We start from the raw sequence: 72,089 nt of genomic DNA on the forward strand, positions 1-72,089 counted from the left end.
TTTGGGGAAAAAATCTGCTATTATAAGAATTTACTGGACGTAATCATCCTATTGCTATCTGACACATGGGGAAGCTGGATCAAATAATATACTAATATATCACCTTATAATTCTGATGAAGGTCAATGAGTTTATGACTGACAGAAGACTACACAGTCAATGTTTGTGACTAACGAAGGGCTAAGAAAGATCCAGAATATAAAATCACCCACTTGCTCTACGGCTGTGAAGCAGCCACATATATAACATCTCTCAATTTCCCTATCAAAAGAGATGATGACTTTTTTTTTTTAAACAAATGCTCTAACGTTATCCTCTCCATTCCCAGTGAAGCCTAAAACAGCAGCAGCCTTTAATAAAAGCTGCCCATTTAGCCCTAAGCTTTACAAAGAATGCAGTTATCTGGATTAGGGTGATAAAGGAAGCCTCCCCTCCTACCCACACCTGAAGCAGAAACAGATTCTATCATCTCTAGAGCATCTGCTGACACGAAATGGTTCCAAAGACATTACTACAAACTTGAGCTCAACAAATTAAACTGGGGAAAGTAGTGGGAAAGGTCAGTGCTAACTCAGCCAAGGCCAGAAATTCAGGGGAATACTGGAGGGAAGCAAGTACAAACTGGGGTGAAACATTTCCATTGGTGACAAAGAGAAACAAGATTTATGCAAATTCTAAAGATCAACTCAGCACAAAAAGACCCTCAAATTTCAGAGACATTACAAACACGCCCGTTGCATAGTTGTCAGAATGGCCTTGAAACTGTGTGTGTACAATTCCAGAACAAATTCAGTGAACACCATCGGCCTCACCATTTGTTTGGTCCTCAGCGCACCGAACGACTAGCTGATTGAAACTCTCATTGTGCAGCCCATCACTTTGGCATTGTGTCAACAGAGCCTGATTTAAGGCTGTGGAAATTGTGCATCTATGAACCTACAAAGTTGAGCATTTGAAAATGGTTTTGGATCTTTGGATGTTTCTTGACTAACACAGTGAAAACTTTTACTGTTCGTCAACTCCAGAGATCATACAGTGCCTTCCTTATCAACACAGTAGAAATTTTATTTTTTGGTAAAAAGTAACAGAGAGAAACAGCTAGCTTCCAACTCATCATTGTCTAGAGGTGACCTCTGATCTCTGGTTTCTGTTTTAGTAACAGGTTCTTGTCAATGCAGACACAACATACAATGTCACCTATCCTATGTCTTTGCTGAGAAGTATAAATTCAAGTCTTTGGAAAACATAAAGACAACTTATCTGAACTAAAATGAGAATGCCTGTTCCGTGTCCCTCAGGACAATGCTGCGTCTCCAGCTTCTCCCATGAGCACCACACCAACCTCCATGGAGACCAGCCCTGCTCACGAAGCAGAGCTTACCTGAAGGCATCAGACAGGCGAAAGAACTCACCTATCTTTTTTCACCCTCACCATCTAACTGAAATCAACTGTAGTTTTTTCTTTGTATAATATAGTATTCTGAAAACCTCTGCAGGCTCCATACACTTTCCAAACTTGTATTGGGAGCTGTTTGGCAGTAGGTCAAGAGAGTTAAGGTTTAGGATGTGTAAAGTCTGACAGAGTGACATGCTTTGGATTCTAAAGTGATGGTAACAGAACATTCACCATTGGAACTCGAGAGGACTGGCTGCTCGTGTGGAAAGATTTTGTCCACTAATCACCAGATCCATCCTGGGAATTTTTATTGAAGACTTCATCCTGGGAAGGCTGGTGATCGATCCCTTCATAAAAGGAACCTCCGTTGTGCAGGAAAGTGCCCACGGCTCGCCCCTGCCGGGCGTGACCCACAGCATCGCTGAACACTTTGTTTATCTGCTCCTCTGAGGGCATCCACCAGTCGGGGTTGGAGGTACAGTGCATCCTAATGAATTCTGTGGGAATATACACAACAGTAAAAAAGAAAAAAAAAAAGAGAGAGAGAAACAGCTGGTTTTTGCAGTGGATGACAAGAAGGATGCTTAAACTTTAACAGCAGCTCTATAAGGAAAGCTTTATGGGACATCAGATGTAGTGCCATGATGACGTCACTTATTAGACTTTAAAACTTACACCATCTACATTTTCTACTCACGTGCAAAAATAAAAATTATGTGAGTGATCCCTCTAAGACACATTTGCTATGAATGGTAAATCTGATTTGTGAAGCATGGTCTGCACCATGCTAGGTTCAAACCCTGTTGTTACATGCCCACATTTTTAACTCTTTCCAGAAGCACAGCAAGTATCATTAGTATGGTATTCTTTAACCAGCTACTAATTTGTAGATTAAGTGCAAGAAAATAAAATCTCAGTAAGAACCCGCGAAAGTTTTGGTTCAGAAGAGATTTCCACATTATTACAGGCTGTATTTATGTCTCTAATTATGATATCTATACATGTACTGACAAATATTTTTTAGATGAGTTTTCCTCTAAATATTTAATTTCACCAGATACAATTAGGAAGAGATAAGTGTATAAAGAGTAGCTAAGACTCCAATAAAACAATCTTGGCCTCCCTCCAGCTGAGTTCAGATCAACCTATCCTGTTTTCTCAGTCAGGGGACATGCAGAGTTCCCATACAGCTGTTTCATTAATAACATGGGCATCTGAAAGCTGAACTGAGCACTCTGGAAAAGGTCCTAAGTCAAACTGTGTTTTTTTATTTTTTGCATAGCTGATTCAAAGTTCAGGGTGACTGCTGTTTACACATCATTTCTTCTCCAGCACTGCTCCCTCTATAAGACAACGGTTCTGGTCATAGGATTGGATTTGTCTGAAATTTATTTATGAAACCCTGATCCTATTTGCCCTTTGAAGCTGATGCTTTTAAGAACTTGGACCAGAAAAATCTCATGAACTGAACTGTGTCTATCTTAGCAGATAAACAGGGGCATTCCCTTCAATTTCATGCCTGAGGTGAGAGACTCGTTCATCTTGTTCAAGTCCCAGCTCCGGTGGCCTTCACTGGGGTTGAGAACTGTGTTTATTCAGCATCTCATCCTGCAAAATCGTCAGGAACCAGATGGCTGATGGTGGGGTGCAAGCCTAGGAAACACCGAAGGACACCTACATCCTCAAACCCGGGTCATGGTCACTACAACGCTGAACAGAGAGAAAGCAAATGGAACCACTAGGGCTCACATAGCTAGATCTCTCCCTATTATCTTCCTTGTGTTCACACTTATTCCCAACTATAACTGTCCTCAGATCGCCTCCAGCTAGGCTGTGAGCTCCACAAGTCAGGGATTCTGTTTTCTCCTCCTCTCTGCCTTTCTCAGGTCTCCTACCTCAAGTGTTTACAAGTATTCCATAACTGTTTAAGAAGTTCCCCTACCTCTGTCCAGATGCCCCATTCTCATAGAACATAAAGAAATGAAAGAAAGGTGCCTGTGAGCAGAAATCAAGGCTAACTGTCGAGGGCGCTGTAGCCCTGCCACTCTGAGAACGTGCTACTCTGTGATACCTACACTGCCCCCTCCTTAGCACCCACTGCTGTGACAGGACTTACTGCAACACTGTGCCAGATGATTACAAGCTCAAAGGAGAGGTCATTCTGTTACACAGACTGGAAGCATTGTCACATCCCTGACCCCTCTCTTCCTGCTGGAGTCAAACCACCCCAGGGAACAGGCCCGCCTAGAATTTGATTTCACTCCCTGAAGCACCCTGCTCTCCATCCCTCAAGTGTCCAAACATCTGCCACTTCCTTGGCCCTCCTACACTTGCTGACCACAAGGACATCACCCTGGGAGTCATCACACCTCAGCCTTCAGGAAGGGAATCCCATTTAGGTCAAAGAAGGCCCCAAGATTTCAGCCTTTGGGACACACACAAGGGCTCTAACCAGCTGCCCTGACACATCAGCAGTTCCTGCCTATGCCTTCTCCACCCATGGGCAGGGGAGGCCTGTGCGTCCTGCGCAGCTCTCCTGTGTTGGAGAGTACATGTTCTGATTGGGCAGCCTGGGCTGCATCGGTGTCCCAGCGGGCCTGGCAGCATTCCCAGGGCAGCAACACTAGTGCTTTGGGATGTAAGTTAATCCCTCAGTTTCAAAGACTTGCTCATTAAAATGTAAAATGTTTAACAAGGATTTATGGAAAGGGACAGTGAGCCCCCTTATCCTGATTCTTCACAAGCCGCACGGCAAATTCCTGAATACATACTGAGCACGCTCTCAGCAGACCCCCTCCCCCTGCTAAGCTTACCACCCCTCTGGTACCTCTGTCTGCTCTGACGATATTGGGGAATAAAGGAACGTGTGGCTAGTTTGCTAAGACAGACACTGGAAATGTCCATCACCCAGACACTCTAAATGGAATTTTTAGACTGGCCAACAGGGGGCGCTCCAGCGCACCTGCGCCAAGTTGTCCATAATGCTGGCATCTTCATTCTAGGTGGCCTGTCAAGTCTGGGCCACCTGGATCAATCACCTGGGGAGGTTGCGAGGTGCAATAATGCGCGCCTCTCCTGTCCTCCCCCCCAGACCCGCTCAGTCAGAAGTTCAGGGTGGCTCTGGGGATCTCTGTTGCTAACGAATGCTGCACAGGCACCCTAGTCACTGTGGGCGTCAGGACAGGGGTGCGGGAGTGAGTGTCCTTCTGATGAGGAAGGCCTTATCAGTGATCAGGTTTTTCCACTGTGACTTCTTCACCAGGAAATATTTTGATTCCTATCAGGAGTAAATCATTATTAAGTCTTCCAAGCAATAAAATCACTCTTGAACTGTATACAAGTCAACACTCTGATACGGACTTTTCAGGTGTGAACAGAGCCTACGCTGGCGTTGTAACGTTTGCACTTGTCTGTGTTGATCTGCACCCACCCGGTCAACCATCTACATCTGGCCTCTTCCTCCTCACCCTCTGCCTGGCCTATCCGTAGTGTGCATCAGCTAGGGTAATCAGCTCTTAATACTGATGACATGGTGTTATCTGAGCAGTATTTTTTAAATACGGAAACTTAAAAAAAACTAGAACAGAATCTGACTGGGCGAGAAATACTTTAGGCCTATGGAAAATTAACTAAATAAATTTAAGGAGCAGGGGCAAGTATTCTCGACAAGGGTAGCTAGACTGGGGGAGGGTGCCATAGGCTTCAAATGAAAACGGGGTAAATTTTAAAATCCCTTGTCTTCTTTTCCTGTGTGCTTTACCCAGTGTTCCAGCTTTCCTGGAGGTGGCCTTCCCAGGCAGCAAAGAAAATCTGAATTTAAAGCGTGAAACATGAGGTGCTATGCAGTGCTTATGTGCCACTAAGCGCTAAAGCAAACAAAGAATTTTTAAAGAACTTCTCGATACCAAAGAGATGGGCTACATGAAGCCTACAAAGTCTCAGCGGAAAAAAACCAAAATACAGTCAAGGCTGAACACTTGCACGGGGAGCCACAGCCAATGCGGTGAAATGAGATCACAGATGGACACTGAGCGGAAGGATGCAGTACCTCGGAGGCATGTTACTTTAACTGGATCCAGAGGGCGTCTCTCAGGACCTGTCTCTCCTGACTGCACTGACCTTTTCCTTTTTCCAAGGCCGCATGAGTACTTAAGCTCATCGGTAGTGAAAACAAATCTGATGAGGTATCGAAGGAGCCGCCTCCCATCTTTCTTTGAAGAATTTACAGCCTCATCCCACTGTTTGCTCGTTATGTAGACAGGATAGTTGTTCAACAGCTGCTTGCTTCCCTGGAAAAGCGAAACATTTTCTCATTACCTACTTAGCTGGCCAGCCGGCAGCCCAGGCGATCTCCATTTCAAAGGCAAACATGCTTTTTAACCAAGTGGCTATGCTGACAATGAACCGGGTACTGAAGAGCACAAGTAATTGCTCACTCTCAAAACGGGCACTTTTCAAATTACATTTGCATTTTCTATAACAAGAGCCAATGAGGTTTAATGAACACCTTTGAAAGAGGAGCTATTTATAACTTGCATTTTAACAGGTAGGTTAAAACGTGTCAAGATCCAATGACAGGAAACACTATTTAAATATAACCTGTAACTTTCCTTTTCAATCTATTAAAATATGCAAAAATGACTTTGAAGAGTGTGATCAAACAGGTCTCCTCATCTTTTGGCTGGTGGTTAAGTACTTTTAGAAATGACGCTGGTGGGTTATTTCCATAAGGTCTTTTTTTTGTGTGTTTAATGTACCTAATATCTGATAGCTGTTGCATTTCAGTGAAACAGCATTAAAAAGTGAATTTAAAAAAAAGTGGAATTGTGGAAACAGAAAAAAAATCACTAATAATAATGCAAAACAAGTTTCCTCAAATTATAGCTTCTGCAAATGCCACTATTTTATCAACTCAAAATTTTTCTTACTTTTCACCTTTATAATTTATGTCTGCTATAAAATTCCCAGGCTAAATAGCTCCAATGGGACTAATTATAGGAATTTCTGTAACATTTATAAGCCATGTTTAGTCAGTTGCACCTACACAACCATTATTTTAGTTCTGGTTGTCCATAAAATTCTACAGTCCAGGACAAATTAATTAACCCATGATCTCAGTTTTAATGTACTTCTCCCCAGTAATTAAGGTGTACAAAATAAAGAAGGGAAACTCATTCAGTTTTACAACTTTGCAAATTTACTATAGGTTATAAATTGGCACTGTTTGGGTCTCACAGGTTTTTATTTTAAAAAGTGCTCTGTTCACAAGGTCTGAGGAGGGCAAATGGTACAGGAGCCAACAGGAAAGGAAGAGACAGCAGACACAGCTATGAAACTGTCACTGGACTATACCCACAGAAACTCAGCACTGCAGTGTCATACTCCCGCGAAGTAGCAGGCGTGCGACTGAGTGTCCTTTTTATAGAAAGCAACTGAGGGACAGCGTTTGAGGTTTGAATTTAGTCAGTTTGGGTTTGAACTGAATCTTAGTTCTGCATCTTATTTGGTGTTTCTTGAGCAAGTTACTTCAACTGAGAGGAAGAACTAAGCTATCATAGGTTTAAACTATGAGTATTTGGAAGCATAAACCAGCCCTTGGCTGTGTCCTACATATGATCAAAAGACGGGCAGGAGCCCGGAGGTTCCTAAGGGCCTCTTAGTCCAGACTGCTGTTTCATGGCAGGAGGGGCGAGACAGAGGGTTGACTGGCATGTGTGGCAGTGCAGACAGGAAAGCGAGGCTGAAAGACGTAAGACCAAGGGGGTTAGGCAACCAATCCCGTGAGCCAGGCTACAGGGGACTGAGGTGTTGCCGATTCCCAGGTGAAACAAGACGTCCTCCACAAAGATAAGCAACAGAGGGTTATGGCTGGGGGACAGGGAGGCAGATACTAATGAGGAACAGTGTCTGTCACACAGCAGGTGCAATGAACATCTGTTGAATGACTACTGCAGGGACTCCCCTGGTGGTCCAGGGGTTAAGACTCTGTGCTCCCAGTCCAGGGGACACAGGTTCGACCCCTGGTCCGGGAAGATTCAACACACTGCAGAGCAACCAAACCCATGAGCCACAACTACTGAGCTACACTCTAGAGCCTGGGAGATGCAACAAGAGAAGCCACCACAATGAGAAGCCCACACACCAAAATGAAGAGTAGTCCCCACCTGCCTCAACTGGAGAAAGCCCATGCACAGCAACGAAGACCCAGCACAGTCAAAAATAAAATAAAGAGAGAAAGAAAGGGGAAAAAAGAGAAAGGAAAGGGGAACCAGAAGGGAGTTCTGACACAAAGGCCTAGAGAAAGAGAGCAGGTGCAGCAGGGAGGAGAGGCGAGACTCTGGGGATGATGAGGGCTGGGAAATGGGCCCTGGACGGGACAACTGGGAGAGTAGCCTGGGGTGGGGAGGGGGCAGCTCTCTCAGAGCATTCTGACAAGGAGTGGAGGTGGAGCCAGACTACAGACAGGGCAGGGTGGGGGCAGAGCAAACGGAAATGAGACTGGAGAAATGAAGACAGATCAGTCTTTCAAGGGTTTGATCACTGAGGTTACCATTCAGCAAGTGCCTTCAATGACAGGCAACAGGGCTGGGGCCTGAACCTACCCTTCAAGGAGCAGGATGCGTTGTGGTGTTAGGATGAAAGTGCCGCAGGGTGCTTTGGGTGACGGAAGGAGAAAGAAAAGATAATCGTTGAGGGAGGGAGGGAGCATCAAAGAGGGGCTGATTTTCAGAGTGGGAAGACTTGGAACAAACACTGTCTCTGCCTGAGGGAATGACAGGTGGGTTCTCCCATTTCAGGTCCCTCTGAGCCAAAAGACTATTGCCCACAATATTTAACTTCTGTTTCCCGCCCTCAGAGTACAGAGGTGAATGTACTTCATGATGCATGGCCTTTCTCTGCAGGATATATCCTCACTCATAAACCTCAGAGTCTCCCAGGTCTTCTGTTAGCCAATCTGTTCTGGTGTATAGGTGGTTAAAAACCGAGATGCTTCATCTTAGGGCCCTTCCACATGGTGTACCGTTTACCTTGCCACTGGAGACCTACCTCGGTCGGCTGGTCAGCTGGCTGTGGGATCATGAGCTGGTTGTGGTGCTGGAGCACCATCTTCAGGTAATCTAAGACAGTCTGGCAGGGCACTGGGTGGAAGAAATTGCAACAATTGCACATGAGCTGAACTGTGCTGGGAAAATAGAAAGCTTTCTTTTAAGGTTTAAAAAGATTTTTGATGTAAACATCTAAAAAAAAAAAGATTTTCTAAAGGAAACAGAATCTTCTTTCATTTGACATCCGCAGTTATTTCAGTTTGTAAACATGGAACAGATGCTACAGTTTGGGGAGAAATTTCGGGTTCAGCACAATTTAAGTCAAACTGACTCTAAGATGAATTTGGGTCAATAATAATGATGGCACACTGAACAAGTCACAGAACAGACATGTCTTCTCTGATTCAAGTTGTAACATGAGCACCCAATGGTGTTTTTGAAAATTAAGGTACTGAAGACTGTGATGTTTCACTCATTTAAAATCGATGATACAATGCTCATTATTAGTGCCATTCATCCCTAGTTCTTCAGAAAAGCAGTAAGTCATGCACTTTAGACCTGCTTCCTGACATGGACATGCCTGACCATGTAGCGCATCCTCTCTCCAGACACTCACCTGATCTGGTCCAATTCAGATTCAGTCAGTATGTATATCATTAACTGTTGTATTATATTTTTTGAGGCATAGTCTTATAGAGTTATCAAATAATTACAATAAAACTGAACACACGAGCCCAATATGGAGCCTGACATATTTTTGTACCACTGCAGAAATAATTCTTACATCTTAAGATTTATATTAGAGCCCTTTCTGGAGTATTAACTAATTGCTTTTAAAGGTCTCAGTAGATTAGTTAATAACCTAACTGACATGGATCACTGGCATTATCTGTCCTGGCTATGTGTTTTCTTAGAATGTTTTCATCACGTTAGAGAAAATAGTAAATATTTAACCTAAACCTTAATTTTAAAGTATTATCACTGAGCTTTCTTCACTTTTTTTCTCACATTTTTTTTTTAAGAGAGCAAACTGAAGTTATCATCTTTATCCCCTGCTAACAGCTCTGGGTTTTTTTAGGTGACATTACACTGCAACATAAGAAATCACTGTATCAACATCCTTTGGGAGAATGTGAATGAGTAGAAGTAGGTTAGGAAATTTTTCTTCTTGCCAAGAAATATTTTCTTAAATAACATCCTTACAGATTTGTCTTACACATCAGTGTCACAGGTCACTCTTGCATAGTCATCTGAATATGTTCTTCAAATTAAAGAAGCATTTTGGGGACAACCACAAAAGTCAACAAAAAGAAGGCATATGTGTTTCAGTTTGAAGCAGGACTTTTACTAAGCCAAAGTTCAATAAAACCTGTCAAGTATCTCTAATTTTACCACTCTATTAAAAGCCTAACTCACTTTAAAGTCCATCCTGATGTAACTAAATCCTGTGATTTACAATTCTGCCAAATCTCGCCCAAATTCCTTTTCAGGGGTGCACTTACTGGATAACAGTTCTGTGTTCTGATGGACACTTTTACCCTGGATATGGCTGAGTAGGGAGTTTGAGTCACTGAGAGCTAGAAACTCCACTTTCTAAACCATACCATTTCTGCCCAGGTGTGCAAAGTTCATGGAAGAGTCTGGGCAAGCTAACTGAATGACAAACGGTACTTCCCATATTACTAGAGTCCATAAGCAAAAGTCCAACCACTTGTTCCATAAACAGACAATCCAACCCACTTGCTGACGCCACAGTGAGTCAGAGTGGATCTTCTGGCAACGGGAATCGATTACAGGAAAAGCGTAGAAGACTTGAGAAGCTAATGGAGACAGGAAACAGGTTTGCTATTGAGTTCTGGCTTTTCACTAACTGTGTGGCCTTTGGGATGCCATTTAACTTCTGTGTCTGTCTCTTCTGTACATTGCCAAATATAGGGGTTTCAGTAGCAGCAATGCAACTGTATATATGTCAGTGCATTGCCAAGCAACCTGCGTGAGGTATTATTCTGGATTTAGTTTGGAAGTTTTAGTAAAAGTTGTAAATACTCACCCACTAATTAGGATTTGAATGAAACTCCTTTTGCGACTTTATCCATATTTTACATATGTTTACAGAAAAAATGTTTTAACAACAAAATGCTTATAAAACTGAATATTCAGTGTGACCTCAACCGTGTTAAAAAATAATTATGTGCAAAGAGAAGAGATTGGAAAGAAATAAACCAAAGTGTCAATAATTAAAAATGATTTTAAAATTAAAATCAATTTTAAAAATTAATTTAAAATAATTAAAAACTTTATCCTTTACCATCCTTGTAAAGACCAATTAAAAAAAAATTTCTACAGTGGGCATGGACCATAATAACTTCAAAGTTGTTTAAAGAATGTCTACATAACTGTTATCTCCTCTTCCTTTGCCATCTATGACCTTCAGTGTTGCCTGTGTAAGCTTGGAGGCAGACTCTCCCATTTCTACATCCCCAATATTCAGGAGCAGTGATAACCTCTGAGCAAGGCCAGTTGACCCAAACATTCTGGAAGAAAATGGAATTTCACCTGCATTTACCGGCCATGGGGCTCTGCTGAAGGCAAGTGGGTCCTGCGGGCTGATATCTGGGCGCAGGGCTGAAGCCAGGAGCACTGAGGACAAGACTCAGCTCAGGTCTAGCTACTGGAATCGACTCTGGCTGCTGATTGTCTGAAAGGCTTGTTAAGTAAGGTTCTTCACAGAAAACTGCTCTCTTTGCCCTTGTTAAGGATGCTTGGGTGTCAAGTACCTAATTTTCCTGACAGATCATTGCATTAACGTCTTGATCAGCTTCTCTTCTTGTTCATTCTGCATTATTTAATCTACTCTGCCATATCATTGTTTTTAAAGACTCAAAACATTTACTCGAAATCCAGCACATACTGTTTTATAGGGAGAATGAAATTATTTACCATCCCGACAAGCATGCCATCTGTGTGCTGTACTAGTGTCTGTCCTAGTCACACTGTCTCTGGAGAGTATAAGTTCCTGAATTGTAAACATCTAGAAATAAACAGTGAACTTTAAATATTACTCAGCCTACAGACACATGGCTGTTCTCTTGATAATGAAAATGTTCTGTCTCTGATTAATTTAACTGATATGTATAGATGTTATAACAGAACATACCTGAAACTGGGCTGGAAATCCAGGATGACTCTGACTTAAGTCTCTGCCCTCAAGAACCTTACATGGCCTGCCTCTCCTTGTACCAAGACACCAGGAGAGACAAAGAGTAAAAACTTGCCCTGCTACTGACTTCAAGAGAAGCAAGCATGATGTGCTATAGAAAGTGGTCAATTCTGCCTGGGAACTGGGGGACGGGTCTGTTAGGGAAGTGCCACCCAACTAGGGTACTGAAGGATGAGTAGGAGCTCCTCGAGTGGGGAAAAGGGAGGGTATGTCCTTCGACTGGAGGGACAGCAGAAATTAAGGGAAGACCAGAAGCAAGGGGTAAAGAATCTGCCTGCCAGTGCAGGAGATGTGGGTTCAATCCCTGGTTCAGGAAGATTCCCTGGAGTAGGAGATGGCAACCCACCTCAGTATTCTTGCCTGGAAAATTCCATGCACAGAGGAGCCCGGCAGGCTACAGTCCATGGCATTGCAGAGTCAGACATGACTGAGTGATTGAGCACGCAGAAGCAAGTGCATGGAGGTTTAGGAATCATAAATTGTCCAGAGGGGTTGGAGCACTCGGGGCATGGTGGGAACTCAGGGGTGAGCCTCCAAAAATGAACAGGAAGACGCGGGTAGTGAAGGACATCATGCCGTGCCACACTACAGGTGCTGGAATTTACTCCGTGGACCACGTGAAGCAAAGAGGCATTCAGCAGAGGGTGATGTGGGCTGTTTCAACTGGGAGAGCCTGGGATTGAACAGATACTGCAAGAGGCCACGTTCTGAGTCAGGCGTGGATGAAAGCCGTGGGGAGAAAGAGGAGGACTCCATACCGATGGACACATACAAGGTGGAATCCAAAGGACAGAAGACTGACATGAAATAGGAACAGAGATGCTTATGAATAGAGCTGAAGTTCCCCACCCGGGTAACTAACTGAACGCTGACCTCTTTACCACCTCTTTACAACCACCACCAATCTAAGAAAACCACTTAAGATTTCTGTATTCTCAGGCACAGGACAGTGTCCCTCTCGGTCTCTTAAGGTTGCTCTGTACGGAGTGTTTCCTAGACGATCCTGCAGGCACTTCGTTGTTACTTGATGAACTTAATGCTTCAGCATTCCGGTATTACTAACCTCATGTTACAGAAAACAGAAACTGAGGCTCAGAACGGTTAAGCAATTTGCCCAAACCACTGCTAGCAAGTAGCAGGAGCAGGAATCCAAGCCCAGGTTTGACTCTAAAACCATTTTCTTCGGCTCATGCTCTTTTGTGTCCCACAGTCTCTCTCACAGCTTACAGCAAGAGCGGTGTGACTTTTACCAAATCCTAAGTCAAAGAACTCAATTGTTTACTCCTCTGTTCCTGTCACTTATCTAATTTTTTTTTACTCAGAACATATTTGTGTCTCTTCGTCCTCCCTAGAACGCCCGCATTAAATGTGATCACTGTGTTTGTCAGGACTGGAAGTCGACCTGAGCCTTCTCCCACAGGCACTTCTGGTGCGCGTGAGCTGGAGGGCAGTGCAAGCACGGTAGGCACTGGCGCAGAGACACTGCAGCTCCTCCAGGGGCTTTTTGTTCTTGCAAAACCAGTTATCCAGAAACTGACAGATTCATCTTTTTAAAACCTTCTTAGAATATCCTTAAGATCAGACTGCGTAATTCAAGGCTAGTTCTCCAGCGTGTAGCCTTGTGAGTTAGTACAATTGATCCTCATTATTTGCAGACTCTGTACATTTGCCTACTCGCTAATGGACTTCCCAGGTGGTGCTAGTGGTAAAGAACCTACCTGCCAATGCAGGAGACACGAGAGACTCAGGTTCGATCTCTGGGTCGGGAAGATGCCCTGGAGGAAGGCCTGGCAACCCACTCTAGTATTCTCGCCTGGAGAATCCCATGGACAGAGGAGCCTGGTGGGCTACAGTCCATAGGCCGCAGAGTCGGACACGAATGACGTGACTTAGCGCACACGACCCACTGACACGAATCTGTAATGGTCAAATTAGCACTGGTGGGCTTTGGCAGGTCACCAAGAAACCCGAGCTGCTGGGATCACACACTCTCAGCTGAGGCTGAGCACGGATACGTTCTGCCCGCTTCTTTCAGCCCTCATATGACAGTGAGGGTTCTTTTCATGGTCTAGTTAGTGCCATGCTTTTCATTTTCGTGCTTTTCCTGTTGGTGATTCTGCTAAAGTGGGTCCCAACGCAGGGCTGAAGTGCTGTCTAGTGTCCTGAGCACGAGGCTGGGACGCGCTTCCAGGGGAGACGTGTATTAGATAAGCTTTGTTCAGATGTGAGGCACAGGACTGTGACTTCAGTGTCAACTGACCAGCACTATATATTAAACAAGGCCCCTTTAAACAAAAATATACTTAAAATGAGGTTATGAATTGATTGGTTGACAAAAACATTGCGACCTGAGGCTGCACAGAATACAGTGAATAACAAGAATCGACTATATTTTGAGGGTGGAAGAGGGTAATAAACTAGCTCTGTAAAATGTGAACATTAATTTTTGGACTTATAAAGATAAATTGAGATGATAAAAAATGTACATTTAAAAAAGGAGAATGTTCTTTAATAATATCAACAGTTAAGTCTACCTTCCCTATATCTGCACTTAGAAAATTTGAAGGTATTTTTAATGTCATAGTTATTTTACTTTGGAAGTTACCATTATTTCTAAAATTTTATTGTAGTTGATTAACAATATCATGTTAGTTTCAGGTGTACAGCACAGTTATTCAGTTATATATGCATGAAAGTGAAAGTCACTCAGTCGTGTCCGACTCTTGAGACCCCATGGACTGTAGCCTGCCAGGCTCCTCTGTCCATGGGATTCTCCAGACAATACTGGAGTGGGTTGCCACACCGTCCTCTAGCAGATCTTCCTGACCCAGGATCAAACCTGCAATTTTATGTCCTACATTGGCAGGCAGGTTCTTTACCACTAGCACCACCTGGAAAGCCCTCAGTTACATATAAATGTGTGTGTGTGTATGTATGAATATATATATATATGTATGTATTTTTTTCCCAGATTATTTTCCCATATAGGTAATTACATAATATTGAGCACAGTTCCTGGGTCTACATAGCAGATCCTTGTTGGTTATCTATTTTGTATAGAGTACTGTTGGAAGTGGTTTTTTAATTACCATATATTATGTTTTTAATACCAACATTTTATCATATTTTAAAATCTCTAAACTTGGTGTTCAAAGACAATTATAAAGGGCAATTAAGATTTGAAGTGTTTTTTCTTCTTAATGGAACATAAACTATTGGTGTGTCTTACATTCAATGAAGGTTGAAATTAGATGAAATATGGTATTTTATACCCATCTCCTTTATGAGTTCCCTTTAACCAGTGCTGACTGCAAGCTTTCTAAATAAAAGTGACTACTGTAACTTAATACCTTCTCCACTGAGATGTCTGCCCATCATTTTTCTTCTTTTAATAACTTCTCAGCTCTTTGTATCCCTGACCCCAGTATCTTCCTTTTGTGACTTCTTTCTTTTAACCTATTTCTTAAAAAAAAAAAAAAAAAAACTTCCAAAGACTCTGTAATTTCTAGTGTGATGTAGTTATCTAGTGTAATGTCAAGTGTAACTTCTAATACAAAAGAAAATGTGCTAATGCTACCTCCTGGGATAAAATGTTAAGTTACCTACACCTGCAAATAACTCTGGAAAGTAAGTTACAGAGTACTTTCTAGAAGCCCCTCGCTTGCATGTAGCTGATACTCAATACAACTTTGTTGGATGTTTCACAAATAATACAATAAACAAAGGCTGTCTCAGGTGGTGCTGGAAAGAACACCTCTTCCCAGTCTCTTTCCTTGAGGTGAGGGCTGTCGCCTTCCTGTCCCCCTCTTATAGCTAAAAGTACTTTCCCCCTGTAGACTAAATAGACTCATTTCTTTTGAATTCTTAGTTCAAGAACTACTCCCAGGTATGAATGCCTTATTTTGGGGAAAAACAAGAAGAAACTGGAATCTCAGAGCTGCTCAACAGCATGACTCTGGAGAGAGGGACGTGCCCGAGGAACTCCGCCCCTACTGCAACCCACGACAGGTGCCCCCATCATGTCCTGCACCTGACTCCCTCTGCTCACTCTGCATGCTCCTCTCCTCTTTGTACTCATCCACCTGCTTGGCTGCAGGAAGAGTGATCCTATGACACAAGGGCAGATCCTAAGAAAAGAAAGCCCCAGGTCCTTCCACGGAAATATACTGGCCTCTAGGATAACAAAGGCCCACTGTGATTGCTGGGAAGCATGGACACCGCTTAGGGAAAACTGACCCCAAGTCTCACAGGAAAGTTACTGCTTGCAAAATACTCTTGTTATGTGCAAAACCAGACATTATCTGCCACACTTTTCTTCATATGGGTAAAAAATAACAGATTCCCCTGACCCCCAACACCAAAGGGATACTAGCTCAGAACAGCTAGCCAGACTGGTTTCTTGGGTGATCACCTACAGTCTGGTTTGTGTTTAGCCAAAGATGGAGCTTGGGGGGTGAGGGCAAGAGCTCAATGATGTCCTTTTGATTCAAGTTTTCATCTTAAGTGGCACTTTCAACCTGACGCCCAACACTCATGCCCCTAGGCAATGAATCCATGAGTCAAGTAATCAAAAATAGCTGGTCTTTCCTGCATTTCACACTGTTTTTCACTATACGTAATGGACAAAGTGACTTTTCCCTATATAGTTGAGTTTCAGTCTGGGCTAAAAGCAACTAAACTCATCGACATTTAACAAATCAGTGAACTAAAATGGACCTAAAGGGGCAAATTTAATTTAATGACCATTATACCTACTACTGTGGGCAAGAATCCCTTAGAAGAAATGGAGTAGCCCTCATAGTCAACAAGAGTCTAAAATGCTGTAGCACTTGGGTGCAATCTCATAAACGACAAAATGATCTCTGTTCATTTTTAAGGCAAGCCATTCAATATCACAGTAATCCAAGTCTGTGCCCCAACCACTGATGCCAAAAAAGCTGAAGTTAACGTTTCTATGATGACTTACAAAACGTTCTAGAACTAACACCAAAAAAAGATGTCCTTTTCATCATAGGGGACTGGAATGCAAAAGTAGGAAGTCAAGAGATACCTGGAATAACAGGCAAATTTGGCCTTGGAGAACAAAATGAAGCAGGGCAAAGGCTAATAAGAGTTTTGTCAAGAGAACACACTGGTCACAGCAAACACCCTCTTCCAACAATACAAGAGATGACTCTACACATGGGCATCACCAGATGGTCAATACTGAAATCAGACTGATTGTATTTTTTGCAGCCACAGATGGAGACGCTCCATACAGTCAGCAAAAACAAGACAGGGAGCTGATTGTGGCTCAGATCATGAACTCCTTATTGCAAAAATTCAGACTTAAATGGAAGAAAGCAGGGAAAACCACTAGGCCATTAAGGTATCAGTTCAGTTCAGTTCAATCACTCACAAGTGTCTGACTCTTTGTGACCCCATGGACTGCAGCATGCCAGGCCTCCCTGTCCATTGCCAACTCACAGAGTTTACTTAAACTCATGTCCATTGATTCGATGATTCCATTCGATGGATGATGCCATCCAACCATCTCATCCTCTGTCATCCCCCTTCTCCTCCCACCTTCAATCTTTCCCAGCATCAGGGTCTTTTCCACTCAGTCAGTTCTTTGCATCAGGTGGCCAAAGTACTGGAGTTTCAGCTTCACCACCAGTCTTTCCAATGAATATTCAGGACTGATTTCCTTCAGTATGACCTAAATCAAATCCCTTATGATTATTCAGTGGAAGTGACAAATAGATTCAAGGGACTAGATCTGATAGACAGAGTGCCTGAAGAACTATGGATGGAGGTTTGTGACATTATACAGGAAGTGGTGATCAAAACCATCCCCAAGAAAAAGGAATGCAAAAAGGCAAAATGGCTGTCTTAGGAGGCCTTACAAATAGCTGAGAAAAGAAGAGAAGTGAAAGGCAAAGGAGAAAGGTCAACATATACCCAACTGAATGCAGAGTTCCAAAGAACGGCATGGAGAGATAAGGAAGCCTTCCTAAGTGAACAATGCAAAGAAATAGAGAGGAAAACAATAGAATAGGAAAGACTAGAGATCTCTTCAAGAAAATCAGAGATACTAAGGGAACATTTCATGCAAAGATGGGCACAAGAAGGACAGAAATGGTATGGACCTAACAGAAGCAGAAGATATTAAGAAGAGGTGGCAAGAATACATAGAACTATGCAGAAAATATCTTAAAACCCAGATAACCACGATGGTATGATCACTCACCTAGAGCCAGACATCCTGGAGTGTGAAGTCAAGTGGGCCTTACGTCGCATCATTACGAACAAAGTTAGTGTAGGTGATGGAATTCCTGCTGAGTTATTTCAAGTCGAAAACATGATGCTGTTAAAAGTGCTGCACTCAATATGCCAGCAAATATGGAAAACTCAGCAGTGACCACAGGACTGGAAAAGGTCAGTTTTCATTCAAAACCCAAAGGCAATGCCAAAGAATGTTCAAACTACCATACAACTGTGCTCATCTCACATGCCAGCAAAGTAATGTTCGAAATTCTCCAAGCCTGACTTCACCATGACGTGAACTGAGAACTTCCAGATGTTCAAGATAGATTTTGAAAAGGCAGAGGAACCAGAGATCAAATTGCAGAGAATTCCAGAAAAACATCTATTTCTGCTTCACTGACTACGCTAAAGCCTTTGACTATGTGGATCACAACAAACTGTGGAAAATTCTGAAAGAGATGGGAATACCAGACCACCTGACCTGCCTCCTGAGTAACCTGTATGGAGCTCAAGAAGCAACAGTTAGAACCAGACCTGTAACAACGGACTGGTTCAAAATGGGGAAAGGAGTACATCAAGGCTGTATATCGTTACCCTGCTTATTTAACTTATATGCAGAGTACATCATGCAAAATACTGGGCTGGATGAAGCACAAGCTGGAATCACGATTGCTGGAGTAATAGCAACAATCTCAGATATACAGAAGACACCACCCTAATGGCAGAAAGCAAAGAGAAACTAAAGAGCCTTTTGATGAAAGTCAAAGAGGAGAGTGGAAAGGCTGGCTTAAAATTCAACATTCAAAAAACAAAGATCATCGCATACAGTCCCATCACTTCACAGCAAATAGATGGGGAAACAATAGAAAACAGTGACGAACTTTATTTTCTTGGGCTTCAAAATCACTGCAAGATGGTGACTGCAGCCACAAAATTAAAAGACGATTGTTCCTCGGAAGAAAAGCTATGACTAACCTAGACAGTATATGAAAAAGCAGAGACTTTAGTTTGCCAACAAAGGTCTGTCTAGTCAAAGCTATGGTTTTTCCAGTAGTCATGTACGGATGTGAGAGCTGGACCATAAAGAAAGCTGAGCGCCGAAGAATTGATGCTTTTGAACTATGGTGTTGGAGAAGACTCTTGAAGAATCCCTTGGACTGCAAGGAGATTAAACCAGTCAAACCTAAAAGAAATCAAACCTGAATATTCATTGGAAGGACTGATGCTGAAACTGAATGCCACCTGATGGGGAAGAGTTGACCCATTAGAAAAGACTCTGAAGCTTGAAAGACTGAAGGCAGAAGAAGGGGACGAGAGATGATGAGATGGTTGGATGTCATCACTGACTCAACGGACATGAGTTTGAGCAAGCTCCGGAACATGGTGAAGGACAGGGAAGCCTGGGGTACTGAAGTTTATGGGGTCACAAAGAGTCAGACAGAACTGAGTGACTGAACAACACATGGACTAATTAAAGCAATCAAGGTTCTCTATGTAGAATGGCTAATCATTCAAGTTCCTGGAGGTGACTCTCTATAGCAGCAGTGGTACGTGTTTACACTAACAGTGGGGATCATTAGCCTATTTTCAGCAAGAGTCATTCAATGTCTGGCCATCAAGAGGACTCAAGAAATTGCAGCATTTTTGTTTTTCTGGGCAGTCGAAAAGGATGATTAGTGGCAGGCCAGCCATGATTTATTCCTGACACAGACATTGCACCTGTGCAGATTCAGGAAAAAGCAGGTGGAGTGAACCCCACATTGGCTGAGTAAGTTTACCAAGGACAGACAGCTTGCCACAGATTCAGGATGAGGAGTTGGGCAGCAGTACTCTGCGTGCGAGTCACCCATCCTTGCACCATGAAACCCCTACCCACAGTGCTGAATGGCTAATTCAAGAACCTGCAGTTGGCTGACCCCAGGACACCGTGTTCTCTCCTAATGAAACAGCAGTGGGGAGTGAGATGTGACATACCCTTTTGGTATTAAAACCCACAGTTAATGGATCATAATTCACACAACTGTGAAAGCTGTAAAATTTCAGTCTGTTAGCTGCACCCATATCTCTCTGACCAGGAGAAACCAATAGGGCTCTGGTTCTACTGCATTGTTCTGGGTTCCGCCAGTCTCTCTCCTGTAATCAGTCTGCCTGGCAGGGACAATGCCAAGACTTTGCATCTAACTCCAGAGCTCAACTGCAACAACCAAGAATGGATTTACTTCACCTCTTGCTTGTCTCCCAGAAGGACAAACTGCACTCAATCTAACTCCAAGATATTCTGAGCCAAACCTCAGCACTATCCAGGAAATGCTTTAAATGAAAGGACAGGAGCAAAGCAGACTTTTTGTTTGGCACTTCTAATAAACAAGTGGGTAACTTTAGTCAACATTTCCTTCTTTCTACATAAGCTGCCAAATTTTGTGATGCAAAGACATCGAATGAGGAAAAAAACATAACTTCTGTTTATGGATCAGCCTTAAAAATTTTAAATGTATTATGTATGCTTTACTTTGAACATAATATATTAGTATAGTAGTACATGCAGGTAAATAATCAATGGATGTGTACACTGGTGGATACATGCTCAAAATTTTTTATCAATGGGCTGCATGATTACAAAGGTTTTATTGTCTCTTGTTTCTTTGGCCATTCCTTGCAGCTTCCGGGATCTTAGTTCCTGGACAAGGGATTAAACCCAAATCCTTGGCAATAAAAGCAGAGTCCTAACCACTGGACAGCCAGAGTTCCCATAAAAAAAGGTTTTACTGTCTTTTATTTATTTAGCATTGCTATATATTCTTTGAAAAAAATTGAAGTTTAGTTGATTTACAATATCGTGCCAGTCTCTCTGCAAAGCCACAGACATGTAGTAATGAAGTCAAAGCTATATACAAAATCAGAACCTTCCCAAATAAGGAAAAAATGGCTTTGCAACCCACAGAAGATCTTGCCATAAAAATGACTTTACTACTCTGCATATCTAGTGTCTCTGAGAGGCAGTGAATGCCTCATGTTTAGCCAGGAGCACAACTGGTTTGGGACTAGCCTACTGCTACTGCTAAGTCGCTTCAGTCATGTCCAACTCTGTGTGACCCCAGAGATGGCAGCCCACCAGGCTCCCGTCCCTGGGACTCTCCAGGCAAGAACACTGGAGTGGGCTGCCATTTCCTTCTCCAATGCATGAAAGTGAAAAGTGAAAGGGAAGTCTCTCAGTTGTGTCCGACTCTTAGCGACCCCATGGACTGCAGCCTACCAGGCTCCTCCACCCATGGGATTTTCCAGGCAAAAGTACTGGAGTGGGATGCCATTGCCTTCACCAACTAGCCTATCTTTGAACTATTCCTTTTAGTTCACAGTAGCTTGTTAACTTTAAGGGGAGTTTGGAGGCTAAAGAAACCACACCTGTTGAAACTTAACAAGAAAGGTGAGAGATTAATGGAATAGAAGAGACAATTTGTTCTCTGAGTGCTGCCTTTGTAGGTGTCATTTCATTTCAATTTCTATCACAGACTGATAAAACACATATATCAAAATCTTTACAGATACAAAAGCTATTTAAAAGGAACAGGATCACTTTTTGAAGAAAACTCAAGCCCACAGCACATGGCCTATTTCAATCACATTGCACTACACCTTGGGATCATGTTTGTATCAATGGAGACATCTTTTAATAGGACTATGGCCTTCAGGTCTATACCCTAGAGGACTGTGACTTAAACACAGGACAGGATTAGTAGCTCAACCTGAAATTCGTTTGGCGCTGGCAGACTAAAACTGCGCATGCCTGTTTTTCCAACTTTTCTACATCACTGGTTCCAACAGACAACAACAGAAACCACACGTACATATACACATGCACACACACACACAAATGGGACAATGGAAAATGGGCAGCAAGTGGCTTTTAAGTAACAGGGCAGGGTACCTGGGATGCTCTCTAACTTTCTTCTGAGCTCTTCATTTTCTTGTTGCAGTGAAATCACCTCCTGCTCCAGCTCTTGGCATCGGGGACAGTAGCCTTCCTCTTCCTCCTCTTCCTCCTCCTCAGGCAGCGTAGATGATGATGGGTGACCATGGGATTCAGATGTTGCTGGGGAGGTCCAGCCACCTAGCGTGTGCACGGGGGATGTTGACAGAGGATCCACATCCGCCAGGTGGCCGTACTCGCTGACCGAGGAGGTGTTTGGAGTTGGAAAGCTCCCTGAGAGCAGGTAATTTTGCAGGGAGTCAGTGAAAACTCTCAAAAATGCAGAAGTTTGTTGTTTCCTTTGCATATATTGCATTTCAATGTCTAAACTGTCTGAGGTCTGACTGTGGACCCCTTTGCCAACAGGACATGGTTCCTGTCTTTCAGTGTAACTTGAGCCTTCCTGCTTCACACAAGATATCATGGATTGAGAATGGTTGGAGTCTAGAAGTTTGCCTCCACAATTTAAGAGGCTAAGGACTCGGCTGCATTGTTGAGCAAAAGCGTCCAAGATCATACGACTCTCTGAAACAGAAGAGAAGACACATCAGAGACTCACAGCCAAGACAAGGGACAAAGAGGTCCTCGACTTGGAGTTCAACATTCGAAACTGTCAGAAACATGGACTTCTACTCTCTGCCGCACAACAGTGTGACATAGTGAATCCACATGTACCTGGACGCACAGCTTCCTGTCACTCCTGATGAGCCACCCCAACTCGATTCTGGGAAATGGCTGGATGGGACTGGGGAACCGAATAGAGACCCCCCTCTCAATGGCATTGGCTGGCCTGCACAGCTCTGGACTCACACCTTTGGCTTCATTAACATCCTCACTCTAATGAATCAAGCCAGCCCTGCAGACTCAACTCCTCATTGACAGCGGAGCTTACAGCAATCATTACTGCTATTTCTGGAGTGCCCTCATGCCCTTGCTATTAATCAGCTGATACAATCCCCACTGAGAGTACGTTGCTCCCAGATGCAAACTGGAGAAGAACGAGAGGTGTCTGTGAAGTGCTCACAAACACCTAAGAAAAAACAAGGAGTGGGCCTGAGGCAAATGAGGAGGAGCCCCAAAGCAACACTTTGTCATCCACCATCTGGGCTGGCAATCCTTTCCTGTATCTGATACCTTAGCCTGATCTATAGCAGTAGCATCTGAAAAGCAACAAGGCCCTTCTCAGGGCTTCTCCCACCAAATCTCTTAACTGGCATGCACAGACAGGGCCAGTCAGTTTCCACAAATGTATTCCAAAGCATGTTAACTGTCAATCAGTGGAAAGCAAAAAACGGATAGAAAGCAATCAGTTCACCTCAAAAAGAAAAAATATGGAAAGGCCCCCGCGCCCCGCCCCAGTCAGTATTGTGAAGATGTGACTCAATGTTGTCAGTCCAAGGGTTTTGAAAATTCACCCTAAACGTAAATGCTACATCAACATTCTCTTTGTAGACCACCACCCAGAATGGGCAATTTATAAATACCCAGAGAGAGATATTTTTTTAGGGTTTATATTTGGCAATGAGGGTGCCTCTTATTTCCTCTCCCCTCTATGTAAAATAGTGGCAACAAACAAAATACTGTAGATTCTAGATGCCAATATCTATTGTTTATTATAGAAATATAACGTCACTGAAGGACTGACGCTGAAGCGCCAATACTTTGGCCACCTGATGCAAAGAGCCTACTCGTTAGAAAAGACCCTGACGTTGGGTAAGATTGAAAGCAGCACAAGAAGGGAACAACAGAGGATGAGATGGTGGGATGGCATTACTGACTCAGTGGACGTGAGATTGAGCAAGCTGCGGGAGCTGGTGAAGGACAGGGAAGCCTGGCGTGCCACAGTCCACGGCGTCTCAGAGAGTCGGACACGACTCGGTGACTGAAACAACAACTAGTTGCTTGTTGTCCCTGGAAATGTTGTGTAGCTGTATCTTTACTGAGGAAAAAAAGACCTTTAAAAGTGAAAAATGGTGAGATGCTCAAGGGTTTCTTTGGGGACAACAAACCAGAATAACTGTGACTTAAGAAAATTGGTTTCTCTAGAAAACCCAGGTTAATGACCAGCAAAACCAACCTTTAGAAACCTCCATGCAGTACTTCATGTCTTCTTTGTTTTTTCTTACTAGTCTTCCTAAAGTAACTAAGATATCAGGGGGAGGGGGTTCAAGTCTCCTTTTCTAATTATTTAATGATTTATCTAAGGCCCAGAGCATATAGGAAGCACCCCTCACATCTCCCAAATCTATAAAATGCTAGCATTCCTAAACCCTCAGGAAAAATGACAAGTCAGAACACAGAGTCCAGTACTCTTCAGCTCAGCAGAGACCTAAGAGACTGTATATTCTATGAGTGGACTCGAGCTTGAGGGCCAGCACAGTATCTCAAGAAGTATTTACTGAATACATGCGGGGACTCTTATAGCTAAAATAGTATCTTAGTTTACAGCATTTGTATCCTCACCCTGAATCCCACAAATATTAGGCACAGGCCTGCTTTTTAACCACAATTACTTTGAGTGCTAACGAAAGAACGAGATGCCACGTATAGTGTTTGTCTAGAGCTGACTGATGGGCCGTGAAACTTGACCCAAGTAGCAGCCGAGATAAAGTTGGCTTGCTACTTCGGAGAAAAGGGGATGTGTATATGGGAACTATCTTTCCTACATCAAACACTGGAAGTCATGATGACTCTGCCCCCAGCCAGGTGGAAAGGAAGAAACAAGCTCATGATTTGAACTGAATCATAATGGAGAAAGACTTCAAATAGTTGGGTATTATATTTTGCAATGGCCAAAACTGAATAAATCAGAAAGTAAACAGCTGAACCATACAAGTGGGGAGGTTTAAGATGTTGCATTCTCATTTTTCACTCCCAGGTTTTTGTTCTTTTATTAGTGAAATCAAAGGACAATATCGATTGGGGATTCTCAATTCTGGCACATTAGCAGTTTTCATTCATTTAATCCTATAATCCCATTTCAGACCTGAAGTTGTACTTACTGTTTGCATTTTAATCAGAACAGTCCTAATCGATTCATAGGCTATACACCTTTAATACAACCCTGATGAAAGAAACAAAATATGAAAGGAAAGACGAAAACAGAATTGCTTAGAAAGAACAGCTAGAATATATTTGTCCAGTGTCCTAAAAGGAGTTCAGTTGTCTGAATACTGATAAGTCACATTACAGTATAGATTTTAAGGGGAAAAAAATCTGATGTATAGACAAGCATGATTTGTTTTCTTAACTGAAGGATAAACTCGTAATATGTTGAGAAAAAGTCATTATGCATTATGTTATATTATGAAGATAATGTATTAAAGTGCATTCAGAACATCAGAGAATAGTTATAGCCACCAAACAGTTCTTGCTTGCAGGTTTTCCAAATGTTTTATTCAGAATTTGTTCTCAGAACTGATATATGTAAAAATAGCCACTGTAGCCATTAAAAGGCTGAATTTTCTTCTTTTCAGTACCTTCTAACATTTGAATAGTATTTTATGTCAATACATTGAAGAGTGTGATGAAAAATGTTACTATTATACTTGGTGGAAAACAGCAAATCTTTCCACTTAACACATACTGCAGCCAGCAATACTTCACCTTTCCAGACAGAATATAATTAGAAATGCAGGTATTGTGTAATGCCCCTTACTGCTAAGAAATGGAGAAAAGTTCTGTTTTTATATGAACACAGTTGTATGACACACTGATCCATGATTCTTAATTGAGCAGTGTGAACGTGTATTTTAAATTTTTTGAACTTTTCTCCCCCCTTAGTCACAGAATGTTCCACTCAAGTGATAGCAAGGAAGTACAAAGTCAACAGATTACAGAGAGGCTTTAACACAACCTACTTTATCCCTAACTTCTCTAAAATGAAAGATCATAAAATGTTTTTAAAAAAATCACAATCATAAAGCACTCTAAAATGACCACATTTCTCAAATTTATTTTGCTTTTTTGTAAAACCTGTCTGGAGATAACATCATGTTGCAAATTGTGCCTAGTCTGATTCCAGAATCTGAACCCATGATTATTTTTGTAATTCAAAAAATCATTTCTAGAAATTCTTCAGAATTTAAGAGGTTTAATCCATCCTAAATCTGATAAGTGAAGAGGGATGGGAACTCAGCAATGAAACACAGGCTCCCTACTTTAACATCCTTCTTTGTAAGTAAAGCCTTGAATGGAATTTGCCCATCACAGCAGATCCCCAAGAGTATTCTGCTTCTATGAAGGAGATCACAGTAGTCAAGATTAGTGGTAACCTTTTGATTTTAGCCCAGTGAAGGGTGAAATATATTAATATTAAAAATGCAGAAGCAGAAAAAAATTTCTGTGACCTATACTACCACGTATCCATATATTTATTACAATCTACCAAAAGGATTTCCAACTAGCTCAAAATGGATGATTTTCTTAAAACATTAATATAACTTCTTTCTATGGGAGGACTTTGTGGCGTAGAAAATAGAAGTTACAAAATGAAAGCATCTCTGGAAGCATCATCCTGTTCTTAAATCAATGAACTACTGTATGTCTTAAAAAAAAAAAATGCCATCAGTTTTTTTTTCCCTAATGGCAAACATCAACACAGCAAAACAGGATGCAATTTTTCTAAATAAATAAATCAATGATGTGTCAAAAATTAACAGATGAGTTAATATACTCGGTGCTATCAAAACCAGATGGTGCTTCCTAATATTCATCCTGCTCAGTCAATCCCTGAATATTTTCTGGACCATCGGTATATAAAATAGGATGCTGCTATTTGTGATGGCAAACAAAAGCAATCATGCCTGCCAAGCACATACTATAACAGGCAGCATTTCAGCTCTGCTAGACAGAAAGTAATTAGAATGCTTTTAATGTCCAAAAGAATGATGCTGATAGGCTGCCACAGATGTGTAGATTTATGAATATTTATATGGTGGTTTATAGCTGACACTTTTATCAGTTGAAGAAGATAAAATATCTGCCTGACTCAAAAGCTTGACAGTCAGGTTAATAAAATCTCATTAAAGAGAATGACCTATGCAATTATATAGGATTTATTGTAATTCATTTTTGATTGTACTCTGCTTAAAGATGCAATTTCCCATTTCCTGATGCCAAATTTAGGCTGCATATCAAGATCTACGTGGGTTTTAACTCTAAGCCTCCCACAGAGGAAAAATATGCTTTTAGAACCATGGTATATTACCCCTTTTAAGGAAAATTATTCTCTTCAGGAGATTTTATAAGAACACTGAAAAATCTATTTTAAAACACGTGTCTCCTCTCAATGGTTTATGGCCCTTAATGGCAAATAAGGTTCACTTCAACCCTTTCATCTTTTCACAGCATTTACTCTGGACACTCAGTTCTCTCTCTTCCATCCTTCACTTATTTCATCTCATTGATGTTCTGATTATTTTCAGTTTACCAGGGGGCCTGAGACATTGCAGTAACACTGCAGTGAGGGTGCAACAAGCCAATCACCACCCTGCCTCCACTCCACCAAGTATGCTCACATGGCTGTCTGGGCACACATGCTCATTGGTTCAAAGTGGCGCCACTAGTTCCTCAAAGAGCCAATCAACTCTTCAGGCGCCTGTCCTTCTGAGGGCCACTAATGCCACTGTGCCCATTAAGAGATGGCTTTGTCCCCAATGATTAATATTATGACCAAAATTCATGATGTCTAGTACTAAGGTCTTTTTTTTTTTTTTGCCCCTGACCATTTGCCAAGACTCACTGGAAAAGACCCTGACGCTGGGAAAGACTGAAGGCAGGAGAAGGGGACGAGGGAAGATGAGATGGTTAGATGTCGTCACCAACTCAATGGACATGAGTTTCAGCAAGCTCCGGGAGTTGGTGATGGACAGGGAAGCCTGGTGTGCTGCAGTCCATGTGGTCACAAAGAGTTGGACACAACTGAGCCACTGAACTGATCTGATTTTCCTTACTGAGAAGAAGAAACCTACAACCCAATTCCTGTCTTTCCAACAAGCACATGGCATCCTATTCTTGGGGCTATCAAGCTTACTACTCCAGGAGCTCTCTTAAAAAAAAAAATAAGAAGAAATGTTGAAAATAAAGGGAAATAAGAAATACAGGGAATCTGAGGAGCATCAGCAAGCTCCTTTTCACTCTTTTAGATTCAGTGACATGATTTCCACCTGGGGACAGAGACAGACTAACAGGCCATCAGAGTAAACACTGAGAGAGGTCATTCAGAACAAGGTAAGAAGGAAAAACAAAACAACAAAAACTCTTTATGGATAAGAGTGGGGAAACTGCCACCAGAGTAGAAGGGACCCTGGAAAGGATAGCAAGTAACAGTGCAGAAAACAGAATACAGGAAAAACAGCAGGAAAAAGCAAGGTTAAAACTATGGATGAACACGGAAATGAAAGGGGGCAGACTTACACGGTCTTAAAAAAGGTAAAAGACTGAAAGACAGTCAGCAAAGTCTCAAAGGAGAAAGCAAGACGAGATTAAAGAGTGAAGTGGGCGGATAAAGAGGGGGAAACCCCCAATGAACACGATGGCTTGGAGGTTGTGCTAAGGGGTACGCCAAGTACCGAATATGGGAAAAAGACCCTAACTTCTGAACAAGAAAGCAGAGCTAGGAAATTAACAAGGAATGACCATGAAGTAGTTTATAAGAAAATCAGAACCCAAACCCAGAAAGCACACAAACCTAAGAAAGCGGGAAAACACTAGAAAAATAAGGAAAATGAAAGTAGATAGCCTAACAACGAATACAAAAGTACAACAGAATATAAACACAGGAAAAAAAAAAACCACCTCTTGCAAACAGTGAGGACATCCACACAAGAACCCCTCCAAATCAGTGAGGGATGTGACAGGACAAGTCTTCACTATAACCTGTAATTAGATTTTCTTTCTCAAAACCAATCCTTCATGTGTCAAAATATTGACAAACAACAGAACATGAGCTTAGACTTCTATAACTCATTTCAAGACAATGCTCCTATTTTCATTAGGGGAAAAAAAAACCCTTTGGATTCACTTATATGCAGGATTCGGAGGGCTCCAAAGTGCAGTAAAAGGCCTGAGCAGGAACTTTTTAGTTCCGAGGAGCGGGATAAACGGGGCTGCGCGTCCTCAGGGAGCAGAAAGCACCCTTGGGCCAGGCCCCAGGCTGCGGCCTCTCCATCAGCCCGCCTCCCTCCCCGCAGCTGGGCAGGAGGACCGGCTTCTACCAGAAGTCTCGTACCCGGGGTGAGCGCTCCCCGAAAGGCATTTCTGAGGGGCCCGGGCCCAGAAAGCTCGAGAGGCGCGGGATCCCGGCGTGCAGCAGCGCCCACCCGGTGCGGGGAGGGCGGCGGGACCTGGAGCGCCCGGGGTTCTCGGTACTGGGGGAGGGGCAGGAGTCTCGGTCCCTGAAGTCGCGGCCGCCCGCCCCACCCGCGTGACTGCTGCCGGGGGAGCCCCGCGTCTTACAGCCACCCGCGGGGGACCCTGGGGTTGGGGGGAAAACGGGCAGGCAGAGACCGCGCGCGCCCACATAGAAAAAACGAAACTGCCCTAGGGCCCGCTGAGTGACCGCGACAGAGCGAGGGAGAATCAGAAAGCAAACGAGAAGGAAAGAGGAGAAAAAGCAAATGGAGGGAAGAGAGAGAGATAAAGGGAAGAAGTAGAAGGAAAAAGTGAAGCCGCAGAGAGGAAAGGGAGGGCTTCCCCGAGAGTCGCCGGAGAGCGCCAGCTTCTCCCGGAGCGGCCGCCGCTGCCACCCGAGGGTGTCCCGCCCCCACTCCCAGCTCGCGCGCGGCCCCCGGCTCCCCCCGCCACCAGCCAGGTCGCCCATCGCCACCGCCGCGTTCCCCGGGCGCCGAGCGGCGGAGACACCTGTTAAGAGGCGCGCGCGCGCCGTCGGAAGCCCGGGACGCGGCGGCGGCGGCGGCCGGGAAGCGCCAGAAGTTGCCGCCAGCGCGTGGAGGCCTCCGGAATGCGCTCGGAGGTCCGAATCCTCCCTCAGCCGGTGTGCGCGCCCCCTGCCCACCCCCCGCGCTCCCCTCGCGGCCCTCCCGCTGGGCCCAGCGCGCCGCAGGCTCTCCGCGGTCCCTGGGCTTCTCCTTCCCGGGGCCCCACCCCTCTCCCCGGCCGTGGCGGGACGGAAAGTTGCGCCCGAGAGTTGGTACCTGCGCTGAGCTCCAGACTGGCGCCGTCGCCGCCCGTGCTGCTGCTGCCCGCGGAGGCCGCCGGGCTCGACCCGTACCTGACGACGGCGGCGAACGAGGAGGATGATGACGCGGCGGCGGCGGCCGCGGGCGGCGCCGCCGTAGTCCTCAGGTGGCCCTGGGACGCGGCGGGGGTGCCGGACGGAGACGACGACGACGCGGCGGCGTTGGCCCGGCCGGGCCCGGGGGGGAAAGATCCCTGCGCCTGGAACTGCTGCTGCTGCGGCGGCGGCGGCGGCGGCGGCTCGCTGCTGCTGATGGAGACCACGGCGTGCGGGGCGAAGGGCGGCGGGGGCGGCCGCACGTGCGGCAGCTCCACCAGGGTGGGTCGCTCGTAGCGCTTGGCCAGCGCTGGCCTCTTGCCGGGGAACGTCTTGAGGACGCTGTAGGGGCCGCGCTGCTTGTAGATTTTGGGGACGCTGGGCCCCTCCTCTGCCGGCTGCATCTCTTCCTCCATCCTGCGCCTCCCGGCCGCTTCCCGGCCGCACGCCCCCTCGGCGCCCGGCGCCGGGCTCCGAAGATGCCGCTGCCGCCCGCCCGCCGGCTCTGCCCGGGTGCGCGCGTGTGGGAGGGTGGGTGTCTGTGCCGCGGCCGCCGTCACCGCCGCCGCCTGTCGCGAAGCCTGGCATCGCCGAACCCCTGCGCGGGGGGCTGCCGCCCGAGCCCTGATTGACAGGCTGCCTCGCCAATGCCTGGAGGGAGAAAGGAGGTAAAGAGCAAGTGTTTAGGGTAATATCTGCTAATGATAATGGGGGCGGGGGCGGAGCCTGGTGCCGCCGCTGCCGCCCGCGTGGTCGCCGAGCCTGGTGTGCGCCTCCGACGGGGGAAGGGAAGGAAAGAGCCGGGACCCCGAGGGCGTCCTGGTAACAGCGCGAGGTTCTGGCCGGGACGAGACTTTGGAGCCCCGTGCACTTGAGGCTCCTGCTGTTATGGGCGGGGCCCGGTTTTAGGAAGGAGCTCTTGGCGACCCCTGCACGACCCCAAACTCTCGGGTTGCACCCAGCTGGGAGTAGTTGGGGCGGGGCGGGGTTGGGGTAGCTGGAGTGCGTGTGTACCTTGGGAAGATAATACACCGCGTTCTTCTGCCTATGGGAAATTGCTGCGCCAGCCTTCTGAAAAGAACATCTTGAAGGCTTGACCTAGGTTGCTGCGAGTTGTTTGCGCGCCCAAGGGCTTTTGTCTATATCCAGCTCATGGCCTTCGAGTTCATGTTGTCATAAGAGCACACTAAGCATCAGACTTTTACATTATTTCATTAGATTCCTATGAGAGGGCATAGGAGAATCCGTTTCCCCATTCTACAGATGAGAAAACTGAGGCTCTTTGAGGAAATTGCCCATAGTCAGATACTCAAGTGTGTGGCTGAGTTACACAGATGTACCCAGATATGCAAATTCTCACTTCTTGTAGCAGGTAGACTGCAATTTAGGGGAAAAAAAAAGACCTGATACCCCCTTTGGGGATGGTGATTAGATACTCGCAACAATATCGTTTGGGGTGTGTGTGTGTGTGTGTGTGTGTGTGTGTGTGTGTGTGTGTGTGTGTACGCGCGCGCGTGCCCTTGTTGGACCAAGATTGCCCAAAAGCTCTGGCTCTCTGCGTTGCCCAGGCAGCTCCTCACTGTGTCTGGGGCCACCAGGGCAGGGTTTCTGGACGACACACAATTTCAGTAGTTGTTTGAATGAGGGAAGCGCCTCTGTGTTTCAGAGAAGGATCCCATGGGCTAGAGATGTCTTCTAATCTAGAGGACGGCCCTGGCTTCTCCCAGCCACTTTGGGAACAAATCTCCCCTCCCCTAGGTTAATTCCAATATCAGCAACTCCCTCCCAGGTTTGGTTTCTAGCCTTCAATCTTCACTCTCCAGGTTAGAATTCTGGGTATGTCTCCTCCTTGATGTGTGACTGTCATCTCTCCACTGTGAAGTTAGTTTCCTTTTAGTCTTGGAAGAGTGACCTATTTTCTTCTTCTCCGGGCTGAGGACCTTGGTCTCTCATTCGCCAGACTTCCCTTCCTCTGGAAACCTCTCTCTTTGCGGGATCAGCTTCTGCGTTCCTCCACCCTCCATAGTCTCCCTCTCTCCTGCGGCCTCCTCAGATCCTGCTGCGGTTTTCTCCCCTCCATTTATTAGAGATGAAATAAATAATGCCATAAATAAAAGTATTTGGGAGTCCAGGAACTGTCAGGGCTGATTAGGGCATAGAGGACATTTTCTTTCTCATTATGCAAAAGCATTTCATGGGGAAATAAAAGAGGTTTCATTGTAACTCATGCATGTCATATTTCAAGGAATTCAAGATATTAATCATATTTAACATTATTTGCAACGTTTCTCCCTGGCTTCTGAAAACTGCTAAATGAGGACACGTGGATCAGTAAGAAAAAGGGAGACAAGCATGAGAGGGACAGTTAAGAAATAATGAAATGCTGGTGAAAGACAGGGAAAGAGAATGAGATGCCAGGGAGATGTTTCTTAGGCACATAAGTGAAAAATGGGGGAGCTTCTTCTCAGAGGTGAGACAGCTGAAATTGAATGATACACTGGAGGAAATAAATGATAACAAACCTCCCCACACTTTTCTTTCTATAAAGCAGTTCTGAATTTTGCATTGAAATGTTTTCCTCCCACTTTACTCCCAGATAATTTGCCAATAAGTCCTGGCTTTTGAAAGGAAATTGGGTGGTGCCAGTGTGAGTAGGTAGGGGGTGGTTAGAGGGGAGAAATTCATCAGTTCTACTACTGAAGAAATAATTTCCTATACCTGGGAGCTTTTTCTTCTCTTATGTATTTTTAATTTGTATCAGCCTCACCACTTAAGCACCTTAAGAGACTGGGAACAGTACTTGTGTTGTTATGGTTTACCAATGAAAAGGATCTGCCATTCTGTATGTTGAAAAGTGGATGTTTCTATAATACTGAATGGTAAAATTAGTGGTTTAGCTAAAAAAATAAGAAGAAACCCTAGAGGAAAAATATTAGAATTTTTTAAATGACCAGCTTTTAGGTCCACATGCTAGCAGTCACCTATATCTGGATCCATAGAAAAATGAAGTGCTTAATAATCACGTTTTAGAAAATGAAATGGGCATTTACTCCCAAGTGTGGAGTTGAACTCAATTTTAAAATTGTAAGTGACCACTGTTCCCTGCCTGGGGTTGTACATACCTGAGTATTGTATATAAATGTAATATATTGAGGTGTTTATAAAATCATTGGCAGCACTTTTGTAAGCATCTTACTGTAAATTTTAGTCCAAATTATCAGTGATTTTGCTGATATCCTTTCTTTAGGGTCTAAGGGGCTGACAGGATGGTAATTACACCCATGCTTTAAATCTTGTTATATATTTACTCTTACTTAAAAAAAAAAAGATAATGAACTTTTAAAAAGCCAAGTGGCTATTTATGGATAGGGTGATTTTTTGATTGGCAGCATGTCAATTCCTTGAGCCATCCAGAATATAGCTTTTAAATAATAAGTCAGCCATGGGAAATGCTTTTTATTGCACCAATTTCAATGATATTTAATGAGCTTCTGATTGACTGTTTGATCTCCCAATGTTTTGTGCTACTTTTAATTCATTTCGTATAATAGAAAAAAAAAGTAATTGGAATAAAATTTTGTGACAAGATAATGACCTTCCACTTTGAAATTAAATGTCTGATTAGCTTCAACATTTTAATGCTGAGATGATATTGCAGCAGGAACAGGGGTGTGCGTACTATCACTCCGTGGAAAATGACTGAGGAATACTCCTTTACTTTTCCCATTTGCATAGTAGAAAGGGCATGGTAGCCACGGAATCATAAGCTCACAGTCCTAGAGGGATCAAAATGGTCTTTTATTCTTGTGATTGAGTCTATGCCCATAGTTTTACTAAGACCCTGTCAAGCGGTTGTATAAACCATGCTTAAATACCTCCAGTGATGAGGACTTCACTACTTCTAGGAGCATCATTCACCCAGAGATTTATTCAACAAATATTTATTGAGTGCCTACTATGTGCCTGGGATCTTTCTAGGCAGTGGACAATACGCAGGCTAAGTGGCTTTGGTTGAAACCACATGGACTGTAGCCCTCCAGGCTTCTCTGTCCATGGGATTTCCCAGGCAAGAATACTGGAGTGGGTTGCCTTTCCCTTCTCTAGGGGATTCTCCTGACCCAGGGATCAAACTCACATGTTTTAAGTCTCCTGAGTTTGGAGGTAGGTTCTTTACCAATAGCACCACCTGGTAAGCTCTGGATATAGTGGAGCCAAATATCAAGATCCTATTATGATAGAATTGGGGTGGGCAGGTAGTAAATAATCAAGTAGCTAGCTGAATGATATTAATATATTTATATAACAAATATATTTATAAAAATAAATTATTATGCTTATATAATATTTAAAATGTTAAATAATATATAATGCATAATAACACTATTATTATTATTTCAGATAGAAATAATTATGATTAAAAAAACAGCATGGGGATGTTACTTTTGATAGGGTGACTGAGAAGAGTTGTTTGAGGTGGAACCACCCAGTTGAGAGTTACTCCTAAAAAAGAGCCATCCATCAGAAGAGTCTAAAGGAAATCAGTCCTGAATATTCATTGGAAGGACTGATGCTGAAGTTGAAACTCCAATACTTTGGCCACCTGATGCAAAGAACTGACTCATCTGAAAAGACCCCGATGCTGGGAAAGATTGAAGGCGGGAGGAAAAGGGGACGACAGAGGATGAGATGGTTGGATGCCTTCACTGACTTGATGGACATGAGTCTGAGTAAAATCTGAGAGTTGGTGATGGACAGGGAAGCCTGGCATGCTGCAGCCCATGGGGTTGCAAAGAGTCAGACACGACTGAGCGACTGAACTGAACTGAACTGATGAGAAGAGCAGTCTAGGCTGAGGGACAATAGTTGTGGAGCCATAAGGCAGGAACAGGCTTGAAGTTCTCAGAGAGCTGGAAAAAAGGCCAGTAGTCCCAGTGTCCTGGCTAAGGGCAGAGTGAGGAGATGAGGTCCGAGAGGCGGGCTGGGCCCTGGCTGGGCAGGGCCTTATCCATCTGAGGAAATGTTTGGTTTCATTCCGAAAGCAGTTTGGAAGTTTGGAGGCAGTTAAGCTGGGGAGTAACATGACCAGATTTATGTTTTTAAAAGATAATTTTCAGAAAAGGTAAAATCATGACTCCCATACATAAAAATGAACAGATGTTAAAGCTTTTATTTAACTTGCTCAGTGCCATCATAGTATTCAAAGGACAATTTGATGTGGAAGAAGGAATGCTGAATTGAATGCATAAATATTTTGTGTATGTTAGTTGGTTTTCCGACGAGGGATGTGGGTGACAGCTGAAAGGGAACCTCTACCATGAAGGAAGGTTTGTGTATCTATCAGTTATCTAAACTTTCAAAATTGTAAAAATAGTTCAAAGACAATGAAAGAGTAGATTCAGATAACTGGGGAAGGTGTGCTGTACGTAGACAATGCAGTTTTCCAATGAAATACAATTTACTTCCTGCAATACTTTTAAAAAAACCTTTTAATTTTGACAGTTATAGATTCTAAACTTTTCGTTTTAGAATAAGCTTATTAATAAGCTTATTATTTTTAAATAATTACAGATTCACAGGAAGGTCCAAAGATAGTACAGGGAGGTCCCAGGTACCCTTCATCCATTTCCTCCAAAGGGTGGAATCGTGCAATATGTGATCTTCTGAGATTTTTCACTTACGTTAATGCCCTTGAGATCCATCTATGTTGTTGTATCATCAGTTTGATCCTTTTCGTTGCTGACTAGTACTCCACAGTGAATATCCCACAATTTGTTAAACTCTTCACCTGTTTTAGTATATTTTGGTTGCTTTCAGTTTGGGACTATTGCAAATAAAGCTGCTCTGAATAGTCTGGCACAGGTTTTAGTGTAGATGCAAGTTTTGTTTCTCTGAGTGTTTCTACAATATTTAAAAAGATTCCTTCTGCTTTGTGAACAATGGACTGTAGAGGATCAGACTGGAAGCAGGGAGACATTTATTTTCCAAACAGTGACTGAGTAACCCTTTCAAAATACAATCATGTATTTCCACTGCCCTCCATTGTCTTCCCCCTCCTTAAAATCCAGAGTGTGCCATTGCCTGCTAAAGTCCCATTAGGAGCTACAACTATCCCTTGCCTCTCAGGCCTCATTCCTTCTGTCCTCTCCCCCCGTCACTCCACTCCAGCCTTAATGGTCTTTCAGTTCAGTTCAGTTCAGTCTCTCAGTCGTGTCTGACTCTTTGCGAGCCCATGAATCGCAGCACGCCAGGCCTCCCTGTCCATCACCAACTCCCAGAGTTCACCCAGACTCACATCCATCGAGTCAGTGATGACATCCAGCCATCTCATCCTCTGTTGTCCCCTTCTCCTCCTGCCCCCAATCCCTCCCAGCATCAGAGTCTTTTCCAATGAGCCAACTCTTTGCATGAGGTGGCCAAAGTACTGGAGTTTCAGCTTTAGCATCATTCCTTCCAAAGAAATCCCAGGGCTGATCTTCAGAATGGACTGGTTGGATCTCCTTGCAGTCCAAAGGACTCTCAAGAGTCTTCTCCAACACTACACTTCAAAAGCATCAATTCTTTGGCGCTCAGCCTTCTTCACAGTCCAACTCTCACATCCATACATGACCACAGGAAAAACCATAGCCTTGACTAGATGGACCTTTGTTGGCAAAGTAATGTTTCTGCTTTTGAATATGCTATCTAGGTTGGTCATAACTTTCCTTCCAAGGAGTAAGCGTCTTTTAATTTCATGGCTGCAGTCACCATCTGCAGTGATTTTGGAGCCCCCCAAAATAAAGTCTGCCACTGTTTCCACTGTTTCCCCATCTATTTCCCATGAAGTGATGGGACTGGATGCCATGATCTTTGTTTTCTGAATGTTGAGCTTTAAGCCAACTTTTTCACTCTCCTCTTTCACTTTCATCAAGAGGCTTTTGAGTTCCTCTTCACTTACTGCCATAAGGGTTCCAAATGTCCCACGTCAAGATTCTTACCTTTAATGTTCCTTCTGCTTAAAATGTTTCTCCAGATGTCTGCATAACTCCGTACCTTATCTCATTCCAGTCTTTGCTCTAGTATCTCTTTTTCAATGAGCCCTTCACTAGTCACCCTATTTACAATTGAAGCCCCGCCTCCCTTCCCCATACTCCCCACCGCTTTTTCTATCCAGCACCTATCACCGTCTGTCATGCTATGCAGACTATATGGTGTGTAATATCATGTATATTACACGGTCAGCCCTGCATATCCTTGCATTCCCCATCTGATTTCAACCAACCAAGGACTGAATTTCAAAATTTGATTTACTGATACGCAGAGCTGACTGTACCACTGCCATTTTATGGAGGGGACTTGAGCAGCCATTTTATGTAGAGACTTGAGTAGCCATTTTATGTAGGGTCTTGAACAGCCATTTTGTATATGGGACTTGTGCAGCCATTTTATTTATGGGATTTGTGTAGCCATTTTATATAGAGACTTGAGCAGCTATTTTATGTAGAGACTTGAGCAGCCATTTTATGTAGGAAGTTGTGCAGCCATTTTGTGTAGGGTTTTGAACAGTCATTTTGTATATGGGACTTGAGCAGCCATTTTATGTAGGAAGTTGTGCAGCCATTTTATGTAGGGTTTTGAACAGCCATTTTGTATATGGGACTTGTGCAGCCATTTTATGTAACATACTTAAGCATTGGAGGCTCTTGGTATCTTCAGGGGATCCTGGAACTGATACTGAGGAATAACTCACTCATTTTTTGCTTCCAGTGAGTAGTATGCAAACTCCGTAAGGGTAGGAGTTCTGTTTTTGTTCTGTTCCTTGAGTCTGCAGCATCTAGAGTAGCATCTAGCACAGAGTTGAGGCTCAGGAAGGGCTTGTTGGATGAATGGGTGACTTTAGGATGCGCTGGCAATAGTCCAAATGAGAACTTGTACTGCTTGGACCAGTGCAGTGGTGGTTTCAATGGAAGGAAATAGATAAATGCAGAATATATTCAAGAGGCAGTTGTTCCTTTTTATACAGCTTTGGAAAGTGGAAAGTTTATGCTTATGTCAAGCCCAAATTTTCTTCTTCTAACTGTTGGCTGTTGGGGCTATTCAGAAGAAGTTTAATACTCTCCCTAACTTGAATTTAGAATGAAATCTTACAACGTTTTTTCTTTCCTTCCTGTGATGGTTCCTAGGACCTATTTGAAATGGATCCATCCTTTTAAACAGTAGATTAGGATAGACATCTTTGGTCTAATTACTATTTTTCTCACTAATAAGATTCTGTGTTCATTAGGACTCTTTCAGTAGCATGTGGCAGAAACCCAACACAAATGAATTCTGCATAAAGATGCTTATGGCTGTCATAACCCTGAAGACTAGAAGTAGGCCATGTGTAGAGCAGATATATATGCTCATATAGTATTATTAGGAATCTACCTCTCTCCATTGCTTGCCTTCAAATTTCTTTCTGTTTATTCATCTTCTGGCAGGCTCTTCCTTTGTGGTGTTCATCTGGCCACCAGCAATTATCACCTGTGTGAAAAGAGAGCCCCTTTTCCCGGTCAGCTCCAGGGAAATGCCAGAATGAACAGTCATTGTTTTGTTGTGTCTTGATTAGTTTACTTGTTCCTTGATCCTTCCAGTGTTATGATGTTGGGGCTGTTTCCCTTAAGGGGAAAAGAACTAGAGAACAAGGAACTGAAGGAATTTTCCCGAAGTAAAAAAGTGAATTAATTGGAATTTAACTCAAGTGAAGATTCTTATGTTTAATCAGAGTAGCAAATATAACTTGTTAAGCTTAGTAAATATAATCTTTTACTCTCTATTGCTCACTTCCCTCCAATTTCTGAATGAACATTCCTCCCAAAGGGCTGAAAGCACCCTGGACAGAAGTATGAGCTTGAGAAGTATATGAAAATCAAGTTGGATATTAAAGCCTGGAGGGCAAAAGGAGGAGCAAGTTATTAAGGGAAAGTTGAGGAGATCTAGTAATAGTAAGTTGAACTGTGGGTGATTCAGGTTTTAAAAAATTTGCAGTCTTCACCAGCAAGGTCAGTTTCCATTTTGCCCTCTCTTAATTTCTTTAATTAATTAATTTTAAAATTGTTTGGCTGTGTGGCATGTGGGATCTTAGTTCCTTGATCAGGGATCAAACCTGCATCCCTTGCATTGGAAGCACAGAGTCAGGGAAATCCCTCTTAAATTTTTTATATGAGTATTGTATCACAACAGGAAACGATCAGTTCCTAATGTTAATTAGCATTTGAGCCAGAATTTTAGTACATAGTACCACCAGAGGACCAACTTCCATGCAGAAGGTCCTGAAATGAGCGAGTGAAATGCAATCTGAAGTATTTGGCAGTTAAATATTGAGATTTTGTGACATCACACATTGTATGCTTTACCGGAATTTTTACAAATTGATGCATGCCATATGTCCCCAACCAAGAAAGTTATTTTTCTGTTGTCCTGGCTGCTTGGAGTATTTCATGGTTTGCTAACAGAGCTTCTTTGTTTTATTTACTTTTAAAATTTTATTAAAGTATAGTTGACTTACACTGTTGTGTTAGTTTCTGACATACAGCAAAGTGGTTCAGTTACACACACACACACACACACATACACATATAAAAGTTTGCATTTTCTAATCCTAAACTGTCAATCTTCTGAACCCCCTTGGGAACTACAAGCGTGTACTCTATGTCTGTGAGTCTGTTTCTGTTTCATAGGTAAGTTCATTTGTATCATACTTTATATTCCACACATAAGTGATACCATATAGTATTTGTCTTTCTCTTTCTGACTTACTTAATATGATAATCTCTAGGTCCATCTATATTGTTACAAGTGACATTATTTCATTCTTTTTGTGACTGAGTAATATTCCATTATACATTTGTATACCACATCTTTTTTATTCATCCATGTATTGATGGACAGTTTAAGTTGCCTCCATGTCTTAGCTATTGTAAACAGTGTTACGAACATAGGGGTGCACGTGTCATTTCGAATTAGAGTTGCATCTGGATGTATGCCCATGAGTGAGACTGCTGGATCTATGGTACTTCTCATTTTAGTTTTTTGAGGGAACTCCATACTGTTTTCCATAGTGGCTGCACTAATTTACATTCCCAACAGTGTGGGAGGGCTCACTTTCCCCCACATCCTCTGCAGCATTTGTTATTTGTTGACTTTTTAATGATGGTCATTTTGACTGGTGTGAGGAGATACCTCATTGTAGTTTTGATTTGCATTTCTCTAATAATTAGTGATATTGAGTATTTTTTCATGTGTTTTTTTGCCATCTGTCTTCTTTGGAGAAATGTATATTTCGGTCTTCTGCCCATTTTTTGATTGGGTTTTTTTTGTTGTTGTTATTAAATCATATGAGATGTTTGTATATTTTGGAAATTAAGCCCTTAATGAGGCTTCTTTAAATACCCATTTTTGAAAACCAAGAGAAATATGTTTTTCTGCAAAAATTATGATAATTTTCTAGCTGAATTCTATAATGTCCAGGCAGCTGGGCTTTTTGTATCTGTTTTCAAGGCTACAAAACAGGAAAGTTTTATTTTTCCCCCCTGTGCTTTTGTCTTCAAAAAGCAACTGGTAATAAATGTCATGTGTTGCATGAATATTAATGATAACACTTTGGCCTTGTTTTCAGGTTAGTCAGACTTCTAGGTGCCCCACCCCCCAATAGCTTCAAAGATGACTGATTGTAGAATCATAGACTTTGCTTTTCAATAAGAAATGATATTAGTTTCCTAGGGCTGTTGTAATAAAGTAGCACAAATTTAGTGGCTTTAATCACAGAAATTCTCACAATTTCGGAGGCTGGAAATCTGATATCAAGGTGTCAGCCAGGTTGGTTTCCTTTTGAGGACTATGAGAAGAACCTGGCCCCTACTCTCACCTGACTTCTGGTGGTTGGCTTGCTGGCTGTCTCTGGTATTCCTAGGCTTGTAGAAACATCACCCCAACTCTGCCTTCATATTCCTGTGGCATTATCCCTGTGTGCCTGTCTCTGTTCAAATTTCTCTTTCTATACTTTCTTGCCTCAGCCCTAGCAAACTAACACACGTACCGTTTAGGCAGATTATATGATAATCTCTAGTAACAAAAATGAATTATGGCAGAAAGGTCAAATGTTTGATTTTTTTTTAAAAGTAAGACTACTAGAACTTGTATGATTTAAAATACATTGCTGGAAGACTTATTTGCACATAATGCTGCTGCTGCTGCTGCTAAGTCACTTCAGTTGTGTCCGACTCTGTGCGACCTCATAGATGGCGGCCTACCAGGCTCTGCTGTCCCTGGGATTCTCCAGGCAAGAACTCTGGAGTGGGTTGCCATTTCCTTCTCCAGTGCATGAAAGTGAAAAGAGAAAGTGAAGTCGCTCAGTCGTGTCCGACTCCTCACTACCCATGGACTCAGCTGACCGGGCTCCTCCATCTAAGGGATTTTCCAGGCAAGAGTACTGGAGTGGGTTGCCATTGCCTTCTCCATTTGCACACAGTAGATATGCACAATTGGGCATAAACAGTGGCTTCCCACAAGGCTACAGCTCACAGGGCCAATTGTAAGTGAGGTTATGAGCAGGGACCTTTGACTATTCCCATCATGCCCCTTGAATTTAATGAATTCAAGCACATCCCTGAAAATGCTGAATGAGAGTTACTCAGAGCTAATACCTCTATGCTTCTCCAACCCCACCCCAAAAAGTATGGTCAGAGAACAAGTTGAGTCACACATAAAACTTATTAAAAGCATGTATAAATATATATTTAGTCAGCCAGTCTTAATGTTGGCTGATTTAACTTTGCTGGGAGAATTTTCAAACATACTGTTGCCTAGATCTTTCCTCAGACCAGTCAAAACAGTGTCTGGGGTGGGGCCTCGTCATTGGTGGTTTAAGAATCTCTTTGGATGATTTCAATATAGAGCTATCTTTAGACTCACCGACTGAAGCAACAGCAGTGTCACTAGAATATCAGATCAGATCAGATCAGTCGCTCAGTCATGTCCGACTCTGCGACCCCATGAATTGCAGCACCCCAGGCCTCCCTGTCCATCACCAACTCCCGGAGTTCACTGAGACTCACGTCCATCAAGTCAGTGATGCCATCCAGCCATCTCATCCTCTGTCGTCCCCTTCTCCTCTTGCCCCCAATCCCTCCCAGCATCAGAGTCTTTTTCCAGTGAGTCAACTCTTCACATGAGGTGGCCAAAGTACTGGAGTTTCAGCTTGAGCATCATTCCTTCCAAAGAAATCCCAGGGCTGATCTCCTTTAGAGTGGACTGGTTGGATCTCCTTGCAATCCAAGGGACCCTCAAGAGTCTTCTCTAACACCACAGTTCAAAAGCATCAATTCTTCGGCACTCAGCCTCCTTCACAGTCCAACTCTCTAGACATCATTATATCAAGGTAGCTGTGTGGAAGCCTAGAATACATTGGGGTGCTTGAGCATTTTGCTTTTAATGAGTGAACAACATATCTCCCTGTTGCCCCAAAGATAAACTGATACAGTTAGAGAGCAATCATATTGGCCTGGAGTCTGAGCTAAGCAGGGCTGAAACATAGGAAGAAATGGACTGAATGCAGAAGAGATTGAGACTAGCCAGAAAACAGGTTTACTGGGTATGAAAGAAACTCAGTCCTTTGCAAGAGAAGAAAATATAGTCAGCTCAAATAGGCATCTTCATGAGAGGTCAAGGCAATGGTTTTAAACTTTGAGTCTTTAATATTATAACTCTTTTGGTTGCAAGAGACAGAAATCCAACTCAAACCAGATAAGCAAAAAGGGAAGTTTATTGACTCATTCAGCTCAGAAGGATTTCTAAGATATCTCATAGGAAAGGTGAAAGGACTGCAAGAATTAGTCTTTGAGATTAGAAAAAGGGACTCACTGACGGTAGAATTTTTTCTCTCTCCATCTAACTCTCATCTCTCCATGTTGCATGAGAGATGGCCTCCAGTAGACCCAAAGTGTTGTCTTACTAGCTTAAAATCCACAACAGAAAGATGGCTGTCTCAAGCCATCCTTAGTTCGGTCTTCATTGTTTTGGAGAGAGGGTTCTGTTATGGGCTAGGCCGGGGTACTGCACATGGGAAAGTGATTCCCTGAGGATGGGATGCAGGTAGACAAAAACAACTGTTCTCTACCCCATCTTGAGAGTGAATTAATAGCTCTTCTTTCAGCCTTTAATAAAAACCATTTTTATGGGATTCGAATGCTACCTAAATCAAGGAAAAAGCCTTCTTTGGAAATGTAAGGGAAAAATGAAATGACAACAGAAGACAAGCTTGAATATCAAGAGTGAGAATCAAATGGTTTTAGGTTTAACTGTTTCTCTCTTCTAGTTGGTGAAATTTAGGACTGTTCTGGACTTGTTTGTTCAAGGACAGGTGTACCTGTGCAAACAAGGACTTGACTTACTCTTGCCACTCTGTACCTGCTCTGTAAACCAGGTACAGCATTTTCTGTAACATGCATGACAACAGCTGTTACTTAGGTTAGTTATTTTCCCTTTAATGATACAGCCTAGTGGTTTTGTTTTGCTTTTCTCTCCCAGTGGAACTCCAGGCTTCCCAAGAAAGGTCATCCATGAATTTGGAAGGTAAGAACAGACCTATGGATGTGACACCCACCTTGGGGAGACTTGAACTTGGGGGCATGTGTTTTCAGCCTGTTGAAACTATTGTAGATGTTTCTGATTTCCAAGAACACAGATATGGTTACAAGTGTATAGATTTGTTTTTCTGTGATGTAAAGTTGAAAGAGATCTCCTTTTGTTTAGAAACTTGTAAGCCACTCCATATCCCAGGTGTCTCATTTTTGCTAGTAGAAGGATAGCATGAGTAAAAGTCTGAGTGGTACAATGTACAATTACAAAGTTCTGGGCTGGGCTAACCATTCATTATCCATGTGTCTTAGTAGAAAACATAGAATAGAAATTAGGAATATGAGCTCTGGAGCCAGTGCCTTGGGTTTTATGTTGGCTCTTCTGCTTACCAGCTATATATTCTTGCACCAGTTACTTAACCCTTACTGCCTTGGTTTGTCCATCTTTAAAATGGGGATAATAGTAGTGGCAGCTTGGCAGCATTGTCCTGAAGGTGAAAGGAATGTGGCACATAAGCAGAGCCTGGCACACAGAAAACATTTGGTCAAGATTAGTTCTTACCATTGTCTGTAGTTCTTACCATTGTCTGTATCATTTAGATACAATCAAGTAAAGTGTTTTGGCTATATCTTAATCCCAAAGGAACAGCTGCCCCAAAGAGGGATCTGTGAAGCTTATGCTTCTCTGCTGGCCTCTTCCCAAGCCCCATAAAGAGCATGGACCTTGGTACCAGCAGCCCTGAACCCAAATTTAGGCTCCACCACTCTTTGAAATATGGGCAAGTCTTGTGACTTCATCCTTGGTCCTGTAGCCAGGATGGTCCTGCTACACTTATGGCTTTACTGGGCGGGCAGGTCAGTGAGGCGGCACTTGGCAGCTGCCCCAGGCCTGAGGTCAGCAGTGGTGAGCAGCCAGCAGGTCAGAGGCACTCCACACTCGCCTTCCTCTCTCCCCCAACACTGGTAATGTTTCAGTAGACGGAAGACACCTACAGTGCTCTTGTTTTTAACAGTCTCCCATTTTGTCTCTATCTTGCTCTCAAGTTTTTGCTATTCTGGATTTCAGAAAATAGTTCAGCTGCCAAAATTGGTTGAATGAGCTACTTTTAAAATTAGTCAAGTGATACAAAGTATTGCTTTGCGGAGCGGTTCTAGCAATTTCCCTTCACAGAACCATCCTCTAAGAGGGTGTTTTGACAAAAGGGGAGGATTTACAAAATTCACTTTATGAGAAACATCCACACCCAGGGAAATTCATGTCGTAGAAATCTCTTCCCTTCCCTAACTATGATAAATCAAGACATGGATCATCATCCAAAGATAGACATTTTAAATTTATTATTATTATTCACTTCAGCATGAGGTCCTTCTTGGGCTACTGGTTTAGTCCTATCTGGATGGCCTCAGGTTCTAACCTCAGCTATTTAATTTCAGCTCAGTTCAGTAGCTCATGTTTATGGATAAATGAGCAAAACAGTAAAGATCAAAAGCAAAAAATAAAATTACTATGGAATTCAATATTTCAGAAGCTGGAGCCCAGTAAATGTTAGTGAAGTGTGGCGTTCAGAACGAAAGGCCCGCACTTATGATAATACGCCTAACAAGGAAATGAGATTGACACAGCAATTCTCTGTTTTTGTTGTCCCCTGAGGTTAGAGATTATGCAGTGCGTGTTTCTGTTTTTAGCTTCTTTGGTAATTCCTGTGGTGAGAGACTACACTCTGCATATTTGTCAAGGTTGCACTCCTGCGAGGTGCTGGGTCTTTGAGGTAGCACAGGAAACATGGTTCTCCTCTGAGCCTTGAACTCCATCCCTCCCCACTCTGGTCACCCCGTGATCCAGGGCCCCCCTCTTGTGACTGATTTCTTTATTTATGCTCAGTTGCCAGGGAATTCCACAGAGGAAGCATAAGTCTATCTTACCCACAGTGGTTGCTGTGAGAAATGTTGAAATGAGTGTCCAAATGACAAAATGTTTATGTTCTTTATTTGATATCTCATTGTAATCGTGAGGCCTTTTAACACCAATTGAAGGAAGCCTAAGAATAGGAAACTATGGAACATCAGTGTGGATTAGAATGAACTAGTTTGGCTTCTTTTGTGACAAAAATGTGGGTTTGGGATCAGTGCCTCTTTGATAATAGTTATTCTGGCCAAGTCCTTGGGTTGCAGTGTCATCAATAAATTCAACTCAGACCAGTTGAAGGAGCTTAGGGCTGTGTCAATTGACGTAGCTGGGAAGGATATGGGGTAACAGATTTACTACAGCAGTCAAGGTTGTAGTCACTGGCATCAAGGGGTTGGTGCTGGCAGGCCTCTTCCCTCCTCATCCACACTTTATCCCTGCTTGCCTATTTTTTAAAAAATATATTTGTTTATTTGTCTGTATTGAATTTTAGCTGCAACAGGTAGAATCTTTTAGTTGCGGCGTGCAAACTCTTAGTTGTGGCATGTGGAATCTAGTTCTCTGACCAGGGTTTGAACGTGGGCCCCCTGCACTGGGAATATGGGGTCCTAGACACTGGACCACCAGGGAAGTCCCCCTGCTTGTCTTGCTTCTGTGTAAGTGATCCTTAGTCTCTCCTGTTGAAGATCCACCCTGTCCACATGGCAGAGCACACAGCCACCCTCAACCTCAGCTTAGTACCCAGGTAAAGAGAGTTCCTTTTGTCCACTGTATGCTCAGTCACTCGGTTGTGTCCAACTCTGCAACCCCATGGACTGTAGCCCACCAGGCTCCTCTGTCCATGGAATTCTCCAGGCAAGAATACTGGAGTGGGTTGCCATTTCCTACTCCAGGGAATCTTCCAGACTCAGGGATTGAACCTGAGTCTGCTACATTGGCAGGTGGATTCTTTTCCACTGAGCCACCTGGGAACCCTTCCTGTGTTTGTATGTAGATCCCAGGTGAGGAAGCAAGTTTGCTCTGCTTTGGAACATACGCCTACTCCCTGGACCAGTCCTTCTATGTGGATGGATATTATGATTGGTTGGCCTGGGTCTGATGCTTCCTACTGTAGCCAGGACAGAGAGTGAGTTCCCAGAAAAGAGGCAATCCAATAGTTGTTATTTGAATCCAGGACAGTCCACCCCTTGTCTGTATGATGAGCATATCATACAATCACTAGCATGCATTCACTGATCATAACTGTGCCATGTTCAACCAAAACGCACTCACATACTCCCTCTGAGAGAAGCAACCTGATGTCACATCCAGTTACCACATCTAGCTCCAATGCGTGGCTCTTTATGACCCAGAAACCTGTGACTAACCATTTCCAAAATACCCAATGGATATCAATGGGTGTATCACAATGGAGGCAAAAGAAGATAGACACATAAAAACTCCTAGTTAGAGAAAAGGGAAAATGGAGAGCAAATAGTGTCAGTGGCTGGTCCTTAGCCTTTTCCATATGCTGCTAGATAGACAGGGACAGGAGGCAGTCCTTCCCCTAGCAGTGAAACCCTTCCAAGATCCAGTGACTTGAAGTGGTTTTACTGGCAAGCTTATAATTAAGCAATAGGATGGGTATGGCACATTCACTTTAGGAGATGTGGAAGACATACTCTGATCCCCAACATCCATGCCATCCTCAAACTAGTCTGTTTATGGGTTGGATTACATGGCAGTCCTATATTCCAAAACCCAAACCCAGCTTCCTGATCAGTGATTCAGGATTTAGATAACAAAACATTAGCTTTGCAGGGACTTGCTTTTTTTATCTGAACCATTTGTATTGGAACCTTCTACAATATAATGCATACTTTCCTGTCTCTTAAAAAAAATGTGAGCAGTCTGTGTTCATTGTGAAAAAGGAAAAAATACAAATGAACAACAAAATGTTACCCATAATACCACTATCCAGAAAGCGACTGTAAACACTTGACTTACATTCTTCTGGATGTTCTTTGTTAGTATGTGCGTGTGTGTTGATGTGTATGTTTAGCAAAAATGAAATCATAGCATACAACTTCGGAGAAGGCAATGGCACCCCACTCTAGTACTCTTGCCTGGAAAATCCCATGGACAGAGGAGCCTGGTAGGCTGCAGTCCATGGGGTCCCTAAGAGTTGGGCACGACTGAGCGACTTCCTTTCACTTTTCACTTTCATGCATTGGAGAAGGAAATGGCAACCCATTCCAGTGTTCTTGCCTGGAGAATCCCAGGGACGGGGGAGCCTGGTGGGCTGCTGTCTATGGGGTCGCACAGAGTTGAACACGACTGAAGCGACTTAGCAGCAGCAGTAGCAGCCATTCTAAAAGGTGATAGGATAACTCAGGAGAGAGGGAAGAGAATTGGTCTTTTTAAGTGCCTGGGTATATGCACATTATCTTGTTTAATCAGAACTGTGAACCTAGGAACGCAGGAATGAATAGTGGTTCCAGCCTAGGGCTCAACCACTGTGCCCTGCTAAATCTCCTCTGTCCACTTCCTCACCAATCCTGAGTTAGTTTCCCTTGAAAGAATCTCTCCTCCTCCAGCCTTCCATTCTCTTTCCTCTCTCTGTGACAGACACCCCTGATGCTTTCTGTTTGCAGCTTTGTGGGAAGTTCTTTAGGTTCGTTTAGATGATTCGTGGGGCCAGTGGGATACAAACTATGAAACCACGACTGTCCTGGGATTTCTAGAACTGGAGGTCACCATCCAACATCAGAGTAAGTGCTGAGTTCCTGGTAGAGAGGGCATGCTGCCGTCTGGGGCAGTAATCCTTGGTTCTGTCATCAAGACTGAATTTTAGGATTTGGGTCAGGTGCAGTCTTTTTGTTTTTTCCTTTCTTCTCCCCTCAGGTTCCTTTCGGCAACTGTACTTGCAAACCTTTGCCTGGACCAAAACTGAGCTCTGAGTGTGGTCCAGAGGCTTAGACTTGGATGCACACAGAGCCTGACGTCCCGTGGAGGGGCAGCTCTGTACCCCACCCTGGACTGCTCTGGTCTTCTCTGTAGTATGTGTAAAATGACAGAATGGCTGTTTTCTGCATCTTTGCCAAGTGACCTCTCAGTCCAGTTTTGAATATCTCAGTGGGAATATTGAATTTGAATTGGTGGATGGGTACAAACTTTGGAAGCTGATCTTCATCTTTTGGGGGAACTTCAGGTCAATGTATCCAGCGCCTGTACTGCTGCCCCAGAGGATGATTTTTAGAGGGAAGTTGGGTCATCACTGCTTTGCTCAGATTCCCAGTGGTTTCTGCTCTCACTCAAACCAAAGCCAATGCAATGCCTGCCAAGGCCCTTACTATCCACCCCTCTTTTTTTTAAAAACTGTATTTATTCATTTTAATTGGAGATAATTACTTTACAATATTGTGCTGGTTTTCGCTATACGTCAGTATGAATTGGCCATAGGCACACATGTGTCTCTTCCTCCCTCTTCCCCCCTGACCCCACCCCTCCAGATTATCACAGAGCGCTGGTTCTGGGTGCCCTGCATCATACATCAAACTCCCACTGGTTATGTATTTTACGTACGGCAATGTGTATGTTTCAGTGCTTTTCTCTCAAATCATCCCACCCTCTCCTTCTCCCACTTAGTCAAAAAATCTGTTCTTTACATCTGTGTCTCCTTTGCTGCCCTACGCATAGATGGTTGGTATCGTCTTTCTAGATTCTGTATATGTGCATTAATATCCCATATTTGTCTTTCTCTTTCTGACTTACTTCAATCTGTAGAAATAGGCTCTGCATTCATCTACCTCATTAGAACTGACTCAAATGTGTTCCTTTTTTTTTTTTAGCTGAGTAATATTCTATTGTGTATATGTGCCACAACTTCCTTATCTATCCACCCATCTTGTGCCCTGTCTTGTTCTCACCCTTTTGTGCTCCCCCCACTCCATCCACACCAGCCTTGCTGTTTCTGGGGGTCACTTTAGGGGCTGCCATTTCAGCACTGGCTGTTCCCTCTGCCTGAATTCTCTTCCCTGCATATCCACACATCTTGCTCTTTCAGCAGCAGCTTCTTTTTTTTTTTTTGGCCATACCATAGCATGTGGGATCTTAGTTCCGCAACCAGGGATTGAACCCATGTCCCCTGCAGTGGAAGCTAGGAGTTTTAACCATTGGACTGCCAGGGAAGTCCTTCCTTCTTTAAGTCTTTGATCAAATTCTCCGTGTAGGTAAAGCAGGCCCTGAGTGAGAGAGCAAACCCTCAGTTCTCACTGAGATCATCTCTGCTCCCCTGACCTGCTCACCACTTCCTGTCCAGAGTTGATCACTACTTCTTTCTGCTTGCCTCCTGCATTTGCAGTGTAACTCCCCTCGCTAGAAAGGAAGCTCCTTGGAGATGGTGGTTTTCTCTGCAGTATCCCTAGCATCTGTAACACTGCCTGGCTCGATAAATATTTGTTGAATTAATGAATTGATGGCAATTTCTTCAGAGGCTAAATGACCCTTACCTAGAAACCCCCTTGCCCCCCCATTAAAAATAAATAAATACAGATGTCCACTCACTAATGGAATAGGTCTTTTTTTTGTAGGTTGGCTATGAAATCAAATCTGTTTACCTCTTGATTTTCATAATGAAATTAGAGATGCATTTCTATGAAAAAAGTCTCCCAGAAGATTAAACAAGGATTAGGAAAGCTTCCAAATCTATGACATTCTGGGCATCATTGTCATGCTGTGTTTACTTGCTGCCTTGGCATTCACCTGTCCATTCTTGCTTCTGTACAACACTTATAGCCCACAGTGACAATTCTAATGCTGCCCCTCTCTCTCCAAGGAGGGTTTGGGTTTTTTTTTTTTTTGATGCCGCTGCTGCTGCTGCTGCTAAGTTGCTTCAGTTGTGTCCGACTCTGTGTGACCCCAGAGATGGCAGCCCACCAGGCTCCCCCATTCCTGGGATTCTCCAGGCAAGAACACTGGAGTGGGTTGCCACTTCCTTCTCCAACGCATGAAAGTGAAAAAGCGAAGTCGTTCAGTTGTGTCCGACTCTTAGCGACCCCATGGACTGCAGCCTACCAGGCTCTTCCGTCCATGGGATTTTCCAAGCAAGAGTACTGGAGTAGGGTGCCATTGCCTTCTCCGTTTTTGCTGCCAGGATCCCCTCATTCCATGTTATACATTGTTCTGATCATTCCTCTCCTTTCTTTCTCTGAGAGCCTAATGTATAATGATATCCTTCAAGGTTATCAAGCACACCATCTTACAATTTACAGTTAGAAATGAAGCACAGCATCAGTTTAGATTTCCTGTTCTTACCCTCATTTATGCTGCAGAGTCTCTTGCCCTGAAACCGTCTTTCCTAATAGGTATTTCTTAGAGTCCTCAAAGGTGAGCCCCACAACTTGAATGTCAGCTGTAGACACCATTCGGTGTCTGCTGTATTCTTTCTCTCCTGCTTTAGCTGTCCATAATCCAGGTCCAGTGCCAAAGACATCTCTTGAAGGACTCATCATTATCAGTGCAGGTGGTGTTCACTGGGGGCCGCTGCTCCCTGATGCTCCCAAGGCTGCCAGTCCTCTGGAGTTCTCACTGCTGAGAAGTGGAGGAATGACCGTGGGCCAAGGATATTGCTGCATTTGGTCCTCCGGATATTGAAAAGCATTGTTGGGTGCTTTTTTTTTTTTTGGTTGCTGTTTGTTTATTGTCTTCTTAAAGCTTTGAAGTGATGGTTGACTTGACTTCTACCATTCCTACCAATGTTTCAAAAATCTTAAGGTCAACTTTTAATCAGAACTCAAACCCAAGATTCTACATGAGCTTCTTTTTAAAAATAATTTTATTTATTTTTAGCTGTGTTGGCTGTCTTTATTGCTGCTAGGGTTTTTCTCTAGTTGCATCACTCCAGGGCTACTCTCTAGTTTCAGTGCATGGGCTTCTCCTGTTGCTGAGCACAGGCTCTAGGACACACGGACTTCAGTAGTTGCAGCTCCTGGGCTCTAGATAACAGGCTCAATGGTTGTGATGCTCAGGATTAGTTGCTCCACAGCATGTAGGCTCTTGCCACATCACGGATTGAATCCATGTCTTCTGCACTGGCCGGCTGATTTTCTTTACCACTGAACCACCAGGGAAGCCCCACATGAGCTTCTTGATGCTGTCTGAGCTTGCAAGGATTTGAATTACCCCATGGGGGGAGGTCTGGGAATGAGAGCCATGAGAAAATGATCTTCCTCTTGCTCTAAGAATCGCTGCTTTATTCTTGTAGAACCCATTACCCCAGTGAAGCCGACTGTTGTAAGGATCCATGGTGGTGGTAGCGCATCGTTCACACTGTGTTCCATTCATTCCTTTATTCACCAGATCCACTGAGCGCTTACTCCATGACCTGTTGAGAAGACAACAGTGAACCATACAAACATGACTCCTGTCCACCTGTGGTCTAAAAAGGGGGCAGGTATTACACAATCAAATGCACATTGATTACAGATGAGTTAAGACCATTAAAGGAAAAGCCAGGTTTATTAAGATTGTATGGGGAGGGGGTACCGGGACAGTCTCCTGGGTTGTGGGAAAGGGGTTCTGGGACAGCACCCCCTTGAGTACTGAAAGAGGGAAGCCGAGACCTGAAGCATGGGTAGGAGTTACACAGGAGTAAAGAGGAGAATGATGTTCTAGGCAGATAAAAAATTCTTTAAGATCAAGGTATCAGGGAATCTATAAAATATGTAAAACATTAATTTATCACTAGTAAAATGGCTGACTGCAGCATATTCAGTTTAAACATGGGTTGTAGTAATAATAATATCCAAAATAACCCATCTTATTCCCAGTGACTCAGGATACATTTTCTTTGTACCTGCTTCCTGCTCTGCAAAACCTGTGGTAAGTGAATATTTATGAGAATGTCAGGACCCTTTGGTTGATCAGGGTTGTTTTTTTGTTGTTGTTTTTGTTTAGTTTTTGATAATTTAAGTCATTTTCCAGGGAATTCCCTGGCAGTCCAGTGGTTAGGACTGTACTCTCACTGCCGAGAGCCCAGGTTCAATACCTGGTCACAGGGAACTAAAATCCCACAAGCTGCACGATGCAGCCGAAAAATAAGCCATGTCCAGAGCCTAGTCCTTTGCTTACGCCATGGAATTTCTTGGTATGTTTTTTAAAGTGGTCATCAGCTTTGTGCTTTGGTGGGCTGGATCAGTGCTTGAAAAGCCCCTAAGTGTACATGTAAGGAAATTTCTGTGTCTTGATGCACAAATGAAGGAAAAAAACATGTTGTGTAAGAAAGGTGCAGCAAGAATTTCAGTATGGAGAGCTTGGACATCAGGGCACAGTGAGGCAGCTGGATGATAAGCACATTTCTTGCTCTTTGGCTTATCTGGTGGCGCTAATGGTAAAGAACCCCCCTGCCAGTGCAGGAGATGTAAGAGACACGGGTTTGATCCCTGGGTCAGGAAGATTCCCTGGAGGAGGGCATGGCAAACCACTCCAGTATTCTTGCCTGGGAAATTCCATGGACAGAGGATCCTGGCAGGCTACAGTTCATAGGGTCATCAAGAGTCAGACACGACTGAAGCTACTTAGCATGCACACATGCACATGTACAGGTATAACTGTTTCTGGGAACTGACATGACCTTTCTGGAAGAGGGTGAAGTAGAATTAAGAAGCCTTTCTGTGCAGCCTTTGGACATACTGGAGTTTTCATGAATCATGGTGGATGCCAGAAACATCCAGCAGTAGCCTTTGCTTCTGTCATTCTCATATTCTTTTATCTTTACAGTTTTATTCATTTGTTTATTGGCTGTGCTGGGTCTTCGTTGCTGTGCACGGGCTTCCTTAAGCTGTGGTGAGTGGGAGCCACCGTCTGGTTGCAGTGCACAGGCTTCTCGTGGCGGTGACTATTGTGGTGGAGCGTGGGCTCTGGGCAAGTGGGCTGTGGTAACTGTGGTGGACCAGCTTAGGTGCTCCGAGGCATGCAGGATCTTCCTGGACCAGGGATTGAACTCATGTCCTCTGCATTGGCAGGCCAATTCTTAACCACTGGATCACCAGGGAAGTCCTCATATCCTTTTTGATAGTTCCTGAAGCTTGTGAGTAAAACTAATCTGCATTCCTGAGATTTATTTCCACCATCCACAAACCCATCTCTGTGTCTCCTGCATCTAAGACAAGGATACAAACTTTGGATATCCAAGCAACTTGTACTCCTGGGTGTTATGTACATGATAACACCCAAGTGTCCCTTTTCTATGCCAATTTTCATAAGTTCCCATATTTGTCTATATGACACTCCAGTGTCCCTTTTTTATGCCAATTTTCACAGAGTTCCCATATTTGTCTATAGAATAGTATTGACTTATGCATAGCACTTTAAAACTGCCTCATGAGCCATGCATAAGTGTCTCATCCATTCATTCATTCAAGCAGCACATATTTATTGTACTAATTGAATATGGGGCTTCCCTTGTAGCTCAGCTGATAATCTGTCTGCAATGCAGGAGACCCCTATTTGATTCCTGGGTTGGGGAGATCCCCTGGAGAAGAAAACAGCAACCCACTCCAGTATTCTTGCCTGGAGAATCCTCGTGGACAGAGAAGCCTGGCTGGCTACAGTTCATGGGATCACAAAAAGTCGGACATGACTGAGCGACTAAGCTCAATAAGCACTGTTTATCAAGTGCTCTTGTATGAGCTGGTGGTGAACAAAACAAATTTCCTATCCTAATGAGCTCACATTTAACTGAGAGGCACAGGCAGTGAACAAGTATATATGTATTATAAAGAGAGAAATATGTCAATAATATAAGTGCTAAGAACAAAAAAAATGACAAGCGATAGGGAGTGATGGGAGTAGGGTATACTACTTGGTACAGGGCAGCCAAGAAGACCTCTCTGAGGAGATAACATTTTAGCAGAGACCTGAAAGAAATAAGGGAAGAAACGCCATGGTTTTGTGGGTAAAGAGCATTTTGCACAGTTCTTTAGTCACTAAGTCATGCACAACTCTTCTGTGACCCTGTGGACTGTCTGTAGCCTGTCAAGCTCCTCTGTCCATGAGATTTTCCTGGCAAGGATACTGGAGTGGGTTGCCATTTCCTTCTCCAGGGGACCTTTCCGACTCAGGGATCGAACCTGTGTCTCCTGCATTGGCAGTAATAAGCATTATATATATTGGCAGGCAGATTCTTTATCACTGAGCCACCAGGGTTTTGCACAGGGGGTACAGCAAATGCCAAAGAACTGAGGAATGAGTATGTTTTACTTGTTCAAGGAATAGTAAGCACAGTTGTGGGTGTGGGATGGGGCATTGAGATGATGGTGGGTGGGAAGGAAAATGTGTTGGGACATAAAAGTCTGAGAAGTGGTCAGAGGCCAGAACAAGTCAGGCAAGGTTTTAACAAACTCTCTGTGATGGGCAGGACTTGGAAGGTCTTGAGCAAGGTCTGACATGATCCAACTTAGGTTCCATCCAAGAGATCCCAGAATGGCAGAGGCCTTTGTTGTCAGACTGCGAGTGGTTTGTCCCTGGAAGGGCTCCAGGACTCCCACCTTGCTCTAACCAGGGCAACCTCACTTTGGTCTACTTCACGTGTTTGACTTCTGGATAGAAATTTTTAAAAGAAAGGTTCTCATTATTTCAAAAACTTCTGAAAATTGTTGTTTTATATTACTTTTGATATTCATAGAAATGAGTGGCAAGTGGAAAAATTAAAGTAATAGGAAATGAGTATCTCATACATTTTACTCCATTGAGAAGACAAACATGAAAACGACTATGAAAACGACTATGAAGGCAGGGGCGGTCAATCTGAACCTCTAAATGCAGCTGGACCGTCTGCATTTAGACCAGTTTGGTTGTTCCTTTGTGTTAACTACAAAGTAAAAGGGCGAAATTACGGGGGAGGATTATGTAGGGAAATTATAATACTTTTCAGTTGGGTGGGGATAGAAGGCTGTTCAAAACAAGTGGATTGTTCACATCCATCTTTAAGAACACATGTAGTCAAGACGGGGATTCCTTGTGCAGTGCAAAACTGAGCTTTAAAAACATAAGCTGTAAATTTACATTTTAGATAGAACTTGTCATTTTTGCCTCTTGCCTTTTGCATTACTTTTTTGAGTAGGAAAAAAATCTAATGTCGGAATTTTAAAAAATTGATATTTTAAAATATTTTCATGAATTTTTAAATTCATTATCTCACAGAGGTATTTTTAAGGTATTATTAAGTTATTGGCTACATTGACTAAGTGACAACAATATGATAGGGTGTGTGTTTTTAATGCGATTGATTTAAAAAGACATAAATCTTTAAAACTCAAAACCTCAGTAAAAGTATGTCATTATTGAAAGGAAGCTTGCTCTCTGCTAGCCTCTGTGTTGAACGTTCATTTTATATGCATTAGGTGTTTTAATCTCCACCGCCACCCAGAATCTGGCATTATTTCACGTTCCACAGATAAACTGAGTCACAGAAAGTAAAATGATTGACCCCGACTAGGAGAGCTGAGCTTGGGAAATGGATCTGTCAGCCTCAAGGCCAGCCCTTTTGTGGCTTCATGGAGCCATTCTCCCAGGAAGGGAAGGGTGGTTTGTCTGGAATTCTCCAGACATGGTCCAGATCTTGATGACAGAAATTTCACAGCCTCTGTGCCTTTGTGAAACTGTCTTCACGTGAGCCTGTCATCCTGTGACCACATATGAAAGTCGTTCCTAATGCTCTGGGGTTTGGAACCTTTGCAGATCAGCATCTTGGGGTTCTTCTGGGGATGGATATTTACCATCTGAAGTAACTTTAAAAAAATTACCTAATGAACCCTCAGAATTTTGATAGCCATAAAATAATACTAATTGTGCTTGCCTACATACTGGGTTGCTAGATGTGAACCCCTGATATTAAGATATGTTTGTCAATATCTTTTTCCTCAAGAAATCAAGATATCTAGGAATATCAGTCCTTAGAATGTTCTTTGCTTGAATAAATTTATTTCTTAATCCTGAAAACATAAAAGCCTAGTCTATAGTATTTGGGTTTTAATGTGTAAAAAAACGGAAATGGATTAAAAGTTAGATATTGACACTAAGGAGAAGGAACAGACATTACTTGTGTGAATGCCCCTGGGTCACAGTGTGTTCATTAAATGTTGATGGAATCTGAAGTTCTTCAGCTGGAGGAATCAGGCTGAGGAAGAATGAAAATAGTCAGTTTTCTTCAGTGTCCTCTCTACCTTCTCTGTCTGAGTGTGTCTCTCTCTGTCTCTCTCTGTCTCTCTGTTGCCCTCCTTTTAGCTGAAAGATAAAAAGTACTAGGATAACCAACAAAATTACAAAAAAAAAGTAGAATAGAAAGTGGGAACTTAACCTAGTAATTTGAAAACACATTGTGAGATTACAAATATTAAAACAGTAGGTTGACCAGGGATTAGGCAGCAGTTGTTCAGTCCCTAAGCCATGTCTGACTCTTTGTGACCCCATGGACTGCAGCACACCCAGCTTCTGTGTCCTTCAGTCTCTCCCAGAGTTAGCTCAAACTCATGTCCATTACAGTGATGCTATCTAACCATCTCATCCTCTGCCGTCCCCTTCTCCTTTTGCCTTCAATCTTTCGCAGCATCAGGGTCTTTTTCACTGAGTCAGCTCTTCTCATTAGGCAGGAGATTAGATTAGAAGATAAGAATCAGATTACTTCCAGTTGGGTAAAGGAAAACAGAATCAGTGAGAAAGTGACTGGATGGATATTTAAAAATTAATTTGTTCTGTCATTTTCTAATTCTTTAGGAAAAAAGAATGACAAGGTATTTTCTCATTGCTTACATCAAAGTAAATTCCATTTGGAGGAGATTTTCATGTAAAAACTTAGCTCCATAAAATATTAGAAAGAAAAGAAATATCTTAGGATGGTAAAAGGTTTTTAAAGCATAACTCTAAAGTAGAAACAGGAACAGTTGATTGATTTTATTAAATTTTAATTAAGAGCTTGTATATGATTAAAAATATAACACCCAACTTGGACCAAGATATGCAATCTTATAAAAGTTATTATCTTTATTATATGAGGAGCCCTTCTGAGTAGAAAAAAATCATCCCTCCAATATCATAGTTTAACAGAATGATGAACATACTTAACATCAATTTTGCTGGAAAAAAAAAAAACCTGTTTAGTAAGTGTTTAAGAAAATACTTTTAATGTCACAAGCAATCACATAGTTGCATATTGAAATGAAGAAGGAGGTGGAAAGTAAATCCTTGGGATGTCCTAGAACTCAGGGGAGAAGTGTGCTAGATCCATGGGCTTAAAACATCAAAGGACAGGAGGTGGGTGATGACACAAGATGGGTGAGTGACAGAGAGTGAAGAGAAGAGAGGTGACCTAAGAATGGTACTACCAGAATGCTTCCAGAGGTTTCAGTGGAGAGTGCCCACGGGCAGGAGAAGCTCTGGTTAGTGATGGTGACACTGAGAAAGAATACAGTTCCTGAAGGATGTGCTTCACAGGTTGAAAAGCCACAAAGAGGTTTAGCAAGATCAGGGTTAAAAAGAAAGATGTTTAAAGGTTAGACAGTTGTTGGCAGCCTCCCTGAGAACACGGGGTGCCCAGCCAGATTACAGTGGGTTTAGGAATAGATGGATGAAGAAATTGAGAGATGACTCTTTTGAGAAGCTGGCTGTGAAAGGATGGAAAGAATTCAGGTTATGGTAGGGGCCATTATTATTCTTTAGTTTTATTTATGAGAAAGGATTAGTAGAGCATGCTTATACACTGAGGGAGTAGGGGAACGTTATGGGGTGAATTGTGTCCTCCAGAATTCATGTGCTGAAGTTCTAACCTTGAGTACCTTAGAATGTGACTTATTTGGAAACAGGGATTTTGGAGACATAATTAATTCATATGAGGTTATATTGGTGTAGGGTGGGCCCTAGTCCAATATGACTGGTTTCACAGGTGGGTTCTTTATGGCTGAGCTACTGGGGAAGCCTTAAAGGAAATGTGTGGAGATATGCAAACAGAGAGAATGCCATATGAACAGGAAGGCAGAGCTTAGGGTTATGTGTCTACAGGCCTAGGACCACCAAAGATTGTCAGCAAACCACCGGACTTGAGGTGGGAGACTTAGAACAGGTCTTTCTCTAGCACTTTCAGCAGGCCATCACCTTGGCAACAGTTTGATTTCCAACTTCTGTCCTCCCAAACTGTGAGACAATACTTCCGTTATTTAAGTGGTACTTTGATGTGGGAGCCCTGGAAAAAAAGAGACAACAGAGGAGGAGAAGGGAGGGATGGGAAGAGGAGACCTGAATAAAGCCTAAGTCGAAGGCTCTGGCTGGGTGGTAATGTCAGCAGCATCTGCTTAGTGACCACCGTGGGAGATTTGTTAAAGGATATGTGGAAATGCTTCCGAACCAACTAGGCAAGTTGTAGAGCCCTACATCCAGTGTTTTGGTTGCATCTCTTTGATCAAATGACCTAGAAGTCACTTCTACATACTGCCTGCTGGAGACAAAAATCCTTGTGATTTTTTTTCTAATTGATCATTTCTTTATTATGTGAGTTCAATAAAATCTAACATCACATAGCATAATTCAGAGTGCTTTTAAAGATAACAATTATACAAACTTGGCAAGATAAATCTTGGTAGTATTGACAAAGTGTTTATGTAGATTTTTCCAAATACCTCAACTTGAGCAGGAAAGTGGGAGTGAATAAGTAACAAATTACACTCAACAATATTTTAACAAATTGATTTCCACTAAAATGAAAAAAGATTCATATCTTGGCTGAATATTAATTCTTATGCTCTTTATAGAGGGCCAAATTAATCTTTAGAATAAAATTCATAATTCAACCAAATAAAAACTACATACATCAAGCAAAAGAGCTAGAAATTTGTTCAATGAATTGCAGCTGCTGCTTAACTCAACTTGATCTTCATCTATTTACTTTTGGGGAGCAAATGCATTATCAGACAATTGTTACCATATCTACTTTGCACATGACTTTTAATATTTATTTATTTATTTAGCTGTGCCGGGTCTTCTTTGTGGTGCACAGGCTTTCTCTAGTTGCAGTGAACCAGGGCTACTCTTTGTTGTGGTACACAGGCTTCTTATTGTTGTGGCTTCTCTTGTAGAGCATGACCTCTTGGCGCTCAGGCTTCAGTAGTTGCAGCACAGGGTCTCAGTAGTTGTGGTGCATAGGCTTAGTTGCCCCATGGCATATGGGATCTGTTTTTGGACCAGGGACTGAATGCCTGTCCCCTGCATTGGCAGAGAGATTCTTAACCACTGGACCACTAGGGGAGTCCCTGTAAATGACTTTGGATAATTTGTTTTTGCTAAAAGGATATGAATACTATGATGAGCAGGAGAAGGGCTATTTTGTGTTTACGGATTGCCTGGAAAATCCTACATCTGAGCAGCAGTTATGTTCAGTGGTGGCGTATGAGGTGAAGAGGGGGGAAAAGGAGCACTAAACAGACAGGTTACGGCTTGCCAAACTGTGTGGTCTAGGGCAAGTCACTTCACTTCTCTGCTTCCTTATCTTTGTTGTTGTTTAGTCACTCAGTAAGGTCCAACTCTTCTGCAACCCCATGGACTGTAGCCTGCCAGGCTCCTCTGTCCATGGGATTTCCCAGGTAAGAATACAGGAGTGGGTTGCCATTTCCTTTTCCAGGGGATCATCCCAACCCAGGGATCGAAACCACATTTCTTGCATCTCCCACATTGGCAGGTGGATTCTTTACCACTGAGCTACCAGAGAAGCCCTTCCTTATGTCTCAGTTCAGTTCAGTTCAGTTGCTCAGTCTTGTCCGACTCTTTGCGACCCCATGAATCACAGCACGCCAGGCCTCCCTGTCCATCACCAACTCCCGGAGTTCACTCAGACTCATGTCCATCGAGTCAGTGATGCCATCCAGCCATCTCATCCTCTGTCGTCCCCTTCTCCTCCTGCCCCCAATCCCTCCCAGCATCAGAGTCTTTTCCAATGAGTCAACTCTTCGCATGAGGTGGCCAAAGTACTGGAGTTTCAGCTTTAGCATCATTCCTTCCAAAGAAATCTCAGGGCTGATGTCCTTCAGAATGGACTGGTTGGATCTCCTTGCAGTCCAAGGGACTCTCAAGAGTCTTCTCCAACACCACAGTTCAAAAGCATCAATTCTTCGACACTCAGCTTTCTTCACAGTCCAACTCTCACATCCATACATGACCACTGGAAAAACCATAGCCTTGACTAGAAGGACCTTTGTTGGCAAAGTAATGTCTCTGCTTTTGAATATGCTATCTAGGTTGGTCATAACTTTTCTTCCAAGGAATAAGCATCTTTTAATTTCATGGCTGCAGTCACCATCTGCAGTGATTTTGGAGCCCAGAAAAATAAAGTCTGACACTGTTTCCACTGTTTCCCCATCTATTTCCCATGAAGTGATGGGACCAGATGCCATGATCTTCGTTTTCTGAATGTTGAGCTTTAAGCCAACTTTTTCACTCTCCACTTTCACTTTCATCAAGAGGCTTTGTAGTTCCTCTTCACTTTCTGCCATAAGGGTGGTGTCATCTGCATATCTGAGCTTACTGATATTTCTCCCGGCAGTCTTGATTCCAGCTTGTGCTTCTTCCAGCCCAGAGTTTCTCGTGATGTACTCTGCATATAAATTAAATAAGCAGGGTGACAATATACAGCCTTGACGTACTCCTTTTCCTACTTGGAACCAGTCTGTTGTTCCATGTCCAGTTGTAACTGTTGCTTCCTGACCTGCATACAGGTTTCTCAAGAGGCAGATCAGGTGGTCTGGTATTGCCATCTCTTTCAGAATTTTCCACAGTTTATTGTAATCCACACAGTCAAAGGCTTTGGCATAGTCAATAAAGCAGAAATAGATGTTTTTCTGGAACTCTCCTGCTTTTTCGATGATCCAGCGGATGTTGGCAATTTGGTCTTTGGTTCCTCTGCCTTTTCTAAAACCAGCTTGAACATCTGGAAGTTCACAGTTCATGTATTGCTGAAGCCTGGCTTGGAGAATTTTGAGCATTCCTTTACTAGTGTGTGAGATGAGTGCAATTGTGCAGTAGTTTGAGCATTCTTTGGCATTGCCTTTGGGATTTGAATGAAAACTGACCTTTTCCAGTCCTGTGGCCACTGCTGAGTTTTCCACACAGGGTTAACTGGGCCTACTTCATTATTGTATGGGGAAGCATCTAGCAGAGTGTCTGAGGCAGAGTAAAAGTGCAATTGATGTTGGTAGCATCTCTTTAATAATGAGGATCTGTAATGGGTGACAGTATAGTGGAGTGGGAGACAAGTGAGTTTTGGAATAGGCTGATATAGATACAAATTTTAGCTCAGCTTCTTACCAGAGCTTGGTTGACTGAACTCCTTTGAGTCTTGTTGTCTTCATCTTCACACTCTTATTTTGGAAAGTTATATATTGATTAAATGAGATAGCATAAAAGAAGAAAGCATCTGGCATAGTGACTCTCAGAGTCACTGCTGGCCTATATGACATCTTTATATGAATTGCAAAAATCAAACCCTTCTCCAAGTGGTTTGACTTCTGCCTATTAAAGAATCTTCCTAATTTACTAATAATTAGAACAAAACACTTTACTGCTTACATTAATTTTCCAGAACCATGGCAGGATATCACACGTTGGGTGGCTTTTAAACAGCAAGAGCTTATTTCTCATAGTTCTGCAGCCTATAGAGTCACGATCCAGGTGCTGACAGGGTTGATTTCTCCTCAGGCCTCTCTTCTTAGCTTGCCAACAGCCGCCTTCTCACCCTGTCCTCACATGGACTCACCGTGTGCATACACCATTGCTGTCTCTTCCTCCTCTTGTAAGGACACCAGTCCTGTGGGTTTAGGGCTCCGTCCTTTTGATCTTATTTAACTTAAATTACCTTGATAAAGGCCCTATCTCCAAATACAGTTACAGCGGGTTAGGACTTCAACGTACGCATTTACAAGGGACACAGTTCATTCCGTAACACTACTGTCTGCCAAAAAATTGTCGGACTAAATAGTCAAATCTGTGGTGTTTACACTTTGAATGTGGTGCTGCTGTGCAGAGTGTGACTTGGAGAGCTATTCACAAGTCTGGCACATAGTAGGTGCTGATTTAATGTATATTTTCTCTTCTTCCCTCTGTCTCCTGTCTTGGTCCCTCTGTCTGCTATCCCGGTCTTCCTTTCTTCCCCCTAGGCAGAGCACTCCCATTGGTAGACCTTACAGCCTTATCTGAGTTGTCTCCATTCTGATTCGAGTGGCCATGACCCCCTAATGAGGACTCTCCATGGGGAGCAAATATAACTTGATTTTTTCTGGTCCCCACATATATTGAGTCAGAGTTGATGTTTCCACTGTATATCCCACTGTCTCCTCATCTTTATCCCACTGTCTCCTCATCTCCTCAAGCTCACCTGTGAGCATGAAACTGGAGGAAATCAAATGCAGCTCCTCAGCAGTAAAAGGCAGGGGAGTTCTAGGAGCAGAAGCCAAACAAGGAAACACTTGGTGAAGAGGTACTGATGCTGGACCTGGTGCTATGTGTCTGCCCTTTCATCTTAGCTCCACCATTCCTACTCACTTCCTGAAGTCTTTTGTCCAGTGGTCTTTCTGGTCACCCCTATGCTTGTCATCATTGATGACTTCAGCTTCTAAGAGCTGATCCATCCGACATCTGAGCCAATGACTTTCATCTCCATCCCATTGCAGCTGCCATACTACTCATCTTCAAATATTGCAACATTCCAAAATGACTGCTCCACTCATCCCACTCCTTAACTGAAACCTCCTATACTTCCATTTGTTTTGCTTGATTCCCTGCTGTAACATTTCATTGCTGTCATTGAGATGGCTGGTCCACTGATCAAACTCCTTTCTCTGTATCTGCGGAGCCCTCCTGCCCTTTCCTTCCCTCATTATCTAACTTAGATTCCACGACACATCATTGTGATCACCGTCTAATAGATATCGTGAATTCCCTTGATTCTTTCATCTTTTGTTACTCTTAGGTGGTAAAATTCTGACCTTGGATGAACCCAAGCATTTGCCTTCTCTAGCCTTACACCTGAATACTTGGGCATTGCTACCTTGTACCTGTGGTGGTCTTACCTTAACATGAAATAAGCTTGCTTTCCTACTTTCCCAGTGACATTTTATGACTCGTTTGATACCCAGACTTCCCAACCCTTCCTCCATTTTTTCCCAAGTAGTTGTCAGCTGGTGAAATTATCTTCTTGGAGAAATAGAAGCCATCAAATGAGATCTCCTTTATCTTTCCCTTATGGTATCTACAGACCTTTCTGTGTCTGCATGATCCTGGCTTTCCCTCTGTCATGTACTTCCTGTACTTGCTATCTCTGTGCCTTTTCCTCTTTCCCTACCTGACTGTCTCCTCTTCTTAATGAAGCATAGAAGCCTCCTCAAATTCCTTCCTTGACCCAATCTTCTTCCTGTAATTGCTCCATTTCTCTGCTTCTCATCATTGTCAAACTTCTCAAAGGGGCTGTCTTTTGTCTCTGTATTTCCACCAAAAGCACTCTTCATTTTCATCGATTGCCTAATATGATGGGCCCTGTTCAGTCCTCATTTTGTTTGGCTTAGTAGCAGCAAGTCAACAAAGTTAAAAACTCCTCTTTAATACGAGGTACACTGCCTTCTAGTTTTATATCTGTCTTCTTATACAGTCTATCTCTGAGTATCACATTTTCTTAGGAATTGGTCATAGGCCCTCTTTTTTTCCATGCTATCTTTCCACATCATCGTCTCCATTCCCATGCTTTTAGATACCATCTATATACCCTTATGGCAGAAAGTGAAGAGGAACTAAAAAGCCTCTTGATGAAAGTGAAAGAGGAGAGTGAAAAAGTTGGCTTAAAGCTCAACATTCAGAAAACGAAGATCATGGCATCTGGTCCCATCACTTCATGGGAAATAGATGGGGAAACAGTATCAGACTTTATTTTTCTGGGCTCCAAAATCACTGCAGCCATGAAATTAAAAGACGCTTACTCCTTGGAAGAAAAGTTATGACCAACCTAGATAGCATATTCAAAAGCAGAGACATTACTTTGCCAACAAAGGTCCGTCTAGTCAAGGGTATGGTTTTTCCAGTGGTCATGTGAGAGTTGGACTGTGAAGAAAGTTGAGCGTCGAAGAATTGATGCTTTTGAACTGTGGTGTTGGAGAAGACTCTTGAGAGTCTCTTGGACTGCAAGGAGATCCAACCAGTCCATTCTGAAGGAGATCAGCCCTGAGATTTCTTTGGAAGGAATGATGCTAAAGCTGAAACTCCAGTACTTTGGCCACCTCATGTGAAGAGTTGACTCATTGGAAAAGACTCTGATGCTGGGAGGGATTGGGGGCAGGAGGAGAAGGGGATGACAGAGGATGAGATGGCTGGATGGCATCACTGACTCAATGGATGTGAGTTTGAGTGAACTCCGGGAGATGGTGATAGACAGGGAGGCCTGGCGTGCCGCGATTCATGGGGTCACAGAGAGTCGGACACGACTGAGTGACTGAACTGAACTGAGCTGATAGAGTGATGATGATTCCAGCTCCACTTTCTCTTCTGAACTTCAGAACTGATGAAGATCTGACATCTCTACTTGGATGTTTTGCATAGATCTTAGTCATGAAATGTCTATAATTCTTTATAGCCACTTCTCAAAATATTTATCTCAAACTCTTTACCATGTCAGGAAATGCTAATACATAGTAAACCAGCTGAAAAACCTGGGAGTTAGTCTTTTTTTTTTTTTAAGTTTATTTATTTAATATTTTTGGCTGCACTGGGTCTTTGTTGCTACTCATGGGCTTTCTCTAGTTGTGCCGAATGGGGGCTATTAGCAATGCATGGACTTCTCATTTTAGTGGCTTCTCTTGTTGCAGAGCATGGGCTGTAGGGCACATGGACTTGAGTAGCTGTGGCATGTGGGCTTAGTTGCCCCTTGGCATATTGAATCTTCCTGGATCAGGGATTGAACCCGTGTTCCCTGCATTGGCAGGCAGGTTCATAACCCCTGGACCACCAGGGAAGTTCAGGATTTTTCTTGATTTTTTTTTTCTCTGCCTTACCTTCCATATCTAATACATCACATTTGGACTTGACTTCCAAAATATTTTTGCAATTAGGCTACATCTCTCCATTTCTACTGCCATCAACAAAGTGCAACCAATATAACTTCACTTCTAGGCCACTTGTTCCTAACCTGTCTTTCTAATTATATTCTTGCAGCTCTCCAAACCACTTTCTACCCAGCTGCCACAGTGGATTACACAATGTAGATTTCATCCTTCCATTTCTCTGATAAAGACTATTTAGAGACTTTCTGTTCTTTTGGAATAAAAACTGAACACTGTTCCATGTCCATACAAGCCTGCCCTGCATGGATTGTTGTTGTTTAGTTGCTAAGTTGTGTCTGACTCTTCTACAACTCCATGGACTGTAGCCCGCCAGGCTCTTCTGTCCATGGGATTTCCCAGGCAAGAATACTAGAGTGGGTTGTCCTTTCCTTCTCCAGGGTATCTTCCTGATCCAGGGATTGAATGCACATCTCCAGCATTGCAGGTAGATTCTTTACCACTGAGCCATGTAAATGATTCCCAATCATTTAGCTGAAGTGATTTCTAAGCAAAGTATTGAAGGTATGGCTCAACCCTTCCTGACTGCTGATAGTAAATGCCAGAAGAGAGAAATGAATGGAAGATGGAATTGTTAAGGAGAAAGGAACTAGACTTAGAGATTTGGACAATTCTCAGCCTATCCATATCAGAAAAAGTGAGAAAGCGTGTTCAGGAAAGAACTCTAAGGGTATATCCAATTGACCATTGGATAAGGAGATTAGTAAAGGTTGCAACACGGACCTCATCAGCCATCTAGACAGAGGCCAGGTGTTATCCTTTAAGATGAAGGGGAAATGACCTCAAAGGTGACAGAGATCTTTAGGACTGTTTCCTTCATTTCAAAAGGGAGAACCATTGCCTTACTTTCAGCAGGCCAGCTGACCTCTGCCTAAAGCCATGGGGATAGGGCCATCCAGAACCTGGGAGTCCCCACCCCTGCAGGACAGAATTTCAGGTCAGGGTGGATCACTCCCCCAGTGGGTCCAGAAGGTGGGACTCTTGCCCTAGTGGGTTTGAAAGGTAGGACTTCTGTTTCAATAGGCCTGGGGCACAGAGAATTGTGCTAAAGAGGATTACTTTTGAGCTTTAAGATGAAGAAGAACTAAAAAGCCTCTTGATGAAAGTGAAAAAGGAGAGTGAAAAAGTTGGCTTAAAGCTCAACACTTAGAAAACTAAGATCATGGCATCTGGTCCCATCACTTTATGGGAAATAGATGGGGAAACAGTGGCAGACTTTATTTTGGGGGATACCAAAATCACTGCAGATGGTGACTGCAGCCATGAAATTAAAAGATGCTTACTCCTTGGAAGGAAAGTTATGACCAACTTAGATAGCATATTCAAAAGCAGAGACATTACTTTGCCAACAAAGTTTTGTCTAGTCAAGGCTATGGTTTTTCCTGTAGTCATGTATGGATGTAAGAGTTGGACTATAAAGAAGGCTGAGTGCCGAAGAATTGATGCTTTTGAACTGTGGTGTTGGAGAAGACTCTTGAGAGTCCCTTGGACTGCAAGGAGATCCAACCAGTCCATCCTAAAGGAGATCAGTCCTAAGTGTTCCTTGGAAGAACTGATGTTGAAGCTGAAACTGAAATATTCAGCTGAATATTCAAAGCTGAAATACTTTGGCCACCTGATGTAAAGAATTGACTCATTTGAAAAGACCCTGATGCTGGGAAAGATTGAGGGCAGGAGGAGAAGGGGACGACAGAGGATGAGACGGTTGGACGGCATCACCAATTCAATGGACATGAGTTTGAGTAAACTGTGGGAGTTGGTGATGGACAGGGAGGCCTGGCGTGCTGCAGTCCATGGGGTCACAAAGAATCAGACACGACTGAGCGACTGAACTGAACTGAACTGAACTGAAGGTCTCATGGAGTTTGCTTGGCAGTTTGGACTTATTTCGGACCCATTAACACTTTATTCTTTCCTGTTTCACCCTTTTGGAATAGAAATGTCTATCCTATGCCTGTCCCACCATTATATTTTGGAGCCATACAACTTGTTTAATTTCACAGGTTCTCATATGAAGAGTAATTTTCCTCAAGATGAATCATGCCTTGAATCTTACCCATGTCTAATTTAGATGATATTTAGATGCGACTTTGGACTTTAGACTTTAGGGTTGTTGCTGGAATGAGTTGAAACTCCGGGGCTGTTGAGATATAATGAATCTATTTTCATGTGAGAAGAACATAAATTTTGGAGGGCCAGAGGTGAATAGCTATAGTTTGTATATTTGTGTTCTTTCGATTTCATACGTTGAAACTCTAACCCCTACCATGATGTTACTAGGAGATGGGGTCTTTGGGAGGTGATTAGGTCTCTGAAGAGCTCCCCCATCTTTTCTGCCATGGGAGGACACAGTCGTCTGTGAGCCAGGAAGCAGGCTCTCACCAGATACAAAATCCGTCAGCACCTTGCTCTTGGACTTCAGCCTCCAAAACTTAAGAAATAAATTTCTTTTGTTTACAAGATATTGGTGCCTACACACTTTCCTTGGGGTTTTGATACATGCTGTTCCTCTGTCTGGGATTATCTTCCCTTCAGTCTTTGTTAGGCTGGTTCCTTCTCAACTGTGAAGTCTCTTTGTACATGTCTCCCCTCCTATAGACAAGAGGGTCTTCGCCACCCTTTATCAAGTGTGTCTCCACCTCTGTTATTCTCTTACATAGCATGCTGCTCTTTGCCCTCACAGCAATGATCACAGTGGTGATTTCATATTTATGCCTTTGTTCTTGTTTATGTCTGGCTCTCCCACTAGACTGTCAGCCCCGTGAAGGCAGGAACCATGCTGGATTGTCCTCCATAGTGAGCCCAACATTTAGCATAATGCTTAGCATCTAGGAGGCACATTTGCTGAAGTTTTGAATGAACCAGCTGTTAGATATTGGTTAAGTCAGTTATCATTTCTGAACTTAAACTTCCTCACCTGCATCCCCTAAAGTATCACCCTATGCTATGCTATGCTATGCTAAGTCACTTCAGTTGTGTCCGACTCTGTGCGACCCCACAGACAGCAGCCCATCAGGCTCCCCCATCCCTGGGATTCTCCAGGCAAGAACACTGGAGTGGGTTGCCATTTCCTTCTCCAATGCATGAAAGTGAAAAGAGAAAGGGAAGTCGCTCAGTCATATCCGACTCTTAGTGACCCCGTGGACTGCAGCCTACCAGGCTCCTCCGTCCATGGGATTTTCCAGGCAAGAGTACTGGAGTGGGGTGCCATTGCCTTCTCCGAGTATCACCCTAAGATTTATAAAATGATTATGAGAAACCTTATGAGTCATTATGTTTTTAAAATGATATTTCCATTTTAATTAGTACCTATTAATTCCCTGCTAGGAAAGGTGAGGGAATTAACACTCCCACTTCTTTCTCCACATCCCCCTCTGTTTTTCTTGGTCATATTATTTTATTATATATTGGCAAGTTCCGTAACATCTACACCTGTGAATTCCCTCAGTTACTTATCTTAGCTTTCTGTTTAAATGGATTAATTGCTCACCATCTGTATCAATTTAGATTCGTGATTTCAAACAACAAAACCCAACTTTGGTTAATTTAAGTAGAAGAGGAATTGATCAGAAGGATATTGGGTGTCTCACAAGTGGGAAGGTAGGGGAAGCCTGCTCAGAGGTGGGCAGGAACTGAGAGAGATGAAGCAATGAGAAAACTCAGCTGAGGTCCTGCCATGTGAGCGCCTGGCTAGGATGCACCTCAGGATCCCTCTCCCACTGGACAATCCCTCTCTTTCTTCTTTCCTCCCTCTTCCTTCCTCCTTTTCTCCCCTTTTCCCTCACATTTCTCCCTCCTCCTTTGCCGTAGCTTGTGTGGAAACTTTCTTGTCATCTCTTTTCATTTTATTGGTATACTTAGGCTTACTCCGAGAAGATTTTCCAAATGATATCTACTCTCATGTCATGTGGATGAATTCCACATGGATGAATTCCTCTCGACCCTTTCCTTCCCCTGTGTCTGAAACCTAATCATTGTCTATTCTGTGTTGTTTAAAGGAGAGGTATCTTGTTTTCTTTCCACCTTTTTTTTTTTTTTATCCTTTGAGAATGGGTAAAAAAAAGAGGGAAGATGGGGCTGAAGATGTGGGAAATCTCCACCAGAAAGCCTATGCTTTGTTTTGTCTGTTAATTTTGTCAAATGTACTTTATGATAATTCACCCCAGTTAGTTGGAGTGGATCACATTCCCATGTGTTAGAGCTCCAGAGTATTCCATCCCCACCCTCTAGGACCTAGATTCACTGGAGGGTCCTGAAGCTTTCATTTCTAGCAGAGAAAATGGGCCCTGGGTGTCTCTTCCTATTTCATCCGTCCATCTATTTTCTATTCTCTCCTCTTCTGTTGGGAGCCATTCTTATTCCCTCCCAATAAGAAGAGGGAAGATATGAAGATATACCCTCAATCCATTCTCTCCTGGTTGAAAATAAAGGAGCTGAAGTTTAGGATTTTTTTGATTCCCTGTTACTGCATCTGTGGGGGACCAGGGGAGGGTGATGGTATGGCTGGAGGTGATATGGTCCAAAGGTCATATTAGGGAGTTGTGTTAGATCAGAAACTTCTTTCTCGTTCATTAGCTGTCCTCCCCATGTTTGGTTGATATTGGTGAAATTTCTGCTAATTGTTTGACTTTAGTATTGAAGGGGGAGAGTCTGTCTATCTTCACTGGTTCTAGTGTCCTGATCATATACCTCCTGTTTGCTTAATCTGGTTCAAGTTGGAGTTCTTTCGCTTGTGAGTCAAACAGTGCTAACAAATGCAATGTAGTAGATGTAGGAGGCAGCCTACTAGTCAAAAATGAAGGGCCCAATTTGTATCTGATCAGCTCCTAGCCTTTCAGCTCAGAGGTGGGTCAAATGGAGCTTACAACCAGGAACATCTCTTTCTCTAGGGGCAGCATTAGGTTATCTGCTTAAATACTCAGTTTGCAAACCCATAAAACTACCGTTGTTGTTGTTCTTCAGTTACTTAGTTGTGTTCAACTCTTTGCAACCCCATGGACTGCAAGATACCAGGCTTCCCTGTCTTTTATGATCTCTTGGCATTTGCTCAAACTCATGTCCATTGAGTTGATGATGCCCTCCAACCATTTCATCCTCTGTCATCCCCTTCTCCTCCTGCCCTCAATCTTTCCAGCATCAGGGGCTTTTCCAATGAGTTGGCTCTTCATATCAGGTGGCCAAAGTATTGGACTTCAGCTTCACTGTCAGTCCTTCCAATGAGTATTCCAGCTTGATTTCCTTTTAGGATTGACTAGTTTGATTTGCTGCCCAAGGGACTCTCAAGAGTCTTCTTCAGCACCACTGTTCAAAAGCATCAGTTCTTTGGCATTCAGCCTTCTTTATGGTCCAACTCTCACACCCATACATGACTACTGGAAAGACCATAGCTTTGACTAGATGGACCTTGGTCGGCAAGGTAATGTCTCTGCTTTTTAATATGCCATCTAGGTTTGTCATAGCTTTTCTTTCAAGAAGCAAGCATATTTTAATTTTGTGGCTACAGTCACTGTCTACAGTGATTTTGAACCCAAGAAAAGAAAGTCTGTCACTGCTTCCACTTTTTTCTCTTCTATTTCCCATGAAGTGATGGGACCAGATGCCATGATCTTAGTTTTTTGAATGTTGCGTTTTAAGGCAACTTTTTTACACTCCTTTCACTTTTTTTTTCTTTTTTCTTTTAATTGGAGGCTAATTACTTTACAATATTGTGGTGGTTTTTGCCATGCATTCACATGAATCAGCCATGGGTGTACATGTGTTCCCCATCCTAACCCTCCCTCCCACCTCCCTCCCTATCCCATCCCTCAAGGTTATCCCAGTGCACCAGCCCTGAGCACCCTGTCTCATGCATAGAACCTGGACTGGTGATCTATTTCATATATGATAATATAGATGTTTCAATGCTATTCTCTCAAATCATCCCACCCTCACCTTCTCCCACAGAGTCCAAACATCTGTTTTTTACATCTGTGTCTCTTTTGCTGTCTTGCATATAGGGTCATTGTTACCATCTTTCTAAATTCCATATATATGCATTAATATACTGTACTGGTATTTTTCTTTCTGACTTATTTAGTTCTGTATAATAGGCTCCAGTTTCATCCAGCTCACTAGAATTGATTCAAATGCATTCTTTTTAATAGCTGAGTAATATTGCATTGTGTATATGTACCACAGCTTTCTTACCCATTTGTCTGCTGATGGACATCTAGATTGCTTCCATGTCCTGGCTATTGTAAACAGTGCTGCAATGAACATTGGGGTACATGTATCTTTTTCAGTTCTGGTTTCCTTGGTGTGAATGCCCAGCAGTGGGATTGCTGGGTCGTATGGCAGTTCTATTTCCAGTTTTTTAAGGAA

At 43.1% G+C, this 72,089-nt stretch overlaps 1 protein-coding gene across 2 annotated transcripts; it reads right to left on the reverse strand.

Moving 5' to 3' along the window:
* Positions 1–1,675: 1,675 nt before the first annotated feature.
* Positions 1,676–30,611, reverse strand: BEND4 (BEN domain containing 4). 2 transcript variants are annotated; one of them, NM_001193035.2, is made up of 5 exons: positions 30,032–30,527; positions 21,834–22,400; positions 8,444–8,535; positions 5,445–5,685; positions 1,676–1,893 (listed from the first exon to the last, which is right to left on the reverse strand). In NM_001193035.2, the coding sequence occupies exons 1-5, from the start codon at positions 30,525–30,527 to the stop codon at positions 1,676–1,678; spliced, it is 1,614 nt and encodes a 537-aa protein (NP_001179964.2). The 2 variants fall into 2 exon arrangements, with proteins under 2 accessions (NP_001179964.2, XP_005207949.2); XM_005207892.5 differs by having other exon boundaries at positions 1,801–1,893; positions 5,516–5,685; positions 30,032–30,611.
* Between the last annotated feature and the right edge of the window lie 41,478 nt (positions 30,612–72,089).

The sequence above is a fragment of the Bos taurus genome, chromosome 6, assembly GCF_002263795.3.
Source record: "Bos taurus isolate L1 Dominette 01449 registration number 42190680 breed Hereford chromosome 6, ARS-UCD2.0, whole genome shotgun sequence".
Classification (NCBI taxonomy): Eukaryota; Metazoa; Chordata; class Mammalia; order Artiodactyla; family Bovidae; genus Bos; species Bos taurus.

Bases quoted from the DNA above. Each gene is read 5' to 3' on its own strand.
- BEND4 (NM_001193035.2), bottom strand. From the start codon at position 30,527: ATGGAGGAAGAGATGCAGCCGGCAGAGGAGGGGCCCAGCGTCCCCAAA. The intron at 22,401-30,031 runs GTACCAACTCTC...CTTCTGTTTCAG, and splicing joins CAGTCTGGAGCTCAGCGCAG to AGAGTCGTATGATCTTGGAC. The intron at 1,894-5,444 runs GTACTGCATCCT...ATATTCCCACAG, and splicing joins TAAAGTAACATGCCTCCGAG to AATTCATTAGGATGCACTGT.